Consider the following 72,089-nt stretch of genomic DNA (forward strand, 5'->3'; position numbering starts at 1 on the left):
TGCATATGCTTTAAAATGTTGTAAATTGAATCGAGTTTGTGGCGTTGGATTGAAATATTTTGTATGAATGGATGGAAGGAGTGAAGGGGCTGCCATGGTATGTTCTTTGAGGTTAAAAATGTGTATTTGGATGTGTTAGAGATGAGTTATAGGGCTTGTCATGGGGCAAATAGGTTGGATGGTTGTCAAGTGGGGTTTTGTAGGCGTCAGGCTAATATTTTGGGCAAAAAGGGGACAAGTAAGGTAGCGTCTAGCTAGAGCCTTGTCCAAGGGCCCTAGATGGTGGTATGGGAATGTTTAATAGTTGTTCTTGAGGGTTTTTGAGGTTTAATAGGTTGAGGGATGAGTTTGGGCAGCCATAGTTGTAAGATGACCAAAACAGAATCTTTGTCACTTCGTCTTTTCTCGGGAAAACATGGCAGGTTGGATTGGTTTATGAGGTCTGGGCGGGGGTTACCTCTGATTTTCTTGATGTATGTGATGTTAGGATCGTGTCGGTGTAAATTGGACCTATTTCAGATAAGAATCGATTAAGTTATGTGCGTTTTAAGTTGGAGTAACGTGAGCAGATTTTTCTATGGTCTATGGGCTGTCCGAGAGTCTAAGTTGTTGGGTTTGTTTGGGCCATAATAAAAAGGTGAATACTGGTCATAGGAGTATTTTAAGGTGTGTTTGAGCTTCTGGTTCAAACGGGAAGTTTTTTGAATTTAAATAGGATGAGTTATGGATTTTATGGGTAAACCGCTCGAGTTAGGCCCTTGTGAGCGTAAACTTAAGGGAAAGGAGAAAAACATTTAAGCCTAGGGTGCCCCCTACACTCCAATCATCCATAAAATTTATGTCATGCTACCTTTTGAGTTTATGTCGTTTAAATTATTCAACACCCATTTATTCGCGTGTGTGGCTTGAAATCCATTTATATTCTAGTCCCGAAGTCGTATTTAAAGAATGCTTGTTTAGTTAAATGTTGAAATGAGAAAATGTTGAATGAAAGGAAAATTTAAAGAATGAAGTGAGTTGATTGTGACTTAGACGTGCAATGATGGGTCAGGGGATGCCCTGGGTCACTTGCCAAAATGAGACGTGTAGATCGGGGTCGGGAGACATCTCGGCTTCCCTACCAAATTTAGATGTGTAGATCGGGGTTGGGAGAAATGTCGACTTCCCAACCAAATCAGAGGGGTGATGTGGGGCCGAGAAGAACTCGGTTTTCTTGCCGGCATTGTATACTATAGCCATTTATCGATCAAAACCATAGTCACAATCGAATATCCAAATTCAAAAGTAAAAGTAAAGGATAATTGATTCATGAATGTGTTTTACATCGCATATTGCTATTGTTCTTACTTCGGGCATGTTATGACTTTTTCCTCTTCGTGTGAGATTCATAAGTGTACTTAGTACTATTTTTAGTATGATGCATTATTTTGAACCATTGCTGTATTATTTAAATCTTGATGGGCTTTTAGGCTCACTACTATGCTTGGTGCAGGTGAGTATGCAGACGAGGCTACGGGGCAGGACTTCCAGGGTCCGTAGGCTTTCGGTGGCACGCCCTCGATCGTTGCTACTCTTTTATTTCCGCATTATGTTATTGTAATAAGTAACCACTATCGTATGTTGTATTATTTCTAGTGGTAGGATGTGTTATTCCCTGCAAGTATGTTTGGCATGCAAACACTATTTAAAAGTCTTTCGTCTGGTGTCGAACTAGTTACTGTTTATGCATGCTTTATGCATGATGTTTGCCTCGGGTTGAGGTTTATCTTAAATTGATGTTTGTGACAAGTGGTTTATTATCCAAACAAATAGGTCATGCCGAATTTTTTTAAAAAAATTTCCTTATTTTCTTTATTTATTTAAAAGTTAGAAGTTAGGGTTGTTTCACAGAGTCTAGAGGAGTTAAATATGCATCGTCCACCTCGATCGGGAGAGTCGGTGTGTTGGTGATATTTTGTCCTCGGGATCCCAAATGAGAGAAGAGAACTTTTACCTTGTGATTATCCAGACTTGATAATCCTGGTTTTAAAGACATGCATTGCATTTTATGCATTTTGATTTGGAGATATTGACATGCTATTGGAATTTCTTGTTTGGTTGTTTCATATATCGCGTACGATATATTATTTGTTATGCATGTTTTGTCTCTTTTACTGGGAATTGTATTCTCATCGGATTTATCCGGCTGTTGTCTTGTTTTTTATGTGTACTTGGCAACAGGTGGGGCAGGTTCGAGTCAGCGAAGACCTGGTTAGCAACAAGAGGGAGAGTTAGTAGTGGGACTTCGGTTTAGGAATGAAATTGCATGCCAATCTAGATATGTTTTGAGAGATTTTAGACTCGAATTGTTGTTGAATCTTGTTGTATTGAATAAGTCAACTTTGGTTATCGAATATTGATGTTTGCATGTGGTAATTTCTAATTTGAATTGTTGTTGAAAGTTGGAAAAACCTGTTCTGTTTTCTAATGTTTTCTGGGCTCAGGGTGCGCTCGATCGCACGAATTGGCACGATCGAGCGCAGCCCCTTTTAATCTTGAACAAAAGAAAGCGCAGGATGGCACGCTCGATCGCACGAGTTCATGCGATCGAGCGCGACACCTCCAATTTCCCGGCAGTGTGTTTTGCAGGATGGCGCGCTCGATCGCACGAGTTCATTCAATCGAGCGCGGCAACTTTGAAAAGAAAAATATAAAAATAAAATTTTTGTGTCTTATATTTTGGATCTTGATTGATTATCGATAGGATTAACTCTTGATTAGACGATTAGAATCGAAGTCTCACAGATGGCATTCATTGCTTGTCGGTATGTTGCACCAGCATTTTTTAGACCAAATGAAAATACAAGGCATTCGAAAGTGACAATAGCTCCTAGACATTTGAATGCAGTCTTCGTTGTGTCTCCTTGAGCAATCTTTATCTGTTTGTACCCGGAGTAGACATCAATGAATGATAGCAGTTCATTGTTGGTCACTGAATCTACAAGCATGTCAGCTATGGGCATCACATAAACATCCTTCGGAGTGGCTCGATTGAGTTCCCTAAAATCAATGCAGACTCTCAATTTCCCATTTTTCTTCACCACAAGAACTACATTTGAAAGTCACTTTTCGTATCTGATAGGTTTGATGAACCCTTATTCCACCCTTTTCTCTATCTCTTCCTTCAGTTTCGCCTCCACTTCCTTGGACATTCTTCTTGCGGGTTGTTTGTAGGACATAAAATCATCTTTGATGGAGAGACGATGATCCACCAATTTTCGATCTAACCCAGGCACATAACTCCAGGTAAAGAAATCTTTGAATTCTGTTAGTAATTCCTTCAACTTGATTTTTAATTCATCATCTAGCAAGGAAATTATGTACACAGTTCGTGGATTATCCAAGTTTCGCTCCCACGTTCACTTCCTCTAGTGGGTCCTGAACCAGGGGTTGGTGATCCACTGGCTGTGATGGCGCCAGTGAAAGACCCTCCAGTTGCAGTTCCTCGGAAGGATCAGGCTCCTACTCATAGATGATCTCGGAATAATTTACTTCCCACAAAAAATTCTATCTTACCAAGTCCACTATACGCTACACATGTGCCTTCTTAATGGTGGCTGTAGCTGCCTCCAACTGTATTTCTTGGAACTCAATCATCAAAATCTGCGATGAGTGGCTGAATCATAGACCTAGGATGCTCAATGACAGTTATTTTTAGGATTCTGCCAAACATTTCATTGGTTTTCCCCGTGTCTCCATGTATACAGACATGGGTTGTACATCTTTATTCTTTCCATGGAACTTAATTGGACCAAAATAACAATTTTAATACCTGGATTCAACCACACTTTAATTGGTTTGAAGGGTTCTGAATCTTCTTGTACAATCTCCACATCATCTCCCTTCCAGAACAACAGGAACTGGTGCATCGACTATGGTATGCAATGATTTTCATGTATCCAGTCCCTGCCTAATAAGGCCTGAAAATTGACAAAAGAGTTCACCACGAAAAATGCTGAAATAGAAGTTTTTCTAGAAGTGTTGCTATTATTTGAGATTCTTTGTCCCTATGACTATAAGTTTTAGCTTCCGCTGATGTATTTAGTTTATGATTTTCTTCATGGGATGTAATAACAAATTTTGTCATGAAATAATATATTTTTTTGGTTAAAATCTATACTATAAGGCTAGTTGTTTCAACGTTAAATTATTAAACAACGCTGATGTCGACCAACCCCGATTTTGGGGCGTGACACAAGCATATGGTCCATCATAGAAGCTAGGCTGTGCTCCAAATGTAACGCCCCGAATTTATCTTAATTGACTTTATTTGAGATAATCAGAGATTATAGAATTCGAGGGTCGAACTGATTTTGATTAGGGACTATTTTCAGGGTCGTTCCTTTTATGAGTTAGAAGAGTCCAATGACTCAGGCCCAAAAAATTTGGGGGCCCATAATTTTTTTTTAAAAAACTAATAGTATACATAAGCCATAGCCCAATAAAAATCACTACAACAAATATATAAATTAACCACACTGAAAAGACAACGGTTTTATATCTAAACTGTTGTCTTTTAGTCTTTAACAACGGTTTTTACAAAAAGCGTTGTTGTTGGCCATATTTTATTTAAAAACGACTTTCACTGTGTAAGTTTCGTTGCTTTCTTCTCTTGCTTCGGGCTCATGCTTCATGGTACTTTAGTAGATGTTGAGGGTCTAGATTTATTGTTGTTTGGGTTTTCGATGAATGTCGAGAAAAGGGTTAAAAACGAGACTCTGTTTTGTGTTCTTTTTTTTCGGGTTCTTTCATTAGCTCATCTGTTTGGGCTTATTTTTTTTTTTGGATTCCTTCTTGTTTGGGAACCTCCGAATGTCGAGATGTTCATAGCATAGACAAAGCACATAAAATTTTTGCTTTACTCTCATTGACTGACTTGTGTGAGGTTTTGAGTAATTTGACACACGACTCTCGGAAAATAAGCTAGCAAGCTGCAAAATTTCCTCCACGTCATTGAAACAGGGTGAAGGGCCAGATTCAGGTGCACTGCTCCTCGCTGCTTTCTGTTGTTTGGGGACACACATATAGGATAATAATAAACTAGAAAGTAAGCACATAAATTGATTCTGAAGTATAAGTATGATTAAATTAAGCAAAAAAGGAAAAAAAAGTAAAGTTTAATGAATTTGCCTTGATGTTCGAGTTTCTAGCAGTGTCAACTGATGCATTATCTTGGGATGAATAATAGTTAATAGGAGTTATAGCTTGTGCCTCGCATTGACTTGTTCCTATGATTTTGCTTGCAGGCTATGCACAATCATTCCTAATGCCTGCAGCTTTAGCTGTATAAGCGCCATCATTGGAGAAGTTCTCCTTCTCCACAAGTTCATCAATACCATCGACGAGGTGACTTTTCTGTTGACACACCACTGTTTGCGGCATTCCCACTTAGTTTAGACTTTAAGTTGGATTTATTTTTGTGGGCCGTCAAGTTAGCTGCTTTCTCAGGAGAAATAGAGTTCTTTGGTTGACGTCTTGGAGCATAGCCAATTTTATGGCAATTGGAAGACCTATTACCAATTCTAATTATCCCAATGAGCTAGTAGATATAAAAGTTTAAGACTCATGTTAAAAGAATAGCTAGGGATGAATAATCAAACCAATAAGCCTTTTGTACATGTATTAGTCTGGCCTCGAGTCTTGACAGTGCAGTTGTGCGCTCAAATCCTTGTTTATTATGCACTGGTTCAAAAAAATTAGCTTCCAAAACACCTGAAAGAAAAAAATTAATTAGTAAGAAATGAAAAGGACGCTCCAGTTGAAAATTTCGAAAAAACCAATAAGCGATATAGGCTTATTGTGTGCATGGAAACTCCAGTTAATGAACGTAGTCTAATCTGCTGCGATTTACTTTGTTATAACAAGATAAGATTTTGCTTACCATTTTTCACAAGTTCCATCTCTTAACTGTCAAATCCTTTTATGGTGCACGATGTGGTATAATCATAATTTGTGTTTCTTGTATTTAAGGTGTTGGAGGCTACACTTACTTACTAGAACCTCTTTGGTGGGCAGGCATGATAACGAGTTCGTAGGATTTTTATACTGTTCCTTTCTGCTCTATTATGACCACTCATCACTAACCATGAGCCTTTCATCTTTCTGTGCAGTGATTGGCGGAGAGGTGGCTAATTTTGTTGCTTATATTTATGCCCCAGCTATCCTCGTTACGCCTCTTGGTGCACTGAGTATTATTATCAGGTAGATTTTTTCTAAATTTTGAAAACATTGAACCTTACAAGGATATCTTGATTAATATCTTGACCAGACCTTTTTTGTGCCCTTCAAAAGTGCTGTTCTAGCGCACTTTATGTTGAGGGAATGACTGCAAAAGATGGGCATACTAGGATGTATCTCCTGCATCGTTGGTTTTGTAATAATTGTTATTCATGCTCCTCAAGAGCAAACTCCAACTTCTGTACAACAAGTCTGGATTTTGGCCATCCAACCAGGTTCCTGAACCTTGCTTATAAATTTTATTTTCTTCTTTTCACGTGTACTGTCATTAACGAGTTGTTGCAGTATTATTTATTGCTTATTTCTGCTCATTGTCTTGCACAAAGCGTTTATGATATACGTAGCAGCTACAGTATCCATCGTACTTGCCCTGAAACTTCATTTTGAGCCTCTTTACGGGCAAACCAATATAGTGGTTTACTTGGGCATTTGTTCCTTAATGGGTGCTCTGACAGTACTTTCCATCACACTTCATCATTTTGAGTTGACTGGATTTTGTGTTGCCTGATGATGCAGCCTATGTTTTCTAGCTTATCATGTATGTGATAATTTCACTCAGGTTGTGAGCATAAAGGCGATGGGAATCGCAATAAAGCTCACTTTGGAGGGAATAAATCAATTCACATATGCTCAGACTTGGTTTTTCCTTTCAGTTGCAGTAATATGTGTCATCACACAGTTGAACTATCTGAATAAGGTAGACAGAAAATAGTTACTTTGTGAATGTTTTGATTGTTGCACCTTGATCTTAGAAACATGCAAGTTTTGTGTAATTACATCATGTTTTGATACCTAAGTTGTCCATGTTCCATTCCTTTGTAATTTTGTTTGAATGAAATTGTTGTTGGTTGTCTCATTCCGAATTTGCATGTTCAGGCGCTTGACACTTTCAATGCTGCAATCGTTTCTCCAATATATTATGTGATGTTCACAACTCTGATTATTATAGCAAGCGCAATAATGTTTAAGGTGACATTGTCTCGAAGTCATATATTGCAAACTCTGTTGAATGATAACACGTTGAATGAGTAGTAAGAAATGAAAAGGACGCTCCAGATTAGACTACGTTCATTAACTGGAGTTTCCATGCACCATAAAAGGATTTTATACATAGGTTTCATTGGATTCTCACTGTTATTGATCCTTACATAGAGATGGTTTATTTTTTGGATCCACTGATGTTGGAGAACGCGGCGATCAGATCAATCAGAATTGATACCCGGTGCAGCGAAAGTTTAAAAATTTTATATGGAACGATTCCATATTGGGTATCAAAACTTTTACGATTAAATTGTGTGTGTAAAAATTAAATAACAATTATAAATTTTTACCTCCAATCTCGAAGCGAGATTATGGACATCAACAGATTGCTCTGCTCTTGTTGTATATCCCTGGAACTGATGGACGAACTGTTCTTCAATCAGGTCCACGAACGGATATTTAATCCCTCTGATAGATTGCACTAGAAAATCTATCAGAAGTTTCTACGAAGAGAATTAACGAATTTGATCGTTAAACCAGACTGTAATTCAAAATTCACAGACTGGATTTTACCGAGCAGAGGGGAAAAGGGGGCGGCCACTTCAGAGAAAAATAATTAGGTTTTTCGAAAATTTGTGACCTGTTGTATCTAATTTCTGTACTGCAATAACTTATTTATAATATAGGCCACTAACAGCTTAGGGCCCATTAGTCATAAGTTCAAGCCCGACAAGCAAAGCCCGCATGTTCAGAAATTAATATAAAATTCATCATGACTCCGATTGATAAACCGATTTCACCAATGTGCACAGAAACCATTTCTGCACCTTTTAAAGTCAAGATAAATTTTTCTGAATCCGAATTCAGTGATTTCCAAAAATGCCCATCCCTATGTCATTTTAGGAAATCTTACTCCTCTACTCTTAAATAAGAAGTCCAACTTCTTTGTTCATTAAATTTAACTCTTTAAATTTAACTATCTCAACGGGGATTAAAAATCCATTACTCTGTGTGACCCTCAATGGTTCAGGGATACAGCTAGCCGTGGGCTCACAACTCCTTGTGACTCGGAACAACAATTTCCGACTTGCCCATCGAATCATGGTAAGAGCGCCTAGCAACATCGCCCCATGATTCCCTAGGTATCACTGATAGTGCCTGCAAGAACCAATAGATTTTGGTTAGCGTACAGTACGGTCCCTTCATCCATATATCCCGATCGAATCAACAACCATTGGTATATCGAGAGTCGTTCGAGATTCGATAACTATGCAATACATCTTGAAGATCAAATAGTGACATCGCATGTGTTACTAAGAAACCATTTCTTAAAACACATCATGTACTCTGGCCAGAGATTCGTCACACTAATATCTCCTCAGATCGCATAGGATATCCACACTCGCAAGTATGTGGTGAATCCTTGACAACAAAGCATCGACTCCTATATGTGTTGTAACTGTACCCAATCCCGACACCTGATGACCCCAATAGAGTCGGTAAACGAGTCAAAGCACAGTACTAGGAACAGTTTAGAATATACAGTGACTATAAGATGTGTTTCATGATAGACATCCCCATGTTCTACCACATCTTACATACACTATAGTATATTCAAGGTCTTTATCAAAACAACAATAGTATATCACAATATAACAATATTAAGAAAGATAAAGTCATTGCCATTAATAAAAGTGTAAATTATATTAAACAAAAGATTATTTATACAAAGAGTCATCAAAGCCCTTAGCCACAAGTTGGCTCACCGGGCACCCACTCTTTCAATCTCCCACTTGCCCTATAGCCAACTAGTCATACTATGTAGACCCATTGCTTCGCGATGTTTGTCAAATAATGGTCCTGGCAAGGGCTTAGTAAGTGGATCAGCGATATTGTCTGCAGAGGCCACTCTTTCGACAGTGATGTCTCCTCTTTCCACAATCTCCCGGATGATGTGGTATTTCCTCAGTAGGAGTTTGGATCTTTGATGAGACCTTGGTTCCTTTGCCTGAGCAACGGCACCCGTGTTGTCACAGTACACCGGGACTGGACCAACAACTTAAGGAATGACGCCCAACTCTTGGACGAAATTCCTCATCCAAACAGCCTCTTTAGCAGCAGCTGATGCTGCAATGTATTCTGCCTCAGTGATGGAATCCGCTGTGGTGTCCTGCTTGGAAATCTTCCAAGAGACAGCACCGCCATTGAGCATGAACACAAATCCAGAGGTTGACTTCGAGTCATCCACGTCACTTTGGAAGCTAGGGTCGGTATAGCCTTCCAATTTTAGTTCTCTACCTCCATATACCATGAACATATTCTTAGTCCTTCGTAAGTACTTAAGAATGTCCTTCACGGCTTTCCAATGCATTTGACCGGGATTAGCTTGATATCTGCTCGTGACACTCAGAGCAAATGCTACATCCGGTCTGGTAGATATCATCTCATACATGATACTACCTATGGCTGATGCATATGGTACATGTGTCATTTTCTCTATCTCTTCATCAGTCTTGGGACACATAGACTTGGATAGAGAAACTCCATGACACATGGGTAGATGTCCTCTCTTGGACCCATCCATTGAAAACCGTTTCAATATGGTGTCGATGTAGGTTGATTGAGTGAGTCCTATCATTCTCTTAGATCTATCTCTATAGATCTGTATCCCAAGAATATAGGATGCCTCACCCAAATCCTTCATCGAGAATCTACCTGATAACCATATCTTTGTTGACTGTAACATCCCTACATCATTCCCAATGAGTAGGATGTCATCAACATAAAGTACTAAGAATGTCACAGCATCCTTAACTACTTTCTTGTACACGCATGGTTCCTCCGGGTTCTTGATGAAACCAAAATCCTTTATTGTTTCATCAAATTTCTGGTTCCAACTTCTTGATGCTTGTTTTAGACCATAAATTGATCTCTGAAGCTTGCATACCTTATGCTCGCTTCCCATGGATGTGTACCCCTCAGGCTGCTTCATATAGATTTCTTCGTTAATGTCTCCATTAAGAAAAGCAGTCTTCACATCCATTTGACATATCTCATAGTCATACCAAGCAGCTATGTCAATAAGGATTCTTATGGACTTGAACATTGCAACTGGTGAAAAGGTTTCATCATAGTCAACTCCTTGTCTTTGAGTATAACCTTTCGCCACCAATCGCGCCTTGTAGGTCAATACCTTACCATCAGGCCCAAGCTTTCTCTTGTAGATCCATTTACACCCTATTGGAACAATTCCATCGGGAGGATCTACTAAAGACCAAACTTGGTTTGTATGCATCGAATCTATTTCCGACTGCATAGCTTCAAGCCATAAATTTGAATCCGCATCAGAAATTGCTTCCTTGAAGTTTCTTGGATCACATCCAACATCGGGTTCATCTTGATCCCCTTCAAGAAGAATACCATATCAAATAGGAGGTCTAGAAGTCCTCTCGGATCTTCTAGGTACAGGCGTGTCTATCAATGGTTCCTGAGGTGTAGGATCGTTATTTTGTATTTCGGGTTCTTCTCGAATTTCTTCGAGTTCCATCATCTCGCATTTCTTATCCAATAAGAACTCCTTCTCCAAGAAGGTGGCATTCCTTGAAACAAACACCTTTGTTTCAGCAGGATAATAGAAATAATATCCGATTGAATTCTTCGGATACCCTACAAAATAACATAAGGTGCATCGACTATCCAACTTATCTCCCACTATCCGCTTCACGTAAGCAGGACATCCCCAAATCCTCAAGTACGAATACTTAGGAGCTTTGTCATTCCATAAATCGTATGGTGTTTTGTCCACTGCTTTAGTGTGGACGTTGTTCAACAAAAATACCGCCGTTTCAAGCGCATAGCCCCAAAACGAAGGTGGAAGCTCAGTGAAGCTCATCATGGATCGAACCATGTCCAACAAAGTTCGATTACGACGCTCCGATACACCATTCAGCTGTGGTGTCATAGGAGGAGTCCACTGAGAGAGAATCCCATTCTCTTTTAGATAGTCCAAAAACTCGGTACTTAAGTATTCTCCACCTCGATCCGATCGAAGTGCTTTAATACTTTTACCTAACTTGTTTTCTACTTCAGCCTTGAATTCTTTGAACTTTTCAAATGCTTCAGACTTATATTTCATTAAATATAAATACCCATACCTTGAATAATCATCAGTAAAGGTAATGAAGTAGGTGTGGACATATTGAGTACCAACTCTAAATGGACCACAAACATCTGTATGGATCAAATCCAACAGATTTTGACTACGCTCAGGTTTCCCCTTAAAAGGAGATTTAGTCATTTTTCCTTTTAGGCAGGATTCACAAGTAGGTAGAGAGTTAATATCAGACATATCAAACATGCCCTCTCCCACTAGCTTGTTCATCCTCCTTGAAGAAATATGACCTAACCTAGCATGCCAAAGGTTTGCCGGGTTTTGGCTATCGATTTTCCTTTTGTTTGTTGTTGCCGGTTTATCAACATAATTTATTGGAACGTGTTTTAGTTTTAAGTTATATAGATCATTTTCAAGTTGTCCATTTCCAATCAAACATTCATTCTTGTAAATATTGCAAATCCCATTCACAAAATTGCAAGAATAACCATCTCTATCAAGCATAGAAACAGAAATAATGTTTTTAATCAAATCCGGAACAAATAAAACATCTCTCAAAAGTAACTTAAAACCGTTCTGCAAAATTAAATAAATATCTCCCACAGCTTTAGCTTCAACTCTGGAACCATTTCCGAGCCTCAGCTGGGTCTCACCCATTCTAAGCCTGCGACTTCTTGTTATCACCTGCAAATCATTGCAAATGTGAGATCCACATCCGGTATCCAATACCCAAGAAGTAGTATTAAGTGAAACATTTATTTCAATATAGAACATACCCTTTGCAGTTCGCAACTTCTCTAGATATTCCTTGCAGTTACGCTTCCAATGACCGGGCTTCTTGCAGTAATGGCAAACATCCTTGGATTTTTCCATGTTTGAAGCCTTTGTCTTGTACTTCTTCTCGAGTTCGATTTTCTTGGGTGGGGCAGAACGTTTCTTACCCTTTGTACTTGGCCCCTTCTTAGCAGCAGAAGAGGAGCCCACCAAGAAAGCCGGTTTATCCTTCTTTAAAGTGGATTCATATGTCACAAGAATATTGACCATCTCTTCAAGGGAGGCCTCTATCTTGTTCATATTGAAATTCACCACAAATCCGTCAAACGAAGAAGGAAGAGATAGAAGTAGTAAGTCCACGTTGAGTTCATGCTCCAACACCAAATCAAGGGTTACCAACTTCTGTATGAGCCAAATCACTCGTACCCCATGATCACGGACCGAAGTCCCTTCACGCATGCGACACGTCATTAGCTCCTTTACAGTAGCGAACATTTCAGCCCTCGATTGAGCCCCAAAAAGTTCCTTGAGTTGTACGTGAATGTCAGCAGCATTCACGGTGTCCTCAAATCGCCTCTGGAGTTCATCAGACATCGAGGCTTGCATATAGCATTTGGCCTTGATATCATGGTCCCACCATGTATCAAGTTTGGCTAACTCTTCCGGACTTATGTCAGCTGGTGCTTCCTTCGGAGGAGATTTTTCTAACACGTAGAGCATCTTCTCCGAAGTCAAGACAATCTTCAACTTACGGAACCATTCCGTATAGTTTGCGCCAGACAATTTATTTTGTTCAAGGATCGAGAAAAGTGGATTACGCGAATTCATCTTTATGAAATACTGAAAAAGAAACAGACAAATATCAGTGATTGTTTAAGTAATTTACTAAGACATAAAATAGGCGAAATTTATTTTATGAATCTCACTCCCACTATTTTAACGATTTCACTACCCTCTAGTGAAAACGGGAAACTGTTTTCCTTAGTGAGAACATGGAGTCCAATTGACAAACTATGGTCCCGAATAATATCAGCCAACCATAATTTTCAAAAGGTAGAGCCCAATTGCTTCCAAAGCAACCTCCACGTTTTTACCTCATGTCCAATAAGGGCCCAATAATATGACGTCGTTTATTGTGACATGTCAAGATGACCCATCAATATTAAGTTGTGATGGACGGTCGCCATGTGGATCCCCCAATAATATGAGCCGATCTCATGGGAGTTCCACCCAACTTACAACATGTGTCGATCCAATGTACAGCTTTCCGACGAACGGGCCCCCCCCAATAATATGAGCCGGACCGTATCCGCGGGTAGCATCTCATACATTGATCGTTGATGGAAGGTAGGAACATTTAAACAAATTTAAATTTCTTTTATTTATCTTGATATCAATTTTAAATCATATTTAAAATGAGGGATTTTAATTTTGAAAATTTGTCTCATCATTTTTAAAATTTTGTATGCTTGCCGGATTCACACAATATTGTCTAAAACATGCATACAACAATAATATCACATATTATATAGGATGATCGATTCCATTTCTAATCGACCCGTGGTTGCCAATCACGAGTCTTAGTCCAATCCTAGGTAATATGCAGTATGCAATGCAATCCTATTACATTGTGCTTCCAATTTACATTTTTTTTGTCTTTATTGTCTGCTGGGCCCACCTCCATCTTCAAATCTTCATCTCCCACTAAATCTAATGTATTTACAATAAATAACAATGACAAGTAGGGGATACATTTTTAAGGGGTGGGAACGGGCCATAAACCAAGCCCACTTTTATTACATATGACAATTCATATTGGGCCATAAACCAGGCCCATTAATAAATCCAACAACAATAAAAACAAATGTAAATTCCTAACATACACCTACAAAATTGGTCATGGCAATCGATCATCCTTATCCAATAACATTTAATTCAAAATTAATTTATTGGATAACATGAAATGGAAATTTAAATTTAAAAGGATAAAATCATATTTCATATATAAAATCTTATTTTACATACAAAATCATATTTTATCTTTTTATCAAATAAAATCATATTTTATCTATAAAATCCAATTTTATACATAAAATCATATTTTACTCAATATATCCATAAGATCATATCTTATCATCAATTGTACCAAAAATAATTAATTTCAAAATTCAATTTAACGGATAAAATATTTAAATTTTCCAAAAATTCAAATTTATCCAAAAATCAATTTTAAAATTTTCGGACTCGAACAATTCGATCCGACGCCTCGTGGACCAATCAAAAACAATTTTCGATCGGACCAAAAATAGAATTTTAACATATTAAAATTTAATTTAAAAATTAAAAATTAATTTTTCCGCGGGCCGCCCGGGACATTCCCGGGCTGCCCGCACCCCAAAGGGCTCGGGCCGGGCAGCGATCCAATCGCTGCCCGGGTTTTGCCCGAAATTTTTTTTTTATTTTTAAAATATTTATTTTGTTTCAAAAACCGAGGCTTAAAAAATTTTTGTACAATCGATTAATTTAATCGCTTGATCTGAGCAACCTGTCTCTGATACCACTGTTGGAGAACGCGGCGATCAGATCAATCAGAATTGATACCCGGTGCAGCGGAAGTTTAAAAATTTTATATGGAACGATTCCATATTGGGTATCAAAACTTTTACGATTAAATTGTGTGTGTAAAAATTAAATAACAATTATAAATTTTTACCTCCAATCTCGAAGCGAGATTATGGACACCAACAGATTGCTCTGCTCTTGTTGTATATCCATGGAACTGATGGACGAACTGTTCTTCAATCAGGTCCACGAACGGATATTTAATCCCTCTGATAGATTGCACTAGAAAATCTATCAGAAGTTTCTACGAAGAGAATTAACGAATTTGATCGTTAAACCAGACTGTAATTCAAAATTCACAGACTGGATTTTACCGAGCAGAGGGGAAAAGGGGGCGGCCACTTCAGAGAAAAATAATTAGGTTTTTCGAAAATTTGTGACCTGTTGTGTCTAATTTCTGTACTGCAATAACTTATTTATAATGTAGGCCACTAACAGCTTAGGGCCCATTAGTCATAAGTTCAAGCCCGACAAGCAAAGCCCGCATGTTCAGAAATTAATATAAAATTCATCATGACTCCGATTGATAAACCGATTTCACCAATGTGCACAGAAACCATTTCTGCACCTTTTAAAGTCAAGATAAATTTTTCTGAATCCGAATTCAGTGATTTCCAAAAATGCCCATCCCTATGTCATTTTAGAAAATCTTACTCCTCTACTCTTAAATAAGAAGTCCAACTTCTTTGTTCATTAAATTTAACTCTTTAAATTTAACTATCTCAACGGGGATTAAAAATCCATTACTCTGTGTGACCCTCAATGGTTCAGGGATACAGCTAGCCGTGGGCTCACAACTCCTTGTGACTCGGAACAACAATTTCCGACTTGCCCATCGAATCATGGTAAGAGCGCCTAGCAACATCGCCCCATGATTCCCTAGGTATCACTGATAGTGCCTGCAAGAACCAATAGATTTTGGTTAGCGTACAGTACGGTCCCTTCATCCATATATCCCGATCGAATCAACAACCATTGGTATATCGAGAGTCGTTCGAGATTCGATAACTATGCAATACATCTTGAAGATCAAATAGTGACATCGCATGTGTTACTAAGAAACCATTTCTTAAAACACATCATGTACTCTGGCCAGAGATTCGTCACACTAATATCTCCTCAGATCGCATAGGATATCCACACTCGCAAGTATGTGGTGAATCCTTGACAACAAAGCATCGACTCCTATATGTGTTGTAACTGTACCCAATCCCGACACCTGATGACCCCAATAGAGTCGGTAAACGAGTCAAAGCACAGTACTAGCATATAGAGTCTCAATGATGTTTTAAGTAGTAAGGACTAATGGTGTACAACCAAAACCGCGGACTTTATCCACTCGATAAGTGATAACCACTTGGAAAGTCCGGATAGGGTAGTTCGATCATTCATCGTATGAATATCCATTTGCATGCTTCGAACATCTCTATGTTCCTTACCAATGAAACGTGGTACTCTGCATCGCAAATGCTAGTCTCAAACTCGAGCGATCCTTATCCTTATTATCGGACGGCTCAATCGACTAGGAACAGTTTAGAATATACAGTGACTATAAGATGTGTTTCATGATAGACATCTCCATGTTCTACCACATCTTACATACACTATAGTATATTCAAGGTCTTTATCAAAACAACAATAGTATATCACAATATAACAATATGAAGAAAGATAAAGTCATTGCCATTAATAAAAGTGTAAATTATATTAAACAAAAGATTGTTTATACAAAGAGTCATCAAAGCCCTTAGCCACAAGTTGGCTCACCGGGCACCCACTCTTTCAACTGAGTCATCGTAATCGCTATGAGGACTGGAAATATGTAGTGAATATGTGAGTACATATTTTTGTCTTTATCGAGGACTTAATTATGTGATTCAACATTGATGTGTTAATATTATGTATTAAGGAGCTTGAATTGTTTAATTCAAACAAAGAAAGGAAAGGCAGAAAACAGGCCATATGGGAAATAGTAAAGGTATGTATGCATGTCTACTTGTGATTCATCTACAAATTATTGTAGATGAGACATTCTGCTTTCTTCTACACAGGGTCCTCGACAACCAGATGCAAAACAATATGGTTATTATGTGATGAGATTTATGAAAGATATTATTGAAGGAAATGTTATCTGTGAAAAGCATTCACTGTCCACTATAGTAAATCTTCTCAAATAATTGTCTTGTTATTTTTTTTCAAAGTCATTTACATTTATTTGGGTAATAATATAATTTATTTGTGGTTTGAAGTTCGTGAAAACAGAGTACTCAATGGAAGAAATTAATGAAGTCCGTTCCGAATGGGCGGAATGCATACAAGATTATATTGATTACTAGGTACGTATATTTATGGACGAACAATGAAGTATTTTTGTAAGTTGATTACTAGGTAGAAAGATGTCATGCTTTTACATAATCACGTTTTCGAAAATTTTCTGAAGCTGATGTGCCTTCATCTTAGTATGGCGCTTGAATATAACTTTAATATATCATATTGTCTTACCTTACCCGTGTAAGTTTTTGCTGTCAAACTACTTTGCTGATCTAAGTTTCTCTGTTTTTTGTATTATTGGTGCAAATTCTCGTCCATCAGATAAGGTACTCTACCTATGCCTGTCACTGTGAATTAAGTATTCTTTTATGCTTATCAGATTTAAATCTCCAGCCTACAGGACCTGATGATTTTGTCTGGGATCTGTTAATTCTAGAGTGATGTGCTCACATAATAAATATTGGTGAATCCACTTAGTTGCTATTTCTACTGGCCAAGTCAAGGCTCCTTGTAGAATATTTTCCATTTGCATGTTGTGCATTATAGGTTTGTTGAATTATGAAGTGGTGTAACATGACGATTTGCAGAGTATTCTTGTTTGTATGTCCAAGATTTCTTGGTTTAATATTTAAGTGTTGTGTTTATTTTGGTTATATGCAAGATTAATTTGGTTCAAATCTTGCATTTTTAAACAAAATTTTGCACCTTTTGGTTATTCTCAATGATGTTAATTTCTTATACGTTAGTCTTACTGGAGTATTTTTGTAAGGATGATTGATTTTTTTTATCTTTTAAGTCTCTTTGGAAACTTGTATAATTTTGTTCATTGTTTGAGAGTTAGAATGAAGGAAAGTAACATTAAAGGCCTTTTTATTTATGTTTATAAATTTTTGGTCAGGTAATGATTTAATGCTTCTCGGGTGGTTGGACCTTTAACTAAATGTGTTATACCTCTTTCCAGTTATATATTATTTTGATAAAAACCTATGTCCAGTTATGATAATGAGACAAAAGAACTTTCTTGCTTAAATAGGTTGCTTGCTTGCACTTGGAACTGAAGGATCAGTTTGTTTTATTGTAATGAGTTTCCTTAGAAATAGATTTCAGTTTATAAAATAGTGAACTGTTCGATCTTTCTATGAACTGACATGGTTTCGGAGTTTTTTTATAACTTTCGGTTGTGAGTTTTTTATGCTTTTGGATGTTTAGAGGTGGATCTTTCGGTTGTGAGTTTTTTATGTTTTTAAATGTTTACTTTTGTTTGCTAAAGAGGAATAATATTACAGCATGTGGTGAAGTACTGATATTCATCGTATTTGGTTTGTGATAGATATTTTCTTGTGTTTGATAGTGTCATAGTTTGCAGATAATTATAGTATACAACTCTTATTTTCGCTCAAACTATTGATAACTCGTGTGGTGTGTGGTTGAGTTTTGTAATTGGCTTGTAACACTATTTGGTATTTGCTGTTACTTGTAGTTTTGGCTGTCGGGTGACTGAAAGTCATGTCGGGCATGGGCATGAAGCAGTGGAATGAACTAGCTGTTTTTGGTAATTGAGGAGAAGCGCTTTGTTTCAAGATCGAACTCTTAACAATTGAGGAGAAGCTGCTTTTGAAAATCGTGATCGAAAATACTAGTAAATTCGGTCAGATAAGTAGATCTATATTTTTTGTACAACTTCCATGACATGTTGGGTTCGAAATTACTAGCGCTACAATTTTTTCGAAAGTATTTAGATGCATGTAACAGCTTTTGAGACTTGAAGATATATATTATTTCACATATTTTATGCATGTAGTAAATATTTTATTTTGTATGGGTATATACCACTAATTAAATTAGACAATGGTTTTGAATTCATAGTGAAAATTAAATAATGACAACATTTTTAAAATGTTGAGGACAACGAATAATAACTGTTGTGAAAAGGCAATTTAAGACAATGGTTATAAATTGTTGTTAAAAATAACATACGACAACGGTTTTAAAACGTGGTTGAATAATAAGTAAACGACAACGGATATAAACTATTGCATATGTGTTGTCGTACACCTACATAAGACATCATTTTTAAAATGTGGTTGAATAATGTCAACATACGACAACGGATATAAAGTGTTGCAAATCTGTTGTCGTATGCCAACATAGACAACGGTTTATAACTGTTGTAAAAGACAACTTAAGACAACGGTTATAAACCATGGTCAAAAAGTGTGTACGACAACAGATATTTACTGTTGCATATCCGTTGTCATATGTTGGAATCCACAACGGATATAAACCGTTGTCGTATGTTATACTTATGACAACACCTAAAAGTACAACGGTTTTTTGACCCCTACGACAACGGATTATATCCGTTGTCGTTTCCCTTTTTTCTTGTAGTGAATCTATTAACCAATCCTTTCTCTAAACTGCAAAGCATAAGCTAGCGGAAGTATGCATAAGAAAAATAGATTTCAAGTTATTCGAATAGGTTTCATTTGAAGGTTTTTTCTCAGTTATCTCATGCTCTATGTTTTCCTATTTTTTATTTGATTATTTGATAACTAGTTACTAAATTTATATATAATCACAATTTTTAATGAATTAATATGTAAAAATGATTTCAATGAGAATTTTGAATTACTGCATGTAAACTGCTTGATGAAATGTTTGAAGTATTTTTATGGGTAACAATGATTATATGAACTATGGTTGATCAAAATATGATATTTGAAAATTGTGAATTTGATTAATAGATGTATATATGATATTTGCAAGTTATTTGATCAATTAATTTATATGAACTTAAATACTTAATTGGTGACAGTGGGAAATCTTATGTGGTTTGAAAATCATGATTTATTTATTCTAAATTTTCAATGAAAAAGATGTGTATGTAACTTCATTGTGAATATTTATTACAATTTTCATTGAATTGTAAAATTTTTTAAGTTTACCATGACTCCTAATTAAGTGCAGAAAGAAATCTCTCAAAGTTAAAACTCGTCAAAACTTTTCTCCGATCAACATGTCACAAGAAAGATTGAATGAATTGACCATGTTTTTAATTGAGAAAAAAAATTACTGAACAATTTGATTATACAAACTTAATTAGTATTTTTAGCTCCAAAACTGTAAGGCAGGTTGTTTTTCAGCGATAATTTTGGACTTTTTTGATTTTATTGTTTAGTTATTTATATTGTCTTTCATATATTGATTTAATTCGAAGAGGTTGTCATAAAACTAAAAGAATGTGAACATGTATTATGCTTAAACCATTTAGGGACCTTTTTAAAAAAATTCGACTCAAGCCTAAAAATGTTTAGGATCGGCCCTGACTATTTTGAAATTTTTGAAAATTTCAGGGACTAAAATGCAAAAATGGAAATTGTTAGATATTTATTGGGGGAGTTGAATTCTTCACTCCATTTTCTTCTTCCTTCCTCCCTCTCTCACGCCTCCAACCTCCATTAACGCCTCCCAAGCTTCCAGAATTCTTCCCGAGCTCGATCCGTCCGTTAGAAATTATTTCTGAAGGCAGATTAGCGATCACGACTGCGAGAGCTTTGTTCTATCGTAAGTTTTTATTCGATCAGCTAAACTTGAATTTTCTGAGGTTGTTAGAATTGATTGAGTTTCGGTTATGTTGTTCTTTTCAGAGTTCTGATCGATTATTCTCAGTCGGTTTTGAATTAAAGCGTCATTCGGATTTGTTATGATTTTTGGAAGTTTAATTCGAAAATGGGGTTTTTGGGATTTGATGGAATTGGATGGAAATGGATGAATTATGGTTGTTTGGAGTTGTTTAGATTGATATATTGATGTCTGTGTTTTCGGATAGTTGAAATTATAGCCGTTATGCCGCCAGTTTGAGTTTTGGAATATCAATCGTTTATATTGATGAGATTTTGGATTTAGGAGTTGGAATTGAGTTTGAATGGTTTGAATTGGATGGATTGACTTTGGAATTCTTTTATATCTCCTTTTAGATTCAGTTGCAGATCTTGAAGTCCGAAATCGACAGAATTCGAATCGTTGAAGAATTGGTCAAGATTGTCTAAATTTCAGCTTCGTTGAATCAAGAAGAGGTAAAACATGACTTTGGAATGGAATAGGACGATTAACTCGAATCCGGAATGATTCGAGTGTCCTAGGGAAAATCACATACTTGCATGCTACTTGAAGTATATGTTTGTTTGTTTGTTTGTTGAATTACACTTGCATTCATATTGAGCTTATTTTGTTGTTTTAGAGGGCATGGAGGCCCAAAAGATTTAGACGTTCTGGAGAATATAATCGAGTGGCATTGGTGGGCGATTTACTACCATTTTTCGATCAACTCTCTATTGAATGCCCCAGAGTCTAGAGGATCAAAATATGCACCTTCCACCTAGATCGGGAGAGCCGGTGTGTTGTGTGATATTTTTTCCTCGGGATCCCAACAGGAACAGAGAATCATTTCCTGGAATTATCAGATTTGAGAACCCGATTTTAAAGACATGTATTGCATTGTATCGCATTTTGAATCGTGTTGTTATGATTTGAGTATTGTAATTGATTTAGATTGCATGGACTATTTTTCTTGCTTCTAGATATATATATATCAGGATTTGATATATTACATGGATTAAATGTTTTGTCTCTTTTACTGGGAAATTGTATTCTCACCCGATTATCCGGCTGTTGTCTTGTTTTGTATGTGTACTTTGCAACAGGTGGGGCAGGTTCGAGTCAGAAGTTGCATGACTAGATCGAGTTGGAAGGGATAGAAATGAGACTAGGTTTAGGAGTTGAATTTATTTTCAAATTGGATTTGTATTTTTGATTGTAAAATTATATTGAAAGCATGTTCTATTAGTTTGGATTGGATGTATAACTTTATAACTATCTTGTAATGTAATATGCATGTTGGATGTGTTGATGCATGTTTTAGATTGAAGATTTGAATGGTGATTTGAATTGTAAAAAGCCTGCCCTGTTTCTGATGTTTTTCTGGGCAGAGGGCGCGCTCGATCGCACGGGTTCGTAGAATCGAGCGCGGCCCTTAAATTTGTTGAGGCAGTAGAACTGCAAAAATGGTGCGCTCGATCCTACGAGTTCGTAGGATCAAGCGCAACACTTGAGATTTCTCCGGCAGTACTTGATGCATTGATGGTGCGCTCGATCGCACGATTACATGCGATCGAGCGCAGCCATTTAAAAAAAATGTCTTGCCTTGACTTTTGAATTATTGTTGATGATGGTTTACATTATCTTAAGATTAGAGAATTAGAACCGAGACCTCACATTAAGTTGTATCAGAGCGATAAGATCTTGGACTGATTTAGAAGTGAGCGAGGTAGATTGAGTCCGCTTGCACTGGTTTCTCGCATGTGTTTGAATTATTTAATTGATTTATTAAATACCATGCGAACATGCTTTATTGATTGAGAATTATTTGAATTACATGATTATGTGATTTACGTTTTTAAAGCATGATTTACTTGAGATATCAATTGCTTGGATTCCTGGATCGAATTTGAATTTTCTCGAGATGGTTGAATTATTCGAGAAGGAGGTTTTGGACACCGAATTTTGGAAGATCGAGGTAATTGTTTCCTAACTCGCTTGAGTATGAGACATATGTTCTTGATGTGTATAGAACAGGACTCGAACTGCATAGAATCCAGACAGGATAGAGTGATACTGCGACTGATCTGATGGATTTTGGGTGAGTCACCTTATTTCTTTTGAGGAATCTAGATGATGAATTTCCTTCTTGTTGAGCTTTTGGGTTCTTTATTTTCAACTCTTGATTTTGAATGGGAATAAGATTGAACTAGGCAGTATAGTACTTAGGTTATCGGATTTGGATTTTGTTATCCGTTGAACGGTTTAACCAAGTACAGAGCAACTGAGGAATGCGTTCAAAAAGTTGCCAGATTCAGATCTGAATCATTAGACGAGTGGAAATCCTCTGGTAAGAATTCTTGATTCAAGGATTTCTTTGATATCATTCTGTAGATGAACTGTTTATTGCAGAATCGTGCGGGGGAAATTCTCAATGCCGCAGTCGATGTTCCCAATTGTAACCTAAATTGGTTGATTACCAGTGGTTATAGAGTGGGTCAATGTTGATTCGCACGAGATTCTTGAAATACCTCTGATGGTCAGATCGAGATAACTCTGACTTGAGTACAGGACATCGCGGTTGAGAAGAGAGAGGAAGTGTTCCTTAGACCTCACTCAGATCGATGTACGACCGCTTTGAATTTGTAATGTCGTTTGAATTGACAGACGCTCCTACAACATCTAGGAATTTTGGAAGCCGAATCTCCCAAAGATGTTAGATGAATTAGTGAGTATTCGTAACGGTGGAATTCATATCCATTTGAAGAGTCGTACTGATCTTTCAGATTCGTTGAGAGCTGTTTACAGATTTGCGTGCCAAGCAATTACGCTATTCTATTGACGTCTGATTCTGATGGGATCGAATTGTCTTCCTCAATCATTTTATCTGGAGATTGAATTTCTGCTGATCACCTCGAGGCTGAAGCCGTTATGAATTGATCTAGATCGACGTCCTTATCTGATATTGGAAGATTATGAGTACTATCCCTGATTCTTCAAGGGATTCTTATCGTTGATAAAGCCGATTACTTCGCAGATTATGTTCTTCTGTTTGGACAACATCTTATGAGACAAATTCTTATTGATTGCAGATGATATTGATCAGCGATTTAGGACTTCTTATCTCTTCTGTACTGATGATCTTCAGCGCCTGGAACTTCTGCTTATTGAGAGTGTGGTATGTTATTGATCATAAGGATCATTATTAGCTTGAGCTTTGAGACTGCTGAAGACGCTCGAAACTCAACGTCTGAATCTGGACTTTGAGCTCGCAGCGATCTTAGTGATTAGAAGATCTGGTATCTATTTTCTTATGAGGAGATTTCCTTAATCTTACTGATCTTGAAAGGTGTAGTTGTTACACCTTAAACGCATATAAATCTCGATTGTGAGATTAATGTTTTTAATGCATTAACAAGGCCCTTTTGTCTATGTTTTGATGATTAACAAAACTAGGTTAAAATGTTACTAATGTTTACAATGAGCTTATTACAAAGTTAAAATTTTCAAGGCTCAATTGCGTACAAGTTTATTCAAGATCAGAAACAAAATTCAAAGACTTATACTGCTACGAGTTCGGAAGCTCCGATTGGAGTTCGGAACCTCCGATCAGGATCAGAAGGACCTTCGGAAGCTAAGGGACGATCGGACGTTCCGATCAAGGTTCGAAAGCTCCGATCTATTTTCAAGGAATTTTATATTATTCGGAAGCAGAACGGAAGCTACGAAGTGACGAGATCGGAAGCACCGATCATAGATCGGAAGTTTCGATCTGCAACGGCGGCCTGATAATCTTGTCCGAAAGACTTTTGCCCGACAACATATTTAATGCGCCGATCGGAAGCTCCGAAGTGGGATCGGAAGTTCCAATCCTGTACAAACCGCGTGACTCAGAATTCAAATTTCTGAAGCTCCGATGCTGGGAACGGAAGTTCCGATCGATGCCGAATTTTCAGCTATAAATAGAGGCATTCCGATACCATTTCAAGTATCCCAACATCTTCAAGTCTCTCAATCCTCTTAAGCATTATTTGAGCTATTTGTTGAGCAATTTGTAGCCCCTTTGAGCTTTCAAAATATATTCATATATCGAGTTGTATCCGGGGTTGTGAAAATCATTGGTGTAAACACTTGAGTGTGAAGCCAAGTGTTGTGTGATTGTTGAGGCTATCCTTGGAGTCCTTAAGGCCAAGTGTTGAGTTGTATCGGCGCGGTGATCGTGTTGAGTTGTACGGCTATCCATGGAGCCATCAAGGCCAAGACGTTGAAGTTCTAGTGGATCCTTGGTTAATCGATCTTAACCAAGAAGGGGAGACGTAGACGATTTATCGTCGAACTTCCATAAACATCTCTTATCCCTTTTACTGCTTTATTTACATTACGCATTTATTTACTGCACTTATATTTGATTGCTTTAAGTCTTCCGCTTGCGTATTTGCATAATCACTTTAAATTGCTAAAGTTGCCAATAGAACCTAAATTCCCCCCCCCCCCCCTCCATTAGGTTCTAACAAGTGGTATCAAAGCCACCTTTTTACAAAATATTTTCTAAAAAGGTTCTTATGGCAAATCTAGCGAGCGACTATGCTCAAGGGCAATCAACAAATCGTCCTTCTCTTTTCAATGGCATAAACTACGGATATTGGAAAAATCGAATGTCCCTATATATCCAATCCGTAGACTATGACCTTTGGAAGGTTACTGTGAAAGGTCCCTACATACCTACTAAAGAGGTTGAGGGTGTCAAAACTCCTAAGGGAATGGACGACTTTTCTAAGGAGTATATGAAACTTATATCTCAAAATGCTAAAGCCATGAATATTCTTCATTGTTCCTTAGATATGAACGAGTATAACCGGATCTCAATGTGCTCATCCACTAAATAGATATGGGACAAGTTGGAAATATTCCATGAAGGGACTAATCAAGTCAAAGAAATGAACATCGATCTACTCCAACTCAAATACGAAACATTTGAGATGGAAGCCAATGAGGATATTGACACAATGTTCCGAAGGCTTACTCAAATTATCAATGAGCTAGCCCAACTTGGGGAACAATATCCACCCAAACAAGTGTGGAGGAGAGCTCTACACGCCTTACCCAAGGAGTGGGATGCCAAGAGGACTGCTATCATAGAATCCAACGAAGGCGACACCGCTTCCTATGACCTTAATCAACTCCATGGAACTCTAAAAACCCATGAGTTGGAATTGTCTACAAGGAAGGAAATAAAGAAAGAAGATATCAAGGCAAAGGGGATTGCTCTATCTAGCCAATCCAAAGAAGAAGATGAAGATGATGATGATATGGCACTCTTCGCAAGAAAATTCAAAAGATTTATGCGAGGAAACAACTTCAAAAAGAAGACGGACAAGGAAGTTACTTGCTACAACTGTCAACAACAAGGGCATTATGCAAATGAGTGCCCTCTCAAGAAGAAATCTGACAAAGGAAAGAAGAAAGAACTTCTAGCCACTTGGAGCGATAGCGACGATGACGAGGAGGAAGCTAACATTTGCCTCATGGCTAAAAGTGATGACATCGTCTCCGACGACGATGACGAGGTACCTTCCTATGACGAACTACTACATGCATATAAACAAATGTTTGACATGGCTAAGTCACTTAGAAAGGAAAATAAAAACCTTAAAAATGAATTAGAAACTAAGGGGCATGAAAACATAAGATTAAAGGATGACATAGCCCACTTAGAAAAATCTTTTAATAAGTTCAATGTCAGTAGTAATAAATTGAATAATCTACTTAGCATGCAGAAATGTAGTTTTGATAAGGGTGGAATAGGGTACGGTAAGAAATCAATAGACTTTACTAGTCTAATTACTAAAGCAAAAATGAGATCACCCCCTACATCCTCTTATTGTTGTAAAATTGGTCATGCTAGATATAAATGTAGATCCTTGAGATTTCAATATGATCAAAAGAGTTATATGAAATGGAGGCCTAAGAGTACTTAACAACTCATCAGTTGGCATTATGAGATCATGATCTAAGGGAGTTCATCATAGACCGGTTTAAACTGCCTTGACATGCGATTGGTCTTCCTGATGAACGCTGCTCTGTCCAAGAAAATAGGTTTTTAAAGAGGCCATAGTCCTACCTACTACTGGGAGCACTCTTAGAAAGTGGCGATGATGTTGCTATGAGAGACTGAACTCTTAGAAGTCTATTTTGTATCTCTCTTTTCTAACACTGTGGACCCAAAAGAACTAAAGGGTACCAAAATCAATTCTTGCTGGGAAATAGGAAAACTTTTCTCCCTAGCATATGGTATCTAGACAGTGGATGCTTTAGACATATGACCGGGAACAAGGAGCTACTCCAATCGGTCAAACCAAAGGATAAAGGAACTGTCACCTTTGGAGACAACAGCAAAGGAGTTATCGAAGGAATCGGCTCAATAGGTATATCTGAATCCTGCTTGATTGATGATGTACTCCTAGTAAAAGGGCTTAAACATAATCTACTAAGCATAAGTCAATTGTGCGATAGAGGCTATGAATTCAAATTCACTCCCCAACACTGCACTATATCACTCATGACTGACAAATCCATAAATTTCAAAGGATATAGAAGTGAAAATGTATACAAGGTTTCTTTAAATAATTTATTTTTATCAAATATTAAAAGTCTTGTATCCTTGAATGTTGATGACAACATTCTTTGGCATAGACGACTAGGTCATGTTGGTCCTAGTACCATAGAAAAACTTTTTAAACTTGATTTAGTTGTTGGTATGCCAAAACTCAATTTAAAATTAGATTCTGTTTGTGATGCATGTCAACTTGGCAAACATACAAGAGAATCTTTTAAAAGCAAAAATTTTGTATCAACTTCTATGCCCCTTGAACTTCTCCATCTAGATCTATGTGGTCCCTCGAGGAACGCTAGCCTAGGAGGGAAACTTTATGCATTTGTCATTGTGGATGATTTCTCACGTTACACGTGGACATTGTTTTTAGCCCACAAAAATGATGCCTTTGATTATTTTAAAACTTTTGTCAAACGAGTTGAGAATGAGAAAAATCTTTCAATAAAACAGATCCGTAGTGACCACTGAACTGAATTTCAAAATGAGAGTTTTACAATTTTTTGTGAAGAGAAAGGCATCGGTCACAATTTTTCTTGTCCTAGGACTCCTCAACAAAACGGGGTCGTTGAGAGGAAAAATAGGACACTTGTGGAGATTGCGAGGACCATGATATGTGAGCATTCTCTACCAAAATATTTTTGGGCTGAAGCAATGAACACTGCTTGTTACATCATTAATCGTGTATCAATAAGGCCAATTCTCAAGAAAACTCCATATGAATTATGGAGAGGAAGAAAGCCTAACATTTCATACTTTCGAGCTTTCGGTTCCAAATGCTATATTCATAATAACGGTAAGGACAACCTTGGAAAATTTGATGCGAAATCCGACAAAGGTATTTTTCTTGGGTATTCCACAAGAAGTAAGGCTTTTAGAGTTTTTAATAAACGTACTTTACTTGTTGAAGAATCTATGCATGTTGTATTTGATGAATCTATGTCAATAGTCTCTCGCACTAACAATGATGATGTAGAATTACTCGAAGAAGAGATGGCTTCATCAAGTCTAAATGATTTAGATGTTTCTGTTGAGGAAACACCACTTCCAAAGGATTGGACGCTTCACAAAGATCATCCTATAGATCTTATCATTGGAAGTCCTTCAAAGGGAGTAACAACTCGCTCTTCAATTAATAATATTTGCAATCATCTTGCTTTTGTTTCGCATGTTGAACCTAAGTGTATTGATGATGCTTTATTAGATGATTCTTGGATTATTTCTATGCAAGATGAGTTGAATGAGTTTAAACGCAATGGTGTTTGGTATCTTGTTCCTAGGCCGCATGATAGATCTATTATTGGTACTAAATGGGTCTTTAGGAATAAACTTGATGAGCATGGTACTATCACTAGAAATAAAGCTAGGCTTGTAGCTAAAGGATATAGTCAAGAAGAAGACATTGATTATGATGAGACTTATGCGCCTGTTGCTAGACTAGAATCTATTCGCATGCTACTTGCTTTTGCTTGCTCTAGAAATTTTAAGTTATTTCAAATGAATGTTAAGAGTGCTTTCCTGAATGGTGAATTGAAAGAAGAAGTTTATATTGAACAACCTGATGGCTTTGTTGATGCTTTACTACCTGATCATGTGTATAGATTAAACAAAGCTTTGTATGGATTGAAACAATTCCTAGAGCTTGGTATGATAAACTGTCTACTTTCTTGCTTTCAAATGGTTTTTCAAGAGGAAAGATCGACATTACTTTATTCACCAAGAATGTCAAAAATGATCTTTTGATTGTGCAAATTTATGTTGATGATATAATATTTGGTTCTACTGACGAATCTCTTTGTCAAGATTATTCCAAGCTTATGCAGGAACACTTTGAGATGAGCATGATGAGGGAACTTAACTATTTCCTCGGATTGCAAATCAAACAATGCAAGGATGGGTTCTTTGTGAACCAAAGCAAATACATCAAGGAGATTCTGAAGAAGTTTGGGATGGAGAACACAAAATCATCATCCACACCGATGAGCACAGCAATCAGACTCGACAAGGATGAAAATGGTAAAACTGTAGATCAATCTTCCTTTCGTAGTATGATTGGCTCCTTACTTTATGCTACTGCTATTAAACCGGACATTATGTTTAGTGTTTGCTTGTGTGCACGATTTCAATCATGTCCAAAGGAATCACATTTGTTCGCCTTAAAATGCATTTTCAAATATCTTTCAAATACTCCAAATCTCGGCTTGTGGTATTCGAAAAATTCTTTCTTTGATTTAAAAGCATATTGTGATGCCGACTTTGGTGGATATAAGGTGGACAGAAAAAGCACTAGTGGAACTTGTTTCTTTTTATGAAACTGTTTAGTTTCTTGATTTTTGAAAAAGCAAAATTGTGTTGCGTTATCAACAACCGAAGCCGAATATATGGCTGCTGGTAGTTGTTGTGTGCAAATTCTTTGGATGAAGCATCAATTGCTCGACTATAGCGTCTCTTTTTCAAAAATCCCTATTTTTTGTGATAACACTAGCGCCATATGTCTTACAAAGAATCCGATTCAACATTCGCACACCAAACATATTGACATTCGTCATCATTTTATTCGTGACCACATCGAACAAAATGAAGTTGAACTTCAATATGTTGACACATCAAATCAAATTGCTGATATTTTTACAAAACCACTAGATGAAAATACTTTTATTCATTTGTGTGGTGAACTTGGCATGATTGAGTTGTAATCGCTTGTAGACATAAGTTAAATTTAATGTCATATTAAGGGGGAGCTTAATATTAAAATTCGAGCAAATTAATGTTGGATAATACAAAATTAATTGTATTTTTTCAATATTATAAAGCTCACATTTTTATATGGTTTATCTGTTTAAGAATTAATTTGCAAAATTTAAAATTAAAGAGTCAAAAATCGCAATTTTACCTCAGGTGGATCGGAACCACCGATTCCAGATCGGAACCTCCGATCCCTACCCCGCCATTTCCTATTCTGCGCGGTAATTTTTCCCTCCAAGACATAGATCGGAACCTTCGATCATAAATCGGAACTTCCGATCCGCATCTTATCCGGCTTTTTGAATTATTTTCACCGCCTTAAAATTAATTACCGCTTCAGGATTGGAACGACCAAAAAACGTTCGGAGCTTCCGATCGACACGTGTCTTGATTTATGTCGACCGCAGGATCGGAACTTTCGATCGCAGATCGGAGCTTCTGATCGATTCCGTCCCTATAAATATCATATCGCTCATTCCGATTTTTCACACCTAAAAATCATCTTCTTTTCTCCCTTTAATCCGATCTAAACCTCTCTAAATGGCATCCAAACGCCGTCGTGCTTTAGCCACTACAAGCCAAGCCCAATCCCATGATCCGACCCAGCCTGCCATCTCTAGGCCCATTCCCGAAGACTATCAGGGCCGTACTATTCATCCTGGTCGTATCTTAGATTCCGCCTATTTGGCCCAGTCTCATCTCCTTCTGTTGGACCTTATCAAGGCTCAACAGTGGGAATCTTTCTTTCTTCCATCTGTCCCTGACTCCATCTACATTTCTCTCATTCACGAGTTCTATGCCAATCATGAACTCGAATTAGGTCATGGTGCGATCACCATTTCCACGATTGTTCAAGGCAGGCATATTCATTTTTCTTCTGCTGATTTGTCCTCCTAGTTTGATCTTCCCAAGAATGGACCCGGTGAATACTTCTCGCAAAACTGGCCTCAAAATGATCCTACTTTTGATCGCGAGTTGTTACTTTCTACCATTCTTGGTCGTCCAGCTACTGCTGCTGATGATCGTATCCACCTCAAGAGTCTTTGTCCTGATTTTCAAATCATTCAAAAACTCATTACCACTTCTATCGTTCCTCGCAGTGGAGACCTCTCCACTTGCAAATATTTAGATTTATACATTCTATTTCATATCATTTCATCTCGACCTTTTAACCTTCCGCGCCTTGTTATGCAGACTATGCATCACACGACAAAGACGGTGAAAAAGGTTTCTTTTCCTTATGCCCGGTTTATCAACTGGATTTTGAGTCGTTTTGATGTTGAATTTGAGGGGATACCTTCTATTGAAATCCCACCAAGTCACATCTATAACCATCAGTCTATCACCAGGATGGATTTATCCTGGAATCCTGTGTACTCTCGATGGGTTGAAGATCGAGGAAGAGTATTTTCTAGATTTTCACCTATTTCTGCCTTTAATTTACCATATTCCTCTCTTCCCCACTCTATCCAAATCAAAGGTTTTCCGTCTGGTCCTCTTAACTCTGATATTCCATCCTCTTTCGGTTTTGAGGCCTTTGCGGCCAACCTTGAAGATGTTCCTTTCCAAACTCCTGAGGTCCCTGCAACCCCAGCAAACCAATTCCCTAGCGACTGTCTATTCGAGACACTTCATCATATGGAGACGAGCATGCACACTCACTTTTCCGAGTTGACTGCTAGAGTTGCTCCTTTGGAGACCCGATTTGATGAGTTTACCTCTCGCTATCCTCCGCTGACTCGCGATGATGACTCTTAGATTTTTATTTTGCATTTTAAGTTGTATTTGGTCTTATGTAAAATTTAAATTCTATTGGAATAAAATAGTTTATATTCATTCTCTTTTATTCACTTATTATTACTTTTTGATTATCACAAAAAGGGGGAGAATTAATTGGTTAATCATTTAAATTGAGTAAAAACTATTTATTTGTTAAAAACTTTGTTGCTTATTTCAGGGGGAGTTTTTAAATGCAATTTAAATACTTATATGCTTTTTACTGTCTATTTTTATTTTCTATTTTTAACCAAGTTTTGTGATCATAAAAAAGGGGGAGATTGTTACGCCTTAAACGCATATAAATCTCGATTGTGAGATTAATGTTTTTAATGCATTAACAAGGCCCTTTTGTCTATGTTTTGATGATTAACAAAACTAGGTTAAAATGTTACTAATGTTTACAATGAGCTTATTACAGAGTTAAAATTTTCAAGGCTCAATTGCGTACAAGTTTATTCAAGATCAGAAACAAAATTCAAAGACTTATACTGCTACGAGTTCGGAAGCTCCGATTGGAGTTCGGAACCTCCGATCAGGATCAGAAGGACCTTCGGAAGCTAAGGGACGATCGGACGTTCCGATCAAGGTTCGGAAGCTCCGATCTATTTTCAAGGAATTTTATATTGTTCGAAAGCAGAACGGAAGCTACGAAGCGACGAGATCGAAAGCACCGATCATAGATCGGAAGTTCCGATCTGCAACGGCGGCCTGATAATCTTGTCCGGAAGACTTTTGCCCGACAACATATTTAATGCGCCGATCGGAAGCTCCGAAGTGGGATCGGAAGTTCCGATCCTGTACAAACCGCGTTACTCAGAATTCAAATTTCGGATGCTCCGATGCTGGGAACGGAAGTTCCGATCGATGCCGAATTTTCAGCTATAAATAGAGGCATTCCGAGACCATTTCAAGTATCCCAACATCTTCAAGTCTCTCAATCCTCTTAAGCATTATTTGAGCTATTTGTTGAGCAATTTGTAGCCCCTTTGAGCTTTCAAAATATATTCATATATCGAGTTGTATCTGGGATTGTGAAAATCGTTGGTGTAAACACTTGAGTGTGAAGCCAAGTGTTGTGTGATTGTTGAGGCTATCCTTGGAGCCCTTAAGGCCAAGTGTTGAGTTGTATTGGCGCGGTGATCTTGTTGAGTTGTACGGCTATCCTTGGAGCCATCAAGGCCAAGACGTTGAAGTTCTAGTGGATCCTTGGTTAATCGATCTTAACCAAGAAGGGTAGACGTAGACGATTTATCGTCGAACTTCCATAAACATCTCGTATCCCTTTTACTGCTTTATTTACATTACGCATTTATTTACTGCACTTATATTTGATTGTTTTAAGTCTTTCGCTTGCGTATTTGCATAATCGCTTTAAATTGCTAAAGTTTCCAATAGAACCTAAATCCCCCCCCCCCCCCCATTAGGTTCTAACAGTAGTACTAGTTTCGCCGTACAGACTTGGTATGAGAAAGAGAAGATGATTAGAGACACTGAGGAATTTTTGATTGGGAATTTGATTTTATCCAGAGAGATCGAATGCAGTAGCTGATGCTCTGAGCCGAAAGATCTGTTTTTATTTTATCTACTATCGACTTTCTCCTTGATTGATGAATTCGGCACTTTCGGTTTAGAATTTGAAGCATATAGGAGTTCTATCAGCATTTTGCTTTTGAGCCGAATCGGAATTGATTGAGAACATCAAGATCGTTCAGAGATTTTATTTGACTTATCAGTATTCGTTGAAGAAAGTCAGAACTGAACCAGTCCGAGATTCGGGTTGGTGTTGATGGTTTATTGGTGTTTAAGCATTTGTTGTGCCTGAAGTTTCTGATGGAGACATCGTATCTTGAGATTGACACATTGCAGTCTATTCAGTATTCTTTCAGATGATGGAAAGATTTTTTCGATGATCAGAGTCAGTTTTGTTAGAAGAAGATGCAGGACGATGTTCGAGGTATGTTTTTCCGATGTTCTGAACTGTCTGCAGTTGATAGCAGAAAGAGAACGACCCGACTGTCTGTCGTACAGTTTATTCTGGTTCAGAATGGGATATAGATCATGTTTGATCGGTGAGACTGGTGTTTTCTGAAGATTTTGACTTTCAGAGGAGTGTCAAAGATGAGAAGAGAGATAGAAATCGTCTCGGAGATTGATTGAATTTCACTAGAGTTTGAAGATGATGGGCCCTGACTATTTTGAAATTTTTGAAAATTTCAGGGACTAAAATGAAAAAATAGAAATTGTTAGATATTTATAGGGGGAGTTGACTTTTTCACTCCATTTTCTTCTTCCTTCCTCCCTATCCCCGAATCGGCCCTGACTATTTTGAAATTTTTGAAAATTTCAGGTACTAAAATGCAAAAATAGAAATTGTCAGATATTTATAGGGGGAGTTGACTTTTTAACTCCATTTTCTTCTTCTTTCCTCCCTCTCTCACGCCTCCAACCTCCATTAACGCCTCCCAAGCTTCCAGAATTCTTCCCGAGCTCGATCCGTCCATTAGAAATTATTTCTGAAGGCAGATTAGCGATCACGACTGCGAGAGCTTCGTTCTATCGTAAGTTTTTCTTCAATCAGCTAAACTTGGATTTTCGAAGGTTGTTAGAATTGATTGAGTTTCGGTTATGTTGTTCTTTTCAGAGTTCTGATCGTTTATTCTCAGTCGATTTTGAATTAGAGCGTCGTTCGGATTTGTTATGATTTTTGGAAGTTTAATTCGAAAATGGGGTTTTTGGGATTTGATGGAATTGGATGGAAATGGATGAATTATGGTTGTTTGGAGTTGTTTAGATTGATATATTGATGTCTGTGTTTTCGATAGTTGAAATTATAGCCGTTTTGCCGCCAGTTTGAGTTTTGGAATATCAATGGTTTATATTGATGAGATTTGGATTTAGGAGTTGGAATTGAGTTTGAATGGTTTGAATTGGATGGATTGACTTTGGAATTATTTTATATGTCCTTTCAGATTCAGTTGCAGATCTTGGAGTCTGGAATTGACAGAATTCGAATCGTTGAAGAATTGATCAAGATTGTCTGGATTTCAGCTTCGTTGAATCAAGAAGAGGTAAAAGATGACTTTGGAATGGAATAGGACGATTAACTCGAATCCGGAATGATTCGAGTGTCCTAGGGAAAATCACATACTTGCATGCTACTTGAAGTATATGTTTGTTTGTTTGTTTGTTGAATTACACTTGCATTCATATTGAGCTTATTTTGTTGTTTTAGAGGGCATGGAGGCCAAGAGATTTAGATGTTCTGGGGATTATAGTCGAGTGGTATTGGTGGACGATTTACTGCCATTTGTCGATCAACTCTCTATTGAATGACCCAGAGTCTAGAGGATCAAAATATGCACCTTCCACCTCGATCGAGAGAGTCGGTGTATTGTGTGATATTTTTTCCTCGGGATCCCAACCGAAACAGAGAATCGTTTCCTAGAATTATCAGATTTGAGAACCTGATTTTAAAGACATGCATTGCATTGTATCGCATTTTGAATCGTGTTTTTATGATTTGAGTATTGGAATTGATTTAGATTGCATGGACTATTTGTCTTGATGCTAGATATATATATCAGGATTTGATATATTACATGGATTAAATGTTTTGTCTCTTTTACTGGGAAATTGTATTCTCATCGGATTATCCGGATATTTTCTTGTTTTGTATGTGTACTTGACAACAGGTGGGGCAGGTTCGAGTCAGAAGTTTCATGACTAGATCGAGTTGGAAGGGATAGAAGTGAGACTCGGTTTAGGAGTTAAATTTATTTTCAAACTCGATTTGTATTTTGGATTGTAAACTTAGATTGAAAGCATATTCTATTAGTTTAGATTGGATGTATAACTTTAGAACTATCTTGTAATGTAATATGCATGTTGGATGTGTTGATGCATGCTTTAGATTGAAGATTTGAATGGTGGTTTGAATTGTAGAAAGTCTGCCCTGTTTCTGATTTTTTTTGGGCAGAGGACGCGCTCGATCGCACGGGTTCGTAGGATCGAGCGCGGCCCTTAAATTTGTTGAGGCATTAGAACTGCAAAAATGGTGCGCTCGATCCCACGAGTTCGTAGGATCGATCGCAGCACTTGAGATTTATCCGGCAATACTTGAGGCATGGATGGTGCGCTCGATCGCACGAGTACATGCGATCGAGCGCAGCCCTTTAAAAAAAATTTTTGTCTTGCCTTGACTTTTGAATTATTTTTGATGATGGTTTACATAATCTTAAGATTAGAGGATTAGAACCGAGGCCTCACACCAGGGTTGGTAACTTCAAAGCTCTGAATGATGGGTGCCTTACCACTGACTTTTTGGTTTTGGTGGAACTTTCCCGCACAGTTCATCTTCTCTTTTGTGAGGAAGAGTGTACCTATAATTATGATGACCAGATCTGGAGTTTCCGTGGTGGCGATTATTACCAGCCAGGGAACCTCCTCTAGATCCACCACCTTCATTGGATTTGTGGCTCTCCTCAGCGAATCTCTTTGGATTAACAATTCGCTCCTGAGACTTTCCAGTGCCTTTTTGTCGCAGATTCTCCACTGGTCTTGATTCTGATCATCTCACCTCTCATATAAATCATGGTGGAGATCATTAGTTTATGTGTCTCCTCCATGCGTTCCATGGTACTAGCAACCATCAGATCCATATCTTCGAATTTCTTTGAGACCATAGAATCGAAGTGTTCAGAAAGTACCACCAAGATATCTGGAATGGAACCAGACCCTGCTTCATCGGTTTGCTTGTTCTTTTCAATATGCTCAACCATTTGCTGAACAATATTCTCAGGAGCATCAACATGAGGAACAGAGTCTCCGGATTTGTCATCCTACGACGGTAGTTTGCCACCGCCCTTCTCAGTATTCCCGCGGTTCTTCAGTGACATGGTCCCACCGGACATGCCAAAATTATGTTTGCGCACAAAAATTGGCGAGTGGGTGTTTTTGCAAGCGTGCCAGACACGTGCATACAAAATGATAATAAAACAAAAAAATAAAAATCAAACTTCTAAACCAAGAGAAAAATGAGCCCCGGTTTCACCGTCGGTCTCAGTTACACAGGTTAAGCAACGAAAAACACTAGAAATAAATTGAAAAAAAATCAAAATATTAATTGAAACATTAATTTTGCCACTAATAAATTGAATATGACAAACTATTTGCCATAAAAACATAAAAGATGGTGCTGGAATGTTCGAGAAACTAAGAAGTATAGACTGAAAACATGTACTGGCATTCTAGAAAAATACAAGACGAAAGTTTGAAAATTTTGCAGAGAAATTGTTGTAAAAGTCGAGAGCTTTTTAGATCTGTTTTGGATTGATTGTTTGTGAATGTATTGTGATTGATGTTCCCGTTCTTTTCCTTGCAAACTTGAATAAATACCCAATTCCTCAACTTCTTTAATTCATAGGTCATGTCTCTCTCGCACTACGCCATGATATTTTGACTTGGTCTCACCTTCATGCTTCCAATTCCAATTTGCATGTAATTTCACCATGCTTGGACTTCCATATTTTTTATGGGCCACAATAACTAGACTACATAATTTATGAAATTGGGCCGGGTGCATTTTACTAAATTTGGGCCCAAAAATAATTCTAATTTTAGGTTAAACGCCTTCATATATCATTCCAATCCTAATGAAAACCATTCTATTTCATTTTTCATTTTCTATTCGAAAATAAAATTATAATTATTATTTTGTGTTTTGGAGATAGGACTTGGAATTCTCACTCCAATCTGTCACCATAAGCGTTAAATTGAGGCCAACACCGGATTGGAAAGGTTCACGGATTGGAATATTGCCCCCTCCATCTTGAGATAGTCGGAATGCATCCAAAAAGAACATTTTAATTTTTAGCTAGGGGCCCATTAGGAAGAGTTTTAGGAGTCTAATGCAATATCTCATCAATTTTTATTTAATCATCAATTTTATGAGATATATCAATGTTAAAATATATTATCTATAAATTATATATGGTTTATTAGTAAAATCACAAATTAATTTTTCTGTAAACAATATAAAGTAAATTAGATAAACAAATTTACCTAAATACAAAAATTCTTTTAAGTGTCAATTGATTTTCTGTAAATTTAATTCAATATGTAATTAAATTTGGATTAATTGTATTAGAATTATCATTCATAAAATCAAGTAGATTAAAAGCATCTTTCGAATTTGTATTCTATATTTACTGATTCAATAACTTCTACTACTCAATCAAAATAAGTTATTTTACTTTTATAATACAATTTCTAAGGGACTTTTAGAGAGAGATAAATTATTCATCATGAAAATTAGTACTCAAGTAAAATAAAATAAGAATTTTAAATCAATAGAATTTGCATCAATGCACCAGCCTTTACGCTAGCTAGGTGACAAACTGTGCACCTTTTTACTCACATGCATATATATTTCAATTGTGGTTTTATGGTAGCTTTTTTCAGTAACCCTGAAAACGAAGAGGGAGAGCTAATCAGCCATGCATATATATTTCATTGTGACCACCGCATGAATGGTTGCTTTTCACTCACATGTACTGGCTACTGCTTTAAATGGGAAAATTGGAATAATTTTTATATTATATATTGTGTAATACTTGTTTGGCAAACAAGATTTTAGACGGACTTCTATATACTTGTTGATTTATATATAGAATGTCTTTCAGGAGAAGACAATAATTGGCCTTGCCGAATTAACTTCAAAATGTTAATAATAGAGCATGTTTGGATTTTGTAGTGATTTTTTAAAATAAGTGTTTTTTTAAGCTATAAATTTTGGTTTTTGAAAAAGCCCGTTTTTAACTTAAAAATTGTTTTTTTAAGCACTTATTTGCTCATCCAAACACCTTATTAGCTGAAAAAACATTTTTTTTTAAAAAAAATACTTTTTTGGTCTGGCTTTTCATACCAAACGGGGCCTATAGCCACCTACAAATTAGTCTAGATCCATCAAGCACTTTATCCCTACTTATGAAATTATGCTTGTAGAATTTGCTTAAAAGGGATAATAGTCAATGGTCCCTTAAAGTTTGTTTTTATCTTGTGTTTCGATCTTATAAATATTGTGATGATGTCGAAATTTTACCTCGGGTTCGGTCTGGTAGAATGGATCCTCCAATTCCTTTATAGAGTAGGTCGGGTCGGGTATCAATGAAATCTGCACAAGCAACAGCTAGGTCAAGGGGCGCCGAAAGTGTTTTCGGCGTGACCCCTCCGATGCCTAAGTCAGTGTCTTGAAGGCAGAGGGTATGATTAATGCGAAAACTGAGAGATATGAGTGCGTGAATGTAAAAGTAAGAGTGAGCGTTGATAAATAATGAATAGTGAATAATGAATACTGAATAGTGCAACCATAACAATACCTGTATTTATAGGAAAAGAATAATAAGTTACCTAGTAGAATTATAACATGTCTTAGACTAGAACTCTTCATCCATTGGTCCCTTTGTAAGCTTATCTCTATCTTGTGAATATTTGAAAAGATCCGGGCTTATCTCATATATATATTAGAGTCCTACCTGAACTCGAAAAAGATGCATGCGGCCTATTAGGCCCAGCCCAAGTCGGCCCATAAAATACCAGCCCTGGTCATATCTGGTAGACCCATTATAAACGGGCTCAGGTTGAAATATTTTCTCGGGGTAACAATAGTACCTCCTGAACTGGTCTAAAATAAGAATGAGTTTAGACCAAGATTGTAGACCGGACCCCGAGCTCAAATAAAGAGTTGTAGATAACAATTGATTAGAACCGAGCTCGAATAAAGAGCAATAGACGACAACCTGATGAAACCAAGCTCAAATAAAGAACAATAAACGATAATTGATGTTGACGAGCGGATCGGGCTTTTAGGATAACCACGAGTTGCGTGGGATTACATGATGCCGAGCTTGGTCGGGCTTTGGAGAATACCACTGACGTAGATTTATGACGCCACTAATGTGGACTTTTTGATGCCACTAATGTGGGCTTTGATGCCACTAACGTGGGCTTTTTGAGACCACTGATGTGGATTTTTGATGCCACTGACGTGGGCTTTGAGTGCCGGACCTGCCCGGGCTTTGAGACCACTGTTGTGGATTTTTGATGCCACTGACGTGGGCTTTGATGCCACTAACGTGGGCTTTTTGAGACCACTGATGTGGATTTTTGATGCCACTGACGTGGGCTTTGAGTGCCAGACCTGCCTGGGCTTTGAGACCATTGTTGTGGATTTTTGATGCCACTGACGTGGGCTTTGAGTGCCGGACCTGCCCGGGCTTTGAGACCACTGTTGTGGATTTTTGATGCCACTGACGTGGGCTTTGAGTGCCGGACCTGCCCGGGCTTTGAGACCACTGTTGTGAATTTTTGATGCCACTGACGTGGGCTTTGAGTGCCGGACCTGCCCGGGCTTTGAGACCACTGTTGTGGATTTTTTATGCCACTGACGTGGGCTTTGAGTGCCGGACCTGCCCGGGCTTTGAGACCACTGTTGTGGATTTTTGATGCCACTGACGTGGGCTTTGAGTGCCGGACCTGCCCGGGCTTTGAGACCACTGTTGTGGATTTTTGATGCCACTGACGTGGGCTTTGAGTGCCAGACCTGCCTGGGCTTTGTAAAGTGTTGAACCATAAATTGGGCCTTATTGCTAGATTGCATGCCCGATATGATATAATTGGGCATTACTGCGAGATTGCATGCCCGATGTGATATAATCGGGCCTTACTGCGAGATTGCATGCCCGATGTGATATAATCGGGCCTTACTGCGAGATTGCATGCCCGATGTGATAATCGGGTCTTATAGCGAGATGGCATGCCCGATCTGATATAATTGGGCCTTATAGCGAGATGGCATGCCCGATGTGATATAATTGGGCCTTATAGCGAGATGGCATGCCCGATGTGATATAATTGGGCCTTACTGCGAGATTGCATGCCCGATTACATAAAATAACCCAAATAAAAATGCAAGGGAAGAGAAGTCCAACAAATTTGATCACAAGAAAACAAACATGTAATTTTGATAGAAGAAGATGCCTCAGAATATTATTAATAATGATAATAAATAAAAATTTAATAATTTAATTCGAACATAAATATTATTGAAATACTTATCTCATTCATGCGTTGTCGATGACATGACTTTGGATTGTAAGATAAAATCTTATATTCTTTGATCAAAGAACCGACTTGATTTAGCAACGAAAATTGATCCCCACCGTCTAAAATCAGTATCAAGATGTTCAACTTTGAACTCGATTCGACGGTTCAATTAATTCTTATGATTTTTACAAGATTTTGATAGAACACATAGAATTTGTGCGAGGGAGCGGCATCTGTGCGACGGTCCAGATCTGATTCTAAAAGCCACCAATCATAATCTTCACCGTTCAAATCTTAGAAAACATATTACTGAATATGTATATAAAATTTGAACTTGATCCGATGGATAAAATAATTCTTGTGATTTTTTCAAGATTCTGATATGCAAGCCCCGCGAAGAACACATAGAAGCTGTGCGAGAGAGTGGAATATTTTCGGCGGTCCAGATCTGATTCTAAAAGCCATCAATCACAATCTCCACCGTTCAGATCTTAGAAAACATATTCGTGAATATGTATATAAAATTTGAACTCGATCCGACGGTTCAATTAATTCATGTGATTTTTGCAAGATGCTGATATGCAAGCCCCACGAAGAACACATAGAAGCTGTGCAAGAGAGCGGAATCTGTTCGGCAGTCCAGATCTGATTCTAAAGGCCACCAATAACGATCTCACCATTCAGATCTTAGACAACATATTCATGAATATGTATATAAAATTTGAACTTGATCCGATGGTTCAATTAATTCCTGTGATTTTTGCAAGATTCTGATATGCAAACCCCGCGAAGAACACATAGAAGCTGTGCGAGAGAGCGGAATCTGTTCGGCGGTCCAGATCTGATTCTAAAGGCCACCAATCACAATCTCCACCGTTCAGATTTTAGACAACATATTTGTTAATATGTATATAAAATTTGAACTCAATCCAACGGTTCAATTAATTTCTGTGATTTCTTCAATATTGTGATATGCAAGCCCCACGAAGAACACATAGAAGCTGTGTGAGAGAGCAGAATCTGTTCGGCCGTCCAGATCTGATTCTAAAGGCAACCAATCACGATCTCCACCGTTCAGATACTAGAAAATATATTAATAAATATGTCTGCAAAATTTGAACCCGATCCGACGGTTCAATTAATTCTTATGATTTTTGCTAGTTTCTGATGCGCAAGCCATGCGAAAAACACATAGAAGCTATGCGAGCGAGCAACGTATGTTCGGCGGTCCAGATCTGATTTTACAAGACACCAATCACGATCTCCACCGTTCAGATCTTAGAAAACATATTAATAAATATGTCTGCAAAATTTGATCCCGATCCGACGGTTCAGTTAATTCTTATGATTTTCGCAAGTTTGTGATGTGCAAGCCATGCGAGAATCCGAAATTTGTTTCTTCTCTTGTACTCATCATCTTAACCTTTTGTTTTCAAATTCCCACAGACGGCGCCAATTGATGATGTCAAAATTTTACCTCGGGTTCGGTCTGGTAGAATGGATCCTCCAATTCCTTTATAGAGTAGGTCGGGTCGGGTATCAATGAAATCTGCACAAGCAACAGCTAGGTCAAGGGGCGCCGAAAGTGTTTTCGGCGTGACCCCTCCGATGCCTAAGTCAGTGTCTTGAAGGCAGAGGGTATGATTAATGCGAAAACTGAGAGATATGAGTGCGTGAATGTAAAAGTAAGAGTGAGCGTTGATAAATAATGAATAGTGAATAATGAATACTGAATAGTGCAACCATAACAATACCTGTATTTATAGGAAAAGAATAATAAGTTACCTAGTAGAATTATAACATGTCTTAGACTAGAACTCTTCATCCATTGGTCCCTTTGTAAGCTTATCTCTATCTTGTGAATATTTGAAAAGATCCGGGCTTATCTCATATATATATTAGAGTCCTACCTGAACTCGAAAAAGATACATGCGGCCTATTAGGCCCAGCCCAAGTCGGCCCATAAAATACCAGCCCTGGTCATATCTGGTAGACCCATTATAAACGGGCTCAGGTTGAAATATTTTCTCGGGGTAACATATTGAATTTATGGTTTTCATCTTATAAGTTAGTTGTATTTTCGTTAATTTTAGAAATTTTTTTTAGAGAGTACTCATTGCATACGTCTACCACGTCAGCATAAGGGCGTAGCTAGGATATATAAGTAGATGGGGTTAAACATTAAAAATTTAAGAACAGGTCTCTTGTGAGACAGATCTAACTTATCTGTACCTACAATGAATAATATTTTTAGTATAAAAAGTAGAATTTCTTATCATTCAGTCAGATTAAATATATGTCTTATAAAATTGACTCATTATAAGAATTTATGTACTTTTATAAATTTTATGTTAGAATTCTTATAATATGAAGAAGATAAATTTTTTAACTCATTAAACTTTTATTTGAAAGAACTATTCTTAAATTTTAATATATCAAGATGCAAATTAATATAATGTATAGCTAGTAATGAAAATTTTAAATAAATACACGGAAGATTAAGTCAAAAAATAAGAAGTATATAATAATTTATTTAATTAAATAATTTAGCTACACAATTTTTTATTTTAATAATATTTCTCTTAATTTTATTATTTAATATTTGTATGTTTAATATATTGAGGATATTTATATAAATATGTGTACTTATAATCAGAACAACACCAATTATAGAACCATATTGGGTAAATATATAAAAGTAAGATAACTATATATATAATAAGTCCAATAAACTACACTAAAGAAATGTCGGGTTATTTAAAACTCATAGTTAACCATGTATATTAATTAAATCCAATGAATAAAAATCCTAAAATATCCATAATTATATACACATAATCTCCAAATTCTTCCCTAATATGCCCGGACGGACACATCAGCATTTTTCGATGTCACATTTGACATTTTCCGATATCAACTTTTCGAAAGAAAAAACCAAAAGTTAAATATAACTATAACTTTCATGATCGAATTAAACTCAAAATTCGTGAAGTTTTATACACCAAAACACAAAATAATCCAACTTAATTAAGTAATTATTTTAACTATTTTTCATTCCTAAAAAGATTCTTTTACCTAATATACTTTTTTTTTAAAAAAAAAGAGCCATATATTATATATGTTAACGTCTAATTAAGTTATATTTTCCCCTTCTAATATTATATGTAGTGTTCTCTATTAGTTTTCTTTGATGGTTTAATAGTGGTGGTCAATCGAATTTGAGTCGTGAAATGCATTAGATGATGAGCTGGGAAGTGGGAACTTGTCATTCCATTAATCCAAGTATGATAATACGAGACGGGAAGGAGTCGGTGATTTTTCCTCATTCTCATCCTTATCCCTATCTCCGCAGGGCTTAACATCCCTTATTACTTCCTCGTCTTCATACCCAAAAAAATATAGATATACTTATACATATATATATAAATATATCAATCACTTTCATCACAAAATATATATTTTTCAGTAAATTTTTTTTAATTGTAATAACATTAATTTTTAAAATTAATCAAAATATTTTAATTAAGAAATATTATTATCCATAAAAAAAATTTCTCTTTCGGAAGTGAATCAAAATTTTATTTTAAAATAAAGTACTATACGTCAAAATTAGTAAAAAAAAAACATTCTAAATTTTTTTTCAAAATAAATAATAAATATCAGAAATTAATTCTAATAGCTTATTTATATCCAAGTAAAAATAAATAAAGTTCAAATAATATTTTTATGTTAAAAAATTATATTATTATAAGTAGATGTATCAAGCATAATGTATACAAATAATACAAATTAACCGATGCATACAAATTTTTTTAATATTTAGTATGATTAAAATATTATAATTCCAATAAAAAAATTTTAATCATCAAATTTTCAAGAAAAGGAGCGCATGATCCCATTCCTGTCTTCTTCGAGGATTTTTTAAAATCCCGGAATTTAAATTCTAACTCTTATCCGACAAAACCTTCCTATATAACTGATCTGGTTTCGAGTTCACCCGGCAAGGAAAGTTGTTATTCCAATCGCAACCCACAATTTGTTCTTAGGGTGGGATGTGCCTTACTTAATTACCAGTTTTAATTTAAATCATATTAAACCAAAGATATGCAGAATACCTAAACAATGTTTTGAACTTAGGATAAATAGATGATTATTTAATAATCACTCAAACAAAATATAGTCTAGCTTTATGGTTACACTGATTTCAGCCAAAAACAAATAAAACGAAATGCCATGATACAAATTAATTAAGGACAATGGAATCAAAAACAAGAAACTAGCCAGCTAGAAAAATATATCAGCAACACGCATGCATGCCTCAGCCGGTGCCCCCAAGCACAGCCTTGAGTTTCTTCACCTGTGCATCATCAAGAAACGTCACCTTCTCCAAAATATCAGACGGCAACGAATTCCCAAACAGAGCAAAATCAGTGATCTGCAGGCCCGGTGCTTCGCTGCTAAAGCTTGCAAAAGCCACAGCGGTATTCCCACCTCCATTGATCTGAAAGTGCAGCAACCCTTGTGGGATAACCATGCTATCTCCCTTCTGAAGCTTAGCCACATACACTTGGTTTGCCGTGGAGATAAATCCACTCACCACGATTCCTTTGGTCACCAGCACAAGCTCTGCTGCACCAGGATGAGTATGCATGGGGATCACGCCTGCCGGGTCCAAGTCGAGGCGGAGCAAGGAGACTCCTTGACCATTAAGGCCGGGGAACTGAGCTGTAAATGCGGGTGAGACGGAGGCTTTGATGAGGGCTATTTTCGGACCAGGCTTCCTTAAACCAGTGAAAACGAAGTCAGATACTGTTGCATTAGCAGATGGTTTGCAAGTGTAACCTGACGGGGTTTCGGGGCCGCTCAAATCTGCTATGCAGAAGTCCTGCACCAAAGCATTAATGATTTGAGTCAGGGTAAAGACAGTGAAACAAAGAAAGATTAGTCTAAGCATTTTTTGGGTGTGATTGTTTAGCACTCGGAATTGGTTTATATAGAGTTTGGAGCATTCTTGATCATGTGTGGCTTTGACATCCGCAGGAAATTGGAAGGTAAAAGGTGAGCCACAAATTGGTTCAGTGGATGGATGGAAGAATAATGGCCATAGGCCCTTTTGAGTTTTAAGAAAGAAAAAAGACAGGAAAACCCTTTTTTTCATCCATAAATATTAATTATGCACCACGCAGTTAGGTCTATAGCTTGTCTCCGTCGTCATTATAAGGTCCACGACTTTGCTCCATCAAACATGAAAATTTATTAACATTTATTTATAAATAGAGAAGATGCATATATGCAATATAATTAAATTTCCCACCTTTTGAATCATACTCACATATCATCATTATAAAGTGAATGTACAATTTGAATTCATGAGTACTATATTTATGATTAATTTGGTATTGGCCCAACCGTTGTTTCCTAGAAAACATACATTTGTGTTGATCTTAGCTTCAAACACTTTGTGGAAAGGACAAATCTGTTTTAAGAACATTGTACTTTGTTTACATATATAGTTCTCTCTTTTTTCATTATTTTGTTTCTAAAAATTTATTTTGCTCGTTTATATTTCAGTTGCTGGTTGGATACTGTTCAACTTTACATTAAGCAAATTTAATTTGCTTGTTGGTCTTTAGTTTAATTTGCCTATATACAAGCTTTGTGAAGAGAGTGATTTTCATCAATTAAAGGAGAAACTTGAATAATATGTTATTGATTTACTTTGGTTTATTTTGATACTCGGAAAATTTTGTATAAAGTGGGATCATGTTATAATATTGTTTGTTTTATAAACTACCACATTTATTTCATGTATTTTGTATTTTTTTCATAAGCTGAGTTGAGGTGCTTCTAGGTAATCGCACAATTATTATAGAGGAAAATATTTTGAATGTTTTATTTAAAAAAACCTGCTACAAGAAGTGGTCGAGTGTCAATTTTGCAAGAAGGATTTTTTATTTGGGCCATGTATATATGCGTACAAATTCGGACAGCGGTAGGTCGATTGATTGTACAAACAGACAACAGTTGAGGGGCCATGATGAAAATTATATTGTATTGGGGTCCCCTAATTAAAGGCAGCTGAGTTGAGGTGCTTCTAGGTAATCGCACAATTATTATAGAGGACTTTGAATGTTTTTTTTAACCTGCTACAAGAGGTGGTCGTGTGTCACCATATGATCAAGATCCAAAACTGGATATAGCAGAGTATTTGAAGATTGAATATGGCGACTGCACTAAGCATTGTGATTGCATCATGATCGAAAGATTATCTCGACTAGTCAAAGAAGGACGACTGAATTAAGTACTATAAGAAGCCTGAAACTTATAAAGAATATTCAAGAAAATCATCCTCAGTCACTGGACAGTTTCTAAACTATCAGAGTCCTTCAGATTTGAATTATTACCATTTATGAAAAATAACAAAATAAACACTGTAGATGCCGCAATAGTGGTAGTGCACAAACTTTTACTATTTATCAGAATTTATCTCCAAGACTTACAACTCAAGGCAACGGGATTTTATTTTGAGGAACGGATGCTTTTCTAAGTATTTATGACCGTTGCAGATCAATTCCTATAAAAAAGCCTTGAAGATCAGTTGAAGAAGTCTCTCCACCTATTGTACATTCAAGCTATCAAATTTTCAGTTGTAAATTCAAAAATCACAAGTTCACATCAACTGAAATAATACACTTATTCAAGTTCATATTTGATCATTAAGGATCACTTTGTGCTAAGTTATTCGAGTTTTTTATTCATACTTGAAAAACCAGTCGAGGACTATATTATGTTGAGTGGTAGGAGTTTCAATCAAAAGAAGTGCCAAGTCCTTAAGTGAATTGAGGATGTAAAAAAAGTTGTATTACACAAATCTTCTAATGAATCCTTTCAAATGGAAGAAGGGGTGGCGTAGGAGTATTCATCTCCGAACATCTAGAAACATTTCTTGTGTCATTCTTATTTATGTTGAGTTTCTGCATTAGTGTTCAATCTATCAGTCGACTTCATTCCGCACATTATAATTGTTGGTTGATTGGCATAGCTAGACAGCAAACAAAGAAGCAAGTAGTTCAGTTGTGATCACGACTGAACTTAATTATCTGTAAAGTCGAAGAAAATTCAAAGTGGTGTATTCACCCCCACCTCCCTCTACACATACCAAACGATCATAACAATTGCACTTCTTGCAATCAATGGTAATCGAAGTCATGACCTTGATTCTGATACAAATTGGAGGATCAAGTGTTTGCCGTTTTACCAAAAGCTATAGTTTGTGGTAAAGATGTAATTCAAATCTTTTAAATCGCATAACAACCCATGTGTCATAGTTTGATTGCTCTAACCAGTAGAAACAATTATTGCATCCCAACACACTACTCGCGAGTGTAAGCTGTTTTGTCAATGTAGCAGTACCTACTCCAAAAAAGGTAAAAATATATAGGACAAAATATTATTGATTAATGCATTTTCATTAGAGATGCATTAAATAGTAGCGCGAATTGTTTTCTATGATGCATGCACCAGCAAAGCTTTTATGCTAGCTAGGTGGCAAACTACATATACTTCCAAAGACTGCTTTTTTCAGTAACCCCGAAAGCGAAGAGGGAGAGCTAATCAGCCATGCATATATATTTCATTGTGACCACCGCATGAATGGTTGCTTTTCACTCACTGGCTAGTGCTACCTCCTATTTGATAATACTAATTAGCAATTGTCTTTAAATGGAAATTGGAATAATTTTTATATTATTGCGTAATACTTGTTTGTTTATTTTTTAAGGAGAAACCAGACAAGACGAGAGGTTAGACGGACTTTTATTTGTCCATTATTTAGAGGAGACAAGAATTAGCCCTTTCAGAATGCATCGATATTGATTATTTTTATTATAGTAAAAAATAAGATAAATCATTTTTTTTAAAAAAAAGATAAATCTGAATTATCAGATGTTACTAGAGTACAAATATGTAAAAAAATTTGGGATTACACATTAAATGATTCCCTATAGATTCGGATCATTCCCGATTCAATCTATTAATTTATTTAGGGTAAATTGATTTTTTGTTCCTATATGTTTGTGTCTTTTCGATTTCGATTCTTTATATTTTTATATTTCAGTTTTTGTCCCCTATGTCTATCTTTGTTTTTTTTTTTTGAAAATTTTAGTCTTTTTTTCCGATGTGACGCTGACGTGACAAAAATATGACGCTGATGTGAAGCTGACGTGTGTACTGTCACATCAACATTTTCGACGAAAGAAGACTAAAATTGCCAAAAATCGAAACATACAAAATAAAAATTGAAATCTAAAACTATAAAGGACCAAAATCACAAAGTAACAAAATTATCGGACCAAAATTGCAATTTTTCCATTTATTTATGTGCCGATTTAGTACTTAAATTTTTAAAATTGGTCCGAGATATTCTTTGATGTTAATTTGACCGTCAATGTCAGCAAAAATAATTATGTGATTTTATTCAAAGCCTGTCCTCACCGTCCTTGAAGAAATTTTGTCCCTAATAATATCACTGTTAGTGTTGGATTTAATGGCAAAATTTAGCAAAACTAATTCAGTATGCGACTTTATTCCAAGTGTGGTTTCACAGTGGTTAAGGAAAATTTTCCCCTGTTATGTTGCTGCTTGATTTAATGGCGAATTCTTTGCAGGATACTCGAAAACAAAATAGAATTTGTGAAAATGAAATGTACATATAAATTCCCCAAAACAAGAGCACAAAGTTGGTTTTTGAAGAAAATTAAAAATAACTTGTAAGTTATATAGCATTTGTTTTTAAAGCTTTAGTCCTACCTCTATTTATATTTTTATATTCCATTCTATATTTATCTATATATATATTTAAAATTTTAGATAGTCTTATCACTCTCTATAAAAAATAACAAAAATCATTAATTTAAAAATAACAAAAAAATTGTCATGTTTATATAAATATTTCAATTGCATAAGAATAACAGTGGTATTTATCTATACTATATATCTTACTATATTATTAAAGTAAAGACCCTATAATTAACAAACTTTCAATTAATTGGTGAAGTTTGATTTGAAATTACCATTATCTCTTAACTTAATTTTCAATAAAACCAAATATATTGGGCAAAATAGTCATTTTATACAGTTTCCTCTTTTCTAGCCATTAAAAGCCACTTTGTGCCCTTTGATATTATTTTATTTACAAATATGACACTCACTTTATAAGATATATAAATTTTTTTGTGAATATTTGTTTAGGAAAACGTTAAATTTTTATTATTTTTTAATTTTACAATTTATTATTTATTGTTTTATTATTTTTTAATTTTACAATTTATTATTTATTGTCTTTTTTTAAAAACACGAAATGTACGAGCACGCAACTCGTGCAGCGGAATACTAGTATATTATAATAGTTCAACCCCTTAGACTAACCGATTTTTGTGTGTCAAAATCACACAAAAAATTCTTCCTATTTTACTCATAAATTTAACACACATCTCTTTTATGTTAGATCTTAAATGACTAAATTATCCCCTCTTTTCTCTAACAGTCTTATATCCTTTTATCTTTATCTCTTTTTTCAAATTTCATCATTTATCAATTCTTATGTTGATCGCTAATATATATTATAAAAAATTATGTAAAAGAATAACTACCAATTTATCAAGCACGTAAAAATCATGTGTCACGATCGCTAATATATACTCCGTCCGTCCCAATTATAGTGTCCACATTTTTTTTTTATTTGTTCCAAATATATAGTCATACACCATATTTAGTAATATTTTTTTACACTTTTTTACTAATATACCCCTATTAACTATACTTTGAAAATTGTGCAATCATTTTTTAATACATTAAATAGAGATAAAATAGGAAGTTTATATAAAATTTACTTTTCCAATAAATTTTTCTTAATTCGTGTGAAAACTAAAACAAGACAACATATATGGGACGGATGAGAACATGCACTTTTTCATTCGAATTTTTATGAATACACACTCATTAATCAATTCCAAAAATTGCATTTGTTTATTAAATAAAATTACTATGCATGGCACAATTTATTATTTTACTAATTTATAAAAAATAATACTAATCAAAACGAAGAAAGATTAGTCTTAACATTTCCTTTGATGCAAGTCCACGTACGTTTCTTATCATCTTTGTTTTTTTTTTTATTGCTGCCTCCGTCAGAATTTATTATCAAACTCCACCGTAAAATGTTAATAAGGGTAATATCAACAATAATTTATTCTAAAAAAAATTGCATTAGTATTGTAAATAATATGAAATAATTAAATATTAAGTCAGTGAAAAATTGAAAGGGTACGTACTCTATATTGTATATTGTAGTAAATACGATATATAGGAAAAATTGTTTTTTTTGGTTCTGTAAATTTGTAACTTTGCAATTTTAGTCATATATATATATATATATAAGAGTGGACGGATGTAATTACGATATATTGTAGTAAATACGATATAATTATATATACATAGTACATGGAAACAGATATATTTAAAGCTACATAATCATATGATGACTCCCAAGTGAATCTGAATTATTGAAACGAACGCATTAAAAAGAAATACACAAATTTCAGTCTAAAATCAATAAAAAAAAGTTTATAAAAATAAACAAAGTCTAAACAAAAGAAAAGAAATCCCATGGTACAATTAAGGACATATGAGTGCAATAATTTATTGAAATGGAACAAGCAAATTATCAGCATGGCTCTGCTCAGCCGGTGCCCCCGAGGGCGGCCTTGAGTTTCTTCACCTGTGCATCATCAAGAAACGTCACCTTCTCCAAAATATCAGACGGCAAAGAGTTCCCAAAGAGAGCAAAGTCAGTGATCTGCAGGCCCGGTGCTTCGCTGCTAAAGCTTGCAAAAGCCACAGCGGCATTCCCACCTCCATTGATCTGAAAGTGCAGCAGCCCTTGTGGGATAACCATGCTATCTCCCTTCTGAAGCTTAGCCACATACACTTGGTTTGCCGTGGAGATAAATCCACTCACCACGAATCCTTGTGTCACCAGCAGAAGCTCTGCTGCACCAGGGTGAGTATGCAGTGGGATCACTCCTTTCGGGTCAAAATCGAGGCGGAGAAGGGAGACGCCTTGGCCATTTAGGCCGGGGAATTGGGCTGTAAATGCCGGCGAGACGGAGGCTTTGATGAGGGCTATTTTCGGCCCCGGAACCCGTAAACCCGTGAAAACGAAGTCAGATGCTGTTGCATTAGCAGATGGTTTGCAAGTGTAACCTGACGGGGTTTCGGGGCCGCTCAAATCTGCTATGCAGAAGTCCTGCACCAAAGCATTAATGATTTGAGCCTGCAGGGTAAAGAGAGTGAAACAAAGAAAGATTAATCGTTGCATATTTTTTTGTGTAGTACTAATGAGTGTGAATGTATTTGGTGTAATTGTTTTGCACTGGGGCATTGGTTTATATAGAGTTTGGAGCACTCTTCATGTGTGGCTGTAATGTCAGCACGAAATCGGAAGGTAGAAGGAGAACCACAAATTGGTTCAGCGAACAAGAATGACGCTTACTGGATATTGGATTGGCCCTTTTGAGTTTTAATAAATAAAAAGGACGGGAAAACACTTTTTTTATTTATTTATTTATTATCCATAAATAACTTTTTAGATAGCTAATGTTCTCCGTCGACGTAAGGTCGACGAGTAGCTCCTTCAAACATGAAAATCAATTAACATTTATTTATAAATTAATGGAGAAGAACCATGCAATATCATTCAAATTAATTTGATTCGAGCGTTGAGAATCATTTTAAGATGTGATATATTTTCAATTAATATTAATTTTGGTTGAGATAAGATTTTTTAACTCTTTTGTTCATAACTACACTTGGGATATCAGTGGATTCCATTAACGCATAATGATCATATGTAGCAAGAGCTCTCTGATTAGAAGATATATACTGAGATTAATATTACCAACTTTTTATACCAACAATAATCACCAGCAAAACAAGAAAATTACAGTACCCTTCGCTGCAACTTACAATTTTTTCTGATTTAATTATGTGTTTCTTGGGTAGCATAGCTAGAATCGTGCATGTATTTGTAATCGTACTTATTCTTAAGAAGCAAAAGAAGTGGTCCAAAAGGGCACATGCAAATGGAGAAAGAAAGAGCAGAAGAAGACATAAAGACAGCTATAGAAAAGGGCAAGAAAGCTACGAATGATATCCGTTTTCTATCCTTCATTTCGTTCACTTCAATTCTGACCACTAAAACATGCTTCGTGGTCTTCAAAAGTATTGTATTTTTGGCTTACTCCACTGGTGCACTTCTTCTTCTCTTCTAAACAGTATTTCAATCTTTTCTCGGTATTAATATATATTATGTATATTTACATGAAATATTTTATCTAATAGGTCGACGACGTATATGATTAATTTAACTAAATCCAAACGTTATATATGAAACTCATGATCATTTATATATAACATTTGAATTGGGAAATCAGAGCACACAAATAAATAAATAAATATATATATATTGCTTCTGGTGGAGGTTTTCTTGGGGATGGGTTTATGTACGTCTGGCTGACTACTCAAAGCAGTGAATGCAATAAATTGCTTGGTGAGGCTAAGTTGAGATATCCTCGTTGAGCGGGCAAATATGTGTGTGTGTTTAAGTATATATATATATATATATGGGAGTGGATCCCCTACTGTGGCCTTGCCACAGTAGGGGATGCTGTGGTGTCAAAACGACACCACAGCACCTTTTTCCTTTTTTTTTTTTTTTTATTAATATATATATTTTGATTTTACTTTATTTGTTTTTTGTTTTCTTTTTTTTATCTTTTTTTAATACAGTTTAATTTTTTAAATTTTTTATATAGTCAATTTTTCTTGTATCAATTTTTTGTTATAATTTATACTTTTACAATATATAATATAATAATATACCAACGGATTAAATATATCAATATGGAAATATAAATAAATAATTATATGTTTTACTTCAAAAATAAATAAGTTTGGTAATCAAACAATTAGAAAAAAACTGAAATGCAAATGATAAAAAAAATCAAAATTTTTATATTAAAATATTTTCATTTCCTGTTATAATTTTTTTTAAAAAATAAATAGAAGAAGAAAATTGTGCAGTAGTACAAAAAATTATCAGTATAAAAATATAAATTATAACAAAAAAATTGCACAATAAAATTTGACAAAATAAAAATAAACTAGTATATATATAAATATATATATTTTTAAAAAATTATAATGTATTAAAAAATAAAAACAAAACAAAACAAAAAGTCATAAAGTGTAAAAAAAATAATTAAAATATATAAACTAAAAACAAAAAAAAAAAAAAAATAAACTAGTATATATATACTTTTATACTGATAATTTTTTAGCACTACTACACAATTTTCTTCTTTATATTATATATATATATATATATATTATTTAAAATTTAGTTTTTTAGACTTTTAGTTTTCATCTTTCTTTTATACCCTCTCAAAATTTTATTTTTTAAAATTTTTTTAGCTTATTTTTCATTTTTTTATTTCATTTTTTGGACTATTTTTTTTGGACATCGTTTCTCTTTCTCGTCTGGGAGGAAGACATAATTTGTATTTCATTTTTACTCATTTTTCACGTGTTTGATTATTCTTTTTTTTTTGAAATAATGTTTGATTATTCTTTTTTTTTCTTTTTCTATTCATTTTTAAAACAAATTACAATAGGGAATGAGAATATTTGAATATATAACATTAGATTTTTTTATCATTTAAATTTTATTTTTTTCTAATTTTTTGGTTACCAAACTTATTTATTTTTGGATTAAAACATATAATTATTTAATTTTGTTTTCATATTGACATATTTAATTAGTTGATGTATTATTATAATATATATTGTAAAAGGATAAATTATAATAAAAAAATTGATACAAAAAAATTGATAATATAAAAAAACTAAAAAAAATTAGACTGTATTAAAAAAAGGTAAAAAAAAGAAAACAAAAGACAAATAAAGTAAAATCAAAAAATATATATATATAAAATTTAAAAAAGAAAAAAGAAAAACCACAGCACCCCCTATTGTGGCAAGGGCCACAGTAGGGGATCCATTTCCCATATATATATATCGGCAAATTGTTGGAAGCTGAAAAGTCCTATATATATATATATATAATATTATTATAATAATATATGACGTAAAGTAAAATCTACTAAGATTGCGTTTACTTAGTGAGATGAGATTACATGTGGATAAATTATACTAGTACTATTAAAATGATTTTAAAGGATGCAGAATAATGATGAATAAACAGTAACATGTTTACTTTGAGTTATTAATTTTGGGATTGAAATAATGATTGCTGGATGAATTACAATTTTATCCTCCACCTATGATAAATAATCTTATGTTTACTTTGTATTCATAAAATTTGAATTGAATTATTGTTGAATGTTATTAAAAAATTTATTGACTCACATGTGAGACATTTTCATTTATCAAAATTATTGGGTATAAAAATATGTATTTTTTTTATAGCTAGATAAATTGATAAATTGAGAGATAAAAAAACTTCCTCCCATGAATGAGCACAAGTCAGATGTTATATGATACATAAATACAATTCAAAATATTTACTACATACATCATAATACAATAAACTATGTTATTCAAGAAACAAAATTAAATTTCTAGCCATAAATATGTTGGAAAACGCGGTTCTCAGATCAATCACGATTGATACCCGATGCAGCGGAAGTTTAAAAATTTTATTATGAAACAATTCCATAGTGTGGGTATCAACCGTTTAACGATTAAATTATAAGTGTGTGTAAAATTAAATAACAATTATTAATTTTACCTTCAATCTCGAAGCGAGATTATTGGACACCACACAGATTTCTCTGCGCTTCTTGTATCTCCCTGGAACTGATGAACAAGCTTTCCTTCAATCAGGTCCACGAATAGAGGTTTAATCCCTCTGATAGATTGCACTAGAAAATCTATCAGAAGTTTTCTACGAAGAGAATAAACGAATTTGATTCGCTATTCTAGACTGCAATTCAAAATCACAGACCGGAATTTCTCACGCAGAGAAGGGAGGGTGTTCGGCCACTTTGAGAGAGAGGAGGCTAGGGTTTTCGAAAAACCTGTCTCAAATTATGACCTGTTGTGTGTTATTTCTGTACTGCAATAACTTATTTATAATGCAGGCCACTAACACCTTAGGGCCCATTAGTCATAAGTTGAGGCCCGACAAGCAAAGCCCGCATGTTCAGAAATTAATATAAAATTCATCGTGACTCCGATTGATAAACCGATTTTACCAATGTGCACAGAAACCATTTCTGCACATTTTAAAGTCAAGATAAATTTTCCTGAATCCGAATTCAGTGGTTTCCAAAAATGTACATCCCCATGTCATTTTAGGAAATCCTACTCCCTTACTCTTATTTAAGAAGTCCAACTTCTTTATTCATTAAATTTAACTATCTCAACGGGGATTAAAACTCCATTACACTGTGTGACCCTCAATGGTTCAGGGATACAGCTAGCCGTGGGCTCACAACTCCTTGTGACTCGGAACAACACTTTCCGACTTGCCCAACGAATCATGGTAAAGCGCCTAGCAACATCGCCCCATGATTCCCTAGGTATCACTGATAGTGCCTACAAGAACCAGTAGATTTTGGTTAGCGTACAGTACGGTCCCTTCATCCATATATCCCGATCGAATCAACAACCATTGGTATATCGAGAGTCGCTCAAGATTCGATAACTATGCAATACATCTTGAAGATCAAATTAGTGACATCGCATGTGCTACTAAGAAACCATTTCTTAAATCACATTAAGTACTCTGGCCAGAGATTCGTCACACTAATATCTCCTCAGATCGCATAGGATATCCATACTCGCAAGTATGTGGTGAATCCTTGACAACAATGCATCGACTCCTATATGTGTTGTAACTGTACCCAATCCCGACACCTGATGACCCCCATAGAGTCGGTAAACGAGTCAAAGCACAGTACTAGCATATAGAGTCTCCATGATGTTTCAAGTAGTAAGGACTAATGGTGTACAACCAAAACCGCGGACTTAATCCACTCGATAAGTGATAACCACTTGGAAAGTCCGGATAGGGTAGTTCGATTATTCATCCTATGAATATCCATTTGCATGCTTCGAACATCTCCATGTTCCCTACCAATGAAACGTGGTACTCCGCATCGCAAATGCTAGTCTCAAACTCGAGCGATCCTTATCCTTATTCTCGGACGGCTCAATCGACTAGGAACAGTTTAGAATATACAGTGACTATAAGATGTATTTCATGACAGACATCCCCATGTTCTACCATATCTTACATACACTATAGTATATTCAAGGTCTTTATCAAAACAACAATAGTATATCATAATATAACAATATGAAGAAAGATAAAGTCATTGCCATTAATAAAAGTGTAAATTACATTAAACAAAAGATCGTTTGTACAAAGAGTCATCAAAGCCCATAGCCACAAGTTGGCTCGCTGGGCACCCACTCTTTCAATCTCCCACTTGCCCTATAGCCAACTAGTCATACTACGTAGACCCATTGCTTCGCGATGTTTGTCAAACAATGGTCCTGGCAATGGCTTAGTAAGCGGATCAGCGATATTGTCTGCAGAGGCCACTCGTTCGACAGTGATGTCTCCTCTTTCCACAATCTCCCGGATGATGTGGTATTTCCTCAGTACGTGTTTGGATCTTTGATGAGACCTTGGTTCCTTTGCTTGAGCAATGGCACCCGTGTTGTCACAGTACACCGGGACTGGACCAACAAATTCAGGAATGACGCCCAACTCTTGGACGAACTTCCTCATCCAAACGGCCTCTTTAGCAGCAGCTGATGCTGCAATGTATTCAGCCTCAGTGGTGGAATCCGCTGTGGTGTCCTGCTTGGAACTCTTCCAAGAGACAGCACCGCCATTGAGCATGAACACAAATCCAGAGGTTGACTTCGAGTCATCCACGTCACTTTGGAAGCTAGAGTCGGTATAGCCTTCCAATTTCAGATCTCGTCCTCCATATACCATGAACATATTCTTAGTCCTTCGTAAGTACTTAAGAATGTCCTTCACGGCTTTCCAATGCATTTGACCAGGATTAGCTTGATATCTGCTCGTGACACTCAGAGCAAATGCTACATCCGGTCTGGTAGATATCATCCCATACATGATACTACCTATAGCTGACGCATATGGTACATGTGTCATATTCTCTATCTCTGCATCAGTCTTGGGACACATAGACTTGGATAAAGAAACTTCATGACACATGGGTAGATGTCCTCTCTTGGACCCATCCATTGAAAACCGTTTCAATATGGTGTCGATGTAGGTTGATTGAGTGAGTCCTATCATTCTCTTAGATCTATCTCTATAGATCTGTATCCCAAGAATGTAGGATGCCTCACCCAAATCCTTCATCGAGAATCTACCTGATAACCATATCTTTGTTGACTGCAACATCCCTACATCATTCCCAATGAGTAGGATGTCATCAACATAAAGTACTAAGAATGTCACAGCATCCTTAACTACTTTCTTGTACACGCACGGTTCCTCCGGGTTCTTGATGAAACCAATATCTTTTATTGTTTCATCAAATTTCTGGTTCCAACTTCTTGATGCTTGTTTTAGACCATAAATTGATCTCTGAAGCTTGCATACCTTATGCTCGCTTCCCATGGATGTGAACCCCTCCGGCTGCTTCATATAGATTTCTTCCTTAATGTCTCCATTAAGAAAAGCAGTCTTCACATCCATTTGCCATATCTCATAGTCATACCATGCAGCTATGGCAATAAGGATTCTTATGGACTTGAACATTGCAACTGGTGAAAAGGTTTCATCATAGTCAACTCCTTGTCTTTGAGTGTAACCTTTCGCCACCAATCGCGCCTTGTAGGTCAATACCTTACCATCAGGCCCAAGCTTTCTCTTGTAGATCCATTTACACCCTATTGGAACAATTCCATCAGGAGGATCTACTAAAGACCAAACTTGGTTTGTATGCATTGAATCCAATTCAGACTGCATAGCTTCAAGCCATAAATTTGAATCCGCATCAGAAATTGCTTCCTTGAAGTTTCTTGGATCACATCCAATGTCGGGTTCATCTTGATCCCCTTCAAGAAGAAGACCATATCGAACAGGAGGTCTAGAAGTCCTCTCGGATCTTCTAGGTTCAGGCGTGTCCAGTAATGGTTCCTGAGGCGTAGGATCGTTATTTTGTATTTCGGGTTCGTCTCGAATTTCTTCGAGTTCCATCATCTCGCCTTTCTTATCCAATAAGAACTCCTTCTCCAAGAAGGTGGCATTCCTTGAAACAAACACCTTTGTTTCAGCAGGATAATAGAAATAATATCCGATTGAATTCTTCGGATACCCTACAAAATAACATAAGCTGGATCGACTATCCAACTTATCTCCCACTGTCCGCTTTACGTAAGCAGGACATCCCCAAATCCTCAAGTACGAATACTTAGGAGCTTTGCCATTCCATAACTCGTATGGTGTTTTGTCCACTGCTTTAGTGTGGACGTTGTTCAACAACAATACCGCCGTTTCAAGCGCATAGCCCCAAAACGAAGGTGGAAGCTCAGTGAAGCTCATCATGGATCGAACCATGTCCAACAAAGTTCGATTACGATGCTCCGATACACCATTCAGCTGTGGTGTCATAGGAGGAGTCCACTGAGAGAGAATCCCATTCTCTTTCAGATAGTCCAAAAACTCGGTACTCAAGTATTCTCCACCTCGATCCGATCTAAGTGCTTTAATACTTTTACCTAGCTTGTTTTCTACTTCAGCCTTGAATTCTTTGAACTTTTCAAATGCTTCAGACTTATATTTCATTAAATATAAATACCCATACCTTGAATAATCATCAGTAAAGGTAATGAAGTAGGTGTGGCCATATTGAGTCCCAACTCTAAATGGACCACAAACATCTGTATGGATCAAATCCAACAGATTTTGACTACGCTCAGGTTTCCCCTTAAAAGGAGATTTAGTCATTTTCCCTTTTAGGCAGGATTCACAAGTAGGTAGAGAGTTAATATCAGACATATCAAACATGCCCTCTCCCACTAGCTTGTTCATCCTCTTTGAGGAAATATGACCTAGTCTAGCGTGCCAAAGGTTTGCCGGGTTTTGACTATCGATTTTCCTTTTGTTTGTTGTCGCCGGTTTATCAATATAATTTATTGGAACGTCTTTTAGTTTTAAGTTGTATAGATCGTTTTCAAGTTGTCCATTTCCAATCAAACATTCATTCTTGTAAATATTGCAAATCCCATTCACAAAATTGCAAGAATAACCATCTCTATCTAGCATAGAAACAGAAATAATGTTTTTAATTAAATCCGGAACAAATAAAACATCTCTTAAAAATAACTTAAAACCGTTTTGCAAAATTAAACAAACATCTCCAATGGCTGTAGCTTCAACTCTGGAACCATTCCCGAGACTCAGCTGGGTCTCACCCATTCTAAGCCTGCGACTTCTTGTCATCACCTGCAAATCATTGCAAATGTGAGATCCACATCCGGTATCCAATACCCAAGAAGTAGTATTAAGTGAAATGTTTATTTCAATATAGAACATACCCTTTGCAGTTCCCAACTGCTCTAGATATTTCTTGCAGTTGCACTTCCAATGACCGGGCTTCTTGCAGTAATGGCAAACATCCTTGGATTTTCCATTGTTTGAAGCCTTTGTCTTGTGCTTCTTCTCGGGTTCGACTTTCTTGGGTGGGGCAGAACGTTTCTTACCCTTCGTACTTGGCCCCTTCTTAGCAGAAGATGAGGAGCCCACCAAGAAAGCTGGTTTATCCTTCTTTAGTGTGGATTCATATGTCACAAGCATATTGACCATCTCTTCAAGGGTGGCCTCTATCTTGTTCATATTAAAATTTACCACAAATCCGTCAAACGAAGAAGGAAGAGACAGAAGCAGTAAATCCACGTTGAGTTCATGCTCCAACACCAAATCAAGAGTTGCTAACTTCTGTATGAGCCAAATCACTCGTACCCCATGATCACGGACCGAAGTCCCTTCACGCATGCGACACGTCATTAGCTCCTTAACAGTAGCGAACCTTTCAGCCCTCGATTGAGCCCCAAAAAGTTCCTTGAGTTGAGCGTGAATGTCAGCAGCATTCATGGTATCCTCAAATCGCCTCTGGAGTTCATCAGACATCGAGGCTTGCATATAGCATTTGGTCTTGATGTCATGGTCCCACCATGCATCAAGTTTGGCCAATTCCTCCGGACTTACGTCAGCTGGTGCTTCCTTCGGAGGTGATTTCTCTAACACGTAGAGCATCTTCTCCGAAGTCAAGACAATCTTCAACTTCCGGAACCATTCCGTATAGTTTGCGCCAGTTAACTTGTTTTGTTCGAGGATCGAGAATAATGGATTACGCGAATTCATTGTATGAAATACTGAAAAGAAAAACAGACATATATCAATGATTGTTTAAGCAATTTACTAAGACATAAAATAGGCGAATTTAATTTTATGAATCTCACTCCCACTATTTTAACGATTTCACTACCCTCTAGTGTAAACGGGAAACTTTTTCCTTAGTGAGAACATGGAGTCCAATTGACAAACTTATGGTCCCGAATAATATCAGCCAACCATAATTCTCAAAAGGTAGAGCCCAATTGCTTCCAAAGCAACCCCCATGTTTTTACCTCATGTCCAATAAGGGCCCAATAATATGACGCCGTTTATAGTGACATGTCAAGATGACCCATCAATATTAAGTTGTGATGGACGGTCGCCATGTGGATCCCCCAATAATATGAGCCGATCCCATGGGAGTTCCACCCAACTTACAACATGTGTCGATCCAATGTACAGCTTTCCGACGGACGGGCCCCCCAATAATATGAGCCGGACCGTATCCGCGGGTAGCATCACATACATTGACCGTTGATGGAAGGTAGGAACATTTAAAAAAATTTAAATTTCCTTTATTTATCTTGATATCAATTTTAAATCATATTTAAAATGAGGGATTTTTAATTATAAAAAATTTGTCTCATCAATTTCAAATTATTGCATGCTTGCCGGATTCACGCAATTATGTCTAAAACATGCATACAATCATAATATCATATATTATATATAGGATGATCGATTCCATTTCTAATTGACTCGTGGTTGCCAATCACGAGTCTTAGTCCAATCCTAGGTAATATGCAGTATGCAATGCAATCCTATTACATTAGCTTCCAATTTACATTTCTTCGTCTTTATTGTCTGCTGGGCCCACCATCTTCAAATCTTGATCTCCCACTAAATCTAATGTATTTACAATAAATAGCAATGACAAGTAGGGGATACATTTTAGGGGTGGGAACGGGCCATAAACCAAGCCCACTTTTATTACATATGACATTCATATTGGGCCATAAACCAGGCCCATTAATAAAACCAACAACAATAAAACAAATGTAAATTCCTAACATACACCTACAAAATTGGTCATGGTAATCGATCATCCTTATCCAATAACATTTAATTCAAAATTAATTTATTGGATATCATGCATATGGCAATTTAAATTTAAACAGGATAAAATCATATTTTATTTATAAAATCATATTTTACATATAAAATCATATTTTACCTTTTATTAAATAAAATCATATTTTATCTACAGAATCTAATTTTATAGATAAAATCATATTTTACTTAATATATACATAAGATCAAATCTTATCATCAATTGTACCAAAAATAATTGATTTCAAAATTCAATTTAAGGATAAAATATTAAAATTTTCCAAAAATTCAAATTTATCCAAAAATCAATTTTAAAATTTTCGGACTCGAACAATTCGATCCGATGCCTCGTGAACCAATCAAAAACAATTTTTGACCGGACCAAAAATAAAATTTTTAACACATTAAAATTAATTTAAATAAAAATAATTTTTTTCCCGCGGGCCGCCCGGGACACTCCCGGGCCGGCCCGCACCCGTGGGTGCGGGCCGGGGCAGCCCGGCTGCCCCTTTAGGGCAGCGACAATCAATGCCCTGGCGGCGCCTGGCGCCGCCCCTGGGCGGCGCCGTGCGCCGCCCTGGGCAGCGCCTCGCGCTGCCCTGCGCAGCGCTCTGCGCTGGGCAGCGCCGAGCGCTACCCTGGCGGCGCTGAGCGCCGCCCCTGGGCGGCGACGTGCGCCGCCCGGGGCAGCGACCGTCGCTGCCCCACCGGGCAGCGATCCAATCGCTGCCCGGGTTTTGCCCGAAATTTTTTTTTTTTTATTTAAAATATTTATTTTGTTTTAAAAAACCAAGACTCAAAAATTTTTGTACAATCGATTAATTTAATCGTTTGATCTGAGCGACCTGACTTTGATACCACTGTTGGAAAACGCGGCTCTCAGATCAATCACGATTGATACCCGGTGCAGCGGAAGTTTAAAAATTTTATTATGGAACAATTCCATAGTGTGGGTATCAACCGTTTAACGATTAAATTATAAGTGTGTGTAAAATTAAATAACAATTATTAATTTTACCTTCAATCTCGAAGCGAGATTATTGGACACCACACAGATTTCTCTGCGCTTCTTGTATCTCCCTGGAACTGATGAACAAGCTTTCCTTCAATCAGGTCCACGAATAGAGGTTTAATCCCTCTGATAGATTGCACTAGAAAATCTATCAGAAAGTTTTCTACGAAGAGAATAAACGAATTTGATTCGCTATTCCAGACTGTAATTCAAAATCACAGACCGGAATTTCTCACGCAGAGAAGGGAGGGTGTTCGGCCACTTTGAGAGAGAGGAGGCTAGGGTTTTCGAAAAACCTGTCTCAAATTATGACCTGTTGTGTGTTATTTCTGTACTGCAATAACTTATTTATAATGCAGGCCACTAACACTTTAGGGCCCATTAGTCATAAGTTGAGGCCCGACAAGCAAAGCCCGCATGTTCAGAAATTAATATAAAATTCATCGTGACTCCGATTGATAAACCGATTTTACCAATGTGCACAGAAACCATTTCTGCACATTTTAAAGTCAAGATAAATTTTCCTGAATCCGAATTCAGTGGTTTCCAAAAATGTACATCCCCATGTCATTTTAGGAAATCCTACTCCCTTACTCTTATTTAAGAAGTCCAACTTCTTTATTCATTAAATTTAACTCTTTAAATTTAACTATCTCAACGGGGATTAAAACTCCATTACACTGTGTGACCCTCAATGGTTCAGGGATACAGCTAGCCGTGGGCTCACAACTCCTTGTGACTCGGAACAACACTTTCCGACTTGCCCAACGAATCATGGTAAAGCGCCTAGCAACATCGCCCCATGATTCCCTAGGTATCACTGATAGTGCCTACAAGAACCAGTAGATTTTGGTTAGCGTACAGTACGGTCCCTTCATCCATATATCCCGATCGAATCAACAACCATTGGTATATCGAGAGTCGCTCAAGATTCGATAACTATGCAATACATCTTGAAGATCAAATTAGTGACATCGCATGTGCTACTAAGAAACCATTTCTTAAATCACATTAAGTACTCTGGCCAGAGATTCGTCACACTAATATCTCCTCAGATCGCATAGGATATCCATACTCGCAAGTATGTGGTGAATCCTTGACAACAATGCATCGACTCCTATATGTGTTGTAACTGTACCCAATCCCGACACCTGATGACCCCCATAGAGTCGGTAAACGAGTCAAAGCACAGTACTAGCATATAGAGTCTCCATGATGTTTCAAGTAGTAAGGACTAATGGTGTACAACCAAAACCGCGGACTTAATCCACTCGATAAGTGATAACCACTTGGAAAGTCCGGATAGGGTAGTTCGATTATTCATCCTATGAATATCCATTTGCATGCTTCGAACATCTCCATGTTCCCTACCAATGAAACGTGGTACTCCGCATCGCAAATGCTAGTCTCAAACTCGAGCGATCCTTATCCTTATTCTCGGACGGCTCAATCGACTAGGAACAGTTTAGAATATACAGTGACTATAAGATGTATTTCATGACAGATATCCCCATGTTCTACCACATCTTACATACACTATAGTATATTCAAGGTCTTTATCAAAACAACAATAGTATATCATAATATAACAATATGAAGAAAGATAAAGTCATTGCCATTAATAAAAGTGTAAATTACATTAAACAAAAGATCGTTTGTACAAAGAGTCATCAAAGCCCATAGCCACAAGTTGGCTCACTGGGCACCCACTCTTTCAAAATACAGTAAGGTTGTATTTAATATTAAAACTTAAAATTGCATAAAGAAAATTTTAATTTAACAATTAAAACTTCTACAAGCATGAATATCTTCTAGATAAAAACAAACATAATATGTTATTGATATTCATAAACATAATCCAAAGATAGAGTTATAAAGTAGCATGAAAACAACATATCCAAAATAAGTAGCATGCAAAATATCAGATCCAAAATACTAGCTAGAGACACATTGTTTCACCATTATTTTAAGACAACAACATTATAATGAAAATGTCCTTGCATCATCAGGAAGTTTGAAAAAAGTTTCAACTCTTGTGGGTAATTAACCAGTTTTTTTGCCGCAAAAACCTCGGCCTCCATGGTCAACCATTCAAAACAATCTAATATCTGAAAGACATAATTAGTAGATTCGGTAGTGTCAAATGCATTCATCAAACATTTAGTAATTTCCCCAAGTCTAACATCGATATGCCTTTTCAAAAAATTGTTTCATTACTTCATTTAGATTTTTACTATCATCACTCTTCCTCTTTTTTTGATGTTTTTTGTTAGAGGACTCGCCAGAAATCTTTCTAGTTAATCTTGAATTCATATCATCTTCAATTTCTGAACATGGTATATCTTCGAGCCCTATATCAATATCATTCTCATTGCTTGTTTGAGTTTGATTTAAAAAATCTTGTACCGCATCAACAAATCCTTCAGCATTATGACCAGTGGTACGATATTTTCCAAATATCTCACACCAATCATATCATAAAATTGACATGACTTATTTCTCATAGTCAATGCATTAATTGGATCACTCTGCATAACATCACAAATTAGAAAATGACGTAATATAAAGAATTATAGGAAAGAATAACTACCATTACTCCTGATCATCAAGTGTACAAAACTATTCTCTTTATTTAATCAATAATTAAAATATCGCAAAAGAAATACAAAAAAACTGAATCAAATCAATAAAGTTATGTTGAAAAGATATGTTTTTGTTTTTTAGAGACTATATCAGTAAGATAATATCATCCGATATTTTTTCATCTATTTCTGTAGGCTTTATTCTACAGATTATAATGTTCTGTCAGTTTAGAGGCTGATTTCTTGCTCTTATATTTCCCTTCAATTTTTATAATCTAGCAATTCTCCCTAAGAAAAATAAGGTCAAATTATGTGTGGCTTACGTTTCTTTCATGGTATATATCTTAGCTGTAGGTTTATAATCTTCATGAACCAAACATTGTTTTATTTAACCTTTATGAGCACAGCAAAGGCAGACATGAAAATAATGCAGGAAAATAAGTGTGAAAAAAATAACAACATGGAATAGCAAAGTTTTATTTAACCTACCAATCATTGGTTTATTTAACCTATGTGGAATGTCATCAAGAGTTTTAAATTCACATCATGGATCATATATGGTCACGGGTTATAAAATAAAATAATAAATAGAGTATACCTTCACAAGTGATGTCCAATCATCATCTGGTCCATCTATCATCTTATCAGTGTCGTTCCAGCCTATTCCACTGGTTGAAAGTATACTGAACAAAGAACCATAATTATTTTTTCCAAACATGAATTTTGGATTTTATATGTGGCGTGCCATGTATATCCGTACCTGAAAAAACATTTTTCATTGAATCTTCAAGCACAATCAAGTAACCATTACGAAATCCATTTTCACTCTTCCATCCTTTATCCACAAGATCTTTCAACGCTAAAAGAAGTGCTTCCTCTTATTTTGTACTCCACATTTTCCTCCCCTTTTCATTTTTCTTACCCTTGATTACTTCACAAACAATCCAGGAATCTTCCATACCTATGAAATTTTCACATAAAAATAAATTTCGCATTGATAAAAAAAGTATCATAGGCTAGTAGTTCATTGGTGACATAATACATTCCAAAAAATAACACGGCAATTGAGAAAAAATGAATTTCATTCAAAGTTTTTAAAAGAACACAAACAACAAATTCCATGCCAATGAAATAAGTCATTGAACACCCCTCCACTCATGATACATTGTTGTGGCCATATTATCTCTCCATGTTTGCTATTGTGATGAGGACTCTACATGATCTATATAACCATCATGTTCATCTTCCTCGCTATTTATTATCTCTTCCTCAGTCAAATCCTCGAGTGGATTGATTGTCATTTCTGATCGTATGAAGTTATGTAGCAAAACACATGCCAAAATCATCCGATTTTGAACATTTATTCTATAAAAATAGGGACTTATTAATACAACCTATCGCTTATTTAGTAAACCAAATGTTCTTTCTATCACGTCCCACGCTGAGGCGTGTTTCATGGTGAAATACTCTTTGTAGTTCTGTGGTGATGATGCTCCATGTCCCCAAGATTTCAAATGATAACGAACTTTCTTATATGGTGTTAAAAAACCTTATGCATTAGCATACCTATTGTCGCAAAGATAGTAACATACCTATTAGAATGTCTAAACACATGCCAATAAATAAGAACGAGGGAAAATTAAAAATCAAATAATCATGAGTAGTTAGTATTTGTTAAATTAAATACCTTTAGGAACCTTAAACCATTTGGTCGACAAAGTGCATCATGTAACACCTTAGAATCAGCGGCTGAACCATCCCATCTTGGCAGAACATACAAAAATTTCATATCGTGATCACAAACACCTAACACATACATTAACAGACGTAATACCTATCCTTGTTCTATATTTAGCCTTCACATTTTCACGTACATGAACACGGATAAGCATTCCATCTAAAGAACCAAGACAACCCTAATATAATTTATAATTTGATTAATATAAAACTAGTGTGTGTGTGTGTGCGTGTGTGTATTGGGGATCAACTGTGTGTTTAGAAGGGGGGTGAATACACACTCTTTAAAATATTTGACTCTAATGCAATATGGTTGAGCAAATGTTAGTTCACTCAACCGATTTTCCTTTAAATTTCTAGAGATATAAGAGCTACTTAAAATAGTGCGTAAACAACTCTTACTAAACTAGATAATAATGATGAAATAGTGTAATGCAGTAGCGTAAGTAAGCAACGATATGTTTATGGATGTTCGGAGCTCAATCTCCTATGTCACCCCTTCTTCCTCACAGGAAGGATACATGTGAGACCTCGTTTCTAATCAACTAATATCAGACAACAAGCGATAAGTAATCAAGAACCCAATATATTTTTTTTTTTTAAAAGGAGGCTCGCGCGCCCGCGCTGACATCAGCGCGCCCGCGCCTACGCCCCGCAAATCCCAGCGCGCCCGCGCTCATACCTCGCAAAGAGGCCGCGCGCCCGCGCCGTCCCCTCGCCCAGAAAAGTTAAGGCACTGTAATAAACTCAATCAAAACCTAAACACTTGCATTAAGAGTATTTGATATTCCAATAACAATACAAGAAAGGTTTAGGGGAGAGCAACATTCAATTCGATAGCACCTACATCGTTTCTTGCTTACAAAACATATACGAGAAGTTCGAATGACTAAACATGATCGCAAAACATAACTAGGTTGACATGCTGATTCGACTTCTAAACGAGTCTCACTTCTATCTCTTGCTCTGGACGCTAACCAGGTCTATGCTGACTTGATCCTGCCCTTCCTGTTGCCAAGTACACATACAAAACAAAGCAACAGCCGGATAACCGGTGAGAATGATAATCCCAGTAAAAGCAACATATCAAGTAATGCAACAATAAACATGCTTCCAAGACAACAACAAAATCAATAACAACGTAATGAAATGCATGTCTTTAAACCGGGATATCAAATCTGATAACAAAGGATTGCTGCTGTGCTTTTGGGATCCCGAGGATGAGATCACGTGACGACTCACCGACTCTCCCAATCGAGGTGGTGCCACGTATCCCACTCCTCTAGACTTTGAGCAACTATAATGAGTATGCTAGCACTAGGCGCAATGACTACGTCCTAGGCCACTCGAATATAGCTCTCAAACGTCTAACAAAAGGCTGTTCTGCCCATCGAAACAATAGTGCTGGCTCAATATGAATGCATATGGAAACAAAAGGAACTTAGCCATATAATTCATTCAAATAATCAACAAAATACAGGTTCCATAAACTAGAACCAGTATCAATGCAATATGTGATTTCAAGGGAAACTCGAGAACCAACTGTCCCGAGTATACTATCCCGCTACAAAGATTGCTTTTACCTTTCAATGCCATAGATCCAACTCCGGACAAGCTACAACAAAAGATTGTATCAACAACTAGACAACCTAAACAACAAACAACAGTTCAAGGAAATCTCTTTACCGTTCTTCGTCCAACTCTCGACGAACAATGCTGCTAACACAGGGCTCGACACACTCCAACGAATCTGTACGAATACAAGAGTTGATCAACAACCACGATCATTCACAAGCCAAGGCTTCACTCAATACCAAAAACGATTCGAAAACCCAAAACTCAAACCGACGGCATAACGACTATAAACTGAACAAACCGGAAATGCAGACAGCAGTTCAATACTGATATAACCTCATATCAATGCCCAAAACAACAATAACAAAGCAAACCCATCAATCTCAAAATCCACATTTTCGAAAATGGCTTCCAAAAATCAAAACAAATCCAAACGTCGCTCTAATTCAAAACCGACAGATAATAAACGATCAGAACTCTGTCTAGAACAACATACTCGAATCTAGAACGATTCTAACAACATCCAAAAACTAGAATGTATCCGATCGTAGAAAAACTTACGATATAATGGAGCTCTCACTGCAGTGATCACTAATCTGCCTTCAGAAATAATTTCTAACGGACGGATCGACCGAAAACCAAGATTGGAAAAGCTTGAAAGGCGTTTCCCCAAGCTTCAATGGTGCTTCACGGTTTGGGGAGGAAGGTGAGTCTTCCCAATTAAAAATCTAAGTGTAGATAATATATAAAATCCACAATTTGCGTTTTAGTCCCTGAAAAATCCAATTTTTGCAAAAAGGACCCTGATCAAAATCAAGTCGGCTCTAGAACTCTGAAATCTCCGATTAACTCAAATAAACTCATTTAAGATAAAAACGGGGCATTACAATTCTCCCCCACTAAGAAGAGATTTCGTCCTCGAAATCCACAAGAACCATAACTCAAGATAGAATAAAGAACTAAAGACAGTAAGAAGAACTCACGTCATCCGAATAACTCCGGAAATCGCTGTCTCATGTCAGATTCTGTCTCCCAAGTCGCTTCCTCGACGCCGTGACGGCTCCACTGCACTTTCACCAACGGAATCAACTTGGTTCTGAGTTGCTTTTCTTTCCGATCAAGGATCTGAATCGGTCGTTCCAATTAGCTCAGGGTCTCGTCTAACTCGGCTTCGTCAGGCTGAAGGATATGAGAAATATCTGGTTGATAATTTCGCAGCATAGAGACGTGAAAATGTCGTGAATACCAGATAAAGACGGAGGAAGTGCAAGTCTGTAGGCAAGATCGCCTATCTTCTCGAGAATCTCGTACGAACCGATGAATCTCGGAGATAACTTTCCTCTCTTCCCAAATCTAACAGTGCCTCTGAAAGGTGAAATCTTCAGAAAGACTCGGTCTCCCTGATCAAAACTCAGAGGTCTACGCCTGACATTCGCATACTTCGCCTGTCTATCTTGAGCTGACTTCATTCTGGTCTGAATGATCTTAACCTGCTCTGCCATATCTCTAAGCATCTCCGGTCCCAAATCTGGTGACTCGGACAATTCATCCCAAAACAACGGAGATCGGTACTTCTTACCATACAAAGCCTCAAAAGGCTCCATACCGATGCTCGCTTGAAAGCTGTTGTTGTAAGAAAACTCGACAAGAGGCAAAGAATCCTGCCAACAAGTGCCAAAGTCTAGCACTACCACTCGCAGCATATCCTCTAACGTCTGGATAGTCCGCTCTGACTGTCATCGGTCTGAGGATGATAAGCTGTACTCAGATGCAATCGAGTACCAAGTGCCCCCTGAAGACTGTGCCAGAAGTGAGAAGTGAATCTAGGATCTCTGTCTGAAATGATCGACTTCGGCACACCATGCAGTCTCACAACATTGCTAACATACAACTCAGCCATCTGATCATGACGATACGTCATCTTGTACGGAATAAAACACGCAGACTTCGTCAATCGGTCGATCACTACCCAAATGGCATCGCATCCTCGAATGGATCGTGGTAGCTTCATGACGAAATCCATGGAAATTTGATCCCACTTCCATTCAGGAACAGATAGACTGTGCAACAGACCTCCTGGTCGCTTCCGTTCTGCTTTCACCTGCTGACAATTCAAACACCGATATACAAACCTTGCTACGTCGCTCTTCATTCCCTTCCACCAAAACTGAATCTTCAGATTGTTGTACATCTTAGGACCTCCAGGATGAATACTAAACCGACTGCAATGAGCCTCTCGAAGAATACGCTGCCTCAACTCTGAAATATCAGGCACAACAATACGGTTATTCACATACAGTACTTCATCTCTAACCTGGAATTCAGACTGATGCCCAGATCTGACTTTCTCTACTGAAACCTGAATGCTCGGCTCAGACTTCTGTGCTTCTCTGATTGCAACAAACAACTCCGGTTCGGCTTGAATAGCAAACACTCTAATAGTCTCCCTATCTGTTTCAAACTCTAAACCAGAAGTGCAACAATCATCGATCAACTGAGAAACACCAATAGTAGTAAGAGATAAAGAACATAGCTTTCGGCTCAAGGCATCTGCAACTGCATTCGACTTCCCCGAATAATACTTGATTTCACAGTCGAAATCCTTCAACATGTCTAACCATCTTCTCTGTCTCATATTCAGCTCTGCCTGTGAAAACAAGTACTTAAGGCTCTTATGGTCAGAAAAGATCTCGAAAGACTCACCATAAAGATAGTGACGCCAGATCTTCAGAGCAAAGACG

At 36.6% G+C, this 72,089-nt stretch overlaps 2 protein-coding genes, 1 long non-coding RNA gene and 1 pseudogene across 3 annotated transcripts in view; 2 read left to right on the top strand and 2 right to left on the bottom strand.

Moving 5' to 3' along the window:
• The window catches only part of LOC140885347 (uncharacterized), a 2,961-nt gene extending 562 nt beyond the window's left edge, over window positions 1-2,399 (top strand). Inside the window, exons 2-3 of the long non-coding RNA XR_012150885.1 lie at window positions 1,493-1,596; window positions 2,221-2,399. This is a non-coding gene — a long non-coding RNA (uncharacterized lncRNA). The remainder of the gene's footprint in view (window positions 1-1,492; window positions 1,597-2,220) is intronic.
• Window positions 2,400-5,844: 3,445 nt separating this feature from the next.
• On the top strand, window positions 5,845-18,573 carry LOC140877512 (probable magnesium transporter NIPA6; annotated as a pseudogene).
• Window positions 18,574-45,040: 26,467 nt separating this feature from the next.
• LOC140884002 (auxin-binding protein ABP19a-like) lies at window positions 45,041-45,875 on the bottom strand. Its single transcript, XM_073290661.1, has one exon. It carries the CDS (start codon window positions 45,820-45,822, stop codon window positions 45,187-45,189), a length of 636 nt encoding a protein of 211 aa, XP_073146762.1. The 5' UTR covers window positions 45,823-45,875; the 3' UTR covers window positions 45,041-45,186.
• Window positions 45,876-51,409: 5,534 nt separating this feature from the next.
• Window positions 51,410-52,275, bottom strand: LOC140883957 (auxin-binding protein ABP19a-like). The gene has a single exon (XM_073290585.1). The coding sequence runs from the start codon at window positions 52,243-52,245 to the stop codon at window positions 51,607-51,609; it is 639 nt and encodes a 212-aa protein (XP_073146686.1). The 5' UTR covers window positions 52,246-52,275; the 3' UTR covers window positions 51,410-51,606.
• Window positions 52,276-72,089: the final 19,814 nt, after the last annotated feature.

The sequence above is a fragment of the Henckelia pumila genome, chromosome 2, assembly GCF_033568475.1.
Source record: "Henckelia pumila isolate YLH828 chromosome 2, ASM3356847v2, whole genome shotgun sequence".
Lineage (NCBI taxonomy): Eukaryota > Viridiplantae > Streptophyta > Magnoliopsida > Lamiales > Gesneriaceae > Henckelia > Henckelia pumila.

Coding starts and splice junctions, on each gene's coding strand:
- LOC140883957 (XM_073290585.1), bottom strand. CDS start 52,245: ATGCAACGATTAATCTTTCTTTGTTTCACTCTCTTTACCCTGCAGGCT.
- LOC140884002 (XM_073290661.1), bottom strand. CDS start 45,822: ATGCTTAGACTAATCTTTCTTTGTTTCACTGTCTTTACCCTGACTCAA.